The sequence below is a fragment of the Chenopodium album genome, chromosome 26, assembly GCF_948465745.1.
Source record: "Chenopodium album chromosome 26, dcCheAlbu1.1, whole genome shotgun sequence".
Classification (NCBI taxonomy): Eukaryota; Viridiplantae; Streptophyta; class Magnoliopsida; order Caryophyllales; family Amaranthaceae; genus Chenopodium; species Chenopodium album.
In genome coordinates, this window is record NC_137859.1 from 3,547,761 (window position 1) to 3,607,313 (window position 59,553).

Below are 59,553 nucleotides of genomic sequence, written 5' to 3' on the forward strand. Positions count from 1 at the left end.
AAATACTTTTAAATTAGTAGTATATAGATAAATTAATGTAATGTATGGTTGATGATATGCATCAATCAATAAAGGGCAAAAAAGATATTTTATCTAATTATTCATAGGGGTGAAAAAATAAATCGGTTTATTATTGTTAATCCAATATTCCAATGTATTTGGTCATGTTTATTTTTGAGTTTAGATAACACCGTTTAAGCCACAATTAGCATAAAGTAGAATTTTGATCAAAAATCAACTTTTTAATTGACATTCACTTCTTCTTCCTCAAAAAAGATATTAACCCCCCTTCAATAATGGCAGCCAACCGTCACCAACAATTTTTGGAATCCATCAAATATCTTGCTGTTCTTTCTGATTTCCCCCAAATCGATTTCTCAATTAGGGTTCCCTCATTTTCGATCCCCCTCTCTTCTGCTGAATTGCTTCCTCGTTAGCCTTGCAATTTTTGTTTCAATTTTTCTGGGTTTTCGATTTCCCCCAATTGGTAGTTTTTCATCGGGGGCAAAACCCTAATTTTTTTTTTTTTAAATTCTTTTGTTGAATTCGAGTTCGATTTTTTTCGATTGTTTTGATTTTGTCCACGAATTCTAAACCCTAATTTCAGTACAGTTAAATTAATTTTGGTGTTGAATAGAGATGAAGCAATCAAAGAGGAAGAAGAGAAGAGCACAGCCTTCAAAGCAGCAAAGTAGCAGTATTTCTGGAAATACCAAAAAAATGAATGCTGAGATTGAGGAAGAAAAGATCATTGTTAGTTTGATGGAAGCATTTTCATTGACTTCTGTTGAAGAAGCTGAAGCAGCTTATAAAGATGCTAATGGTGATCCAAACAAAGCTGCTGAAATTCTATGTAGTTTATCTGAAAGTTCTGAGGTTTTTCAAGCTAGTTGTTCTAGTTCATCCCTAAGTTTTGGATTGGATTCGAATTCGAATTCGTCAGAGGGTCTTCCAGAACTGAGCAGTTTTTCTGATAGCACTAGGACTAGGAGTTCTAGGGGGAATAGAGGTAATAAGATTGTGGCTACTACAGGAACGGTTTCGGCGGTTCTCGGGAAGGATTATGTTTCCTCGAGCTCGAGAAAGGATCTTGTTAAGGAAAAAGGATTGGGTGGTGCCAAGGATAATATGGAGGAGGCAGAGCGATTTCTCTGCTCTATGCTCGGAGACGATTGTGAACTTAACATGGGTGTTGTTAGAGATGTGCTATGTGAGTCTCCTGTACTTTGTTGTGCTAATTTATTTGCTGATTGCTGATATTGTTTGCTTAGCTGTTAAAACTTGTTTTTCTGAATTGTTGGTCTGATTGTTCTGTGAGGCTCCTGTACTTTTTATGCTTAATCTATGCTATTTGCTGATATTATTTGCTGAATGTATTGGTTTGATTGTAAGTAAAATTACTGTTAGATTATGAATTTGAAAGGTGGACATTGGCTCTTATAAGCGAAATTTTCATCATGAGCTACTGACTTACAGACCATGATCATCTAAGTAGGGATTGAGGGAGTTTTAGATGATTGTATTTTGCAGCCTCTCCCCTTGCCTGGGATGCTGTTTTACATACATGTGTATTCCTGTCACGAACTAATAGTTGAACTTGTTGGGCATCTATAAATAACGAAGAAAATCAGTATTTACATGTGATATGAACAAGGCCACAAGGAGCAGATTTAAGAGGGTTTTCTTTGCCAAATGTTCGTCAGGGCATCCCCATGGTTGATGGTTTACAACAATTGTGGGGATCACTCATCAATATTAACATCATATGTTTTGTTCATCGTGTCTCACTCTTTTACCTTTCCTAAAGCTGGAATTTGAAGGGACATAATATCCACTTTTGCTGCTGGTTTTTTTTCCTTGTCTGTGTAGCTCATTAAGGCTCTCAAAATAAGAGTCTTTTTGGATCACGTTTTTTTGTTATGTATTGTTTATTTTGATTCTTTGGGAAAGGATGTGAGATAACTAATGGTTGGGCACGGGGTCAAGAATCAAGATTGGTGGAACCTGGTTAGAGGTTTTTTTTTTTATTTTTTTTATTATTTATATATATTTTGTATTAATGCCTGCCGAAAATATGAAAGGTAGCCTCCATCATCTTAAAACTTGCCTTGATGACTATCTATTCTATTCCCTTTTGTTTTCACTTTATTCTCTTTTCATCATTTGTTGTGAATATGGGGCATGGCATTTGAGATGTCAAGCTTGATTGCTTATCCTCATGCCTTCTGCTTTTGGAAATCTTAAATAAATATCCTTGTGGATAGTGGCCACCTTATACTGAAAGTGTTGTGTATTTTGTTATTGCAGGTAATTGTGGGTTTGATATTGAGAAGGTATCCTTAGCATTATATTCTAAAAAACTTTCCATTGTCTTTGGCTTTTTTTTTTTTTTTCCAGCTGTTATATAATTGCATTTGTTTGTATGCTGAGTGCCTTAGAATTTTTTTTGTTTTTTTTGTTGGTTCAATCAATTAGAAAATCTGGTAAAAATCATGAATATTTTTTTTTTCTTCACTATTTGTTGATTAAACTTGAAGTTTAACCACTGTCATCAATCTGGCATATTTGATGACTCCATTTGAAATCATGTTTTACATGTTGACCTACTCAAATCTCACTGTGTCCTGGGGTTTGTCCAGCACACTCCTTGCATTGCAGTAACAATATTTTTAGTATTGACTGAATTCCTGGTCTCTGTATGAGTTCCAATGCTTGTTTGAAGTCTGAGACTGTGAAACAGCTGGTCCACTTCTGCTGAATTGTCCACTGTAGAGTTTCCGTTGTTGCGATCAGTTCAGGTTTAAGTGGTTCATTTGAAAATGTAGCATCAACATTGTTTTTAGGACAGGGTTTGGTGGGGAGTAAATTACCAATCATAGAAGGGATGCTTTTGGAAAAAACAATTTTGATGCTCTGTATATTTAGGTTTTGCTCATATTCAATTAGATTATCTAATTTACTGGAGAAATGTACGCATATTTGCTGTTGTTTAACACCCCCCCCCCCCCAACCCTTTACTAATAAGGATGGAAAATAAGTTGGTATACATTTTTCATTTATGTAAATCTTGTTTGGAGAACTATAGTTCTGAAATAAAAAAAACTCAGCATATAGTTTTCTTTAGTTAAAGAGAAGGAAATGGATTGCATCAGGTTTGTTGTTAATCTTTTTCGTTCATAGTAGCAAAACTGCAAAATACATGTATACCAACGCACATCAATTAATTGACCTAGTTTGCATATCTATTTTGTACCTTTCTGATGTAATATTAATATACTTTTGACCTGTGATGAAATAGCATCATACAGAGTAGATAGAATTATGTGAACATGAATAAATTCTAAGTCCATTTTAACTGTTATCAAAATTTTGATGGCAACTGAGATTTGATTCCCTGTTTATGTGTTTTTCTCCTAGTTCAACCAATTATTTAAACTGAAATTTGTTTCTTTACAGAGAGGGGGAGTATTATTTTAGCTTTTTAACATGTTGGTTTGTGGCTTGCTCAATAAAGTTTTGAATCTTTTGCAGGCACTGGAGGTGTTGCTTGATCTATCTGCACCTTATTGTGAAACATCTGGCAGTGATAAATATTCTAGCTCTAGTTCAAGCAGTACTGAATATTCAAGAAATTTAGATTGTATTGATGGTGTGAGTGATTTTACCTGATATCTTCATTTTTGGTCAAAGCATCATGCCTGCTTGTCTAATTATTTTTTTTTTCCCCCTCATTTGTACTAAATGATTATTGGGTACTGAAGCATCTCTTCATTCAAACTGAAACTGTGATATTAGTCTATTTACTTGCATGTGGGACCTTTCTACAAAGAACCGTGTGCTGCCTCTTTTCTTGTTTAAACGATTTTATTTTCTGCCTTTGGGAAACAACATCCTGCAAATGTTGAGTGGTAAAGATAAATTTTGTATTGACCTTTGCAGAGCCCAATTAAGGTTTTAGGTATTCCATGATTCCATGTACAAGGTGGTCTTATTTTTTTCCTTTTTGTCAAAATTTACAAGAACTGCTCATTATATTATCTGCTTGAGCAGGATCTGTGGAGTTCTAGACATAAATGCAGCTTTGCCTCCTTTTACTTGTCATAAACTAATAGAGACAGCATCATTGAAAATTTGAAATGCCTCAATTAGTTCCCTTTTTTTTTGGTGGACTGCTGACGAATAATTAAAGCTGGAATGGTGAATCGTTATTTTTACTTTTCCAAGTACTTTCCTACCTGTATCTTGACATGAGCCAGTCTGGTTTATTGTTCAATTAATATCCTATAGAGTATAGACCTATACATGTTGCCTTGTTTGTGAATTCTTTGCTTGTAATTTTTTATGTTTGCAAACTCTATATTTGTGATTAGCTATCAGACCTATTCCTCTTCCTTTAACTCAGTTACTGCACTCTGATAAATACTAATATATTTTGTTTGCTCGTCTGAAATAGTTTTGGCAACTGACTGATAGGGGATCTGATTCGAACTCTTATTCCTCTGAAGGTGACTTCCAGGATAATCTACGGCTCCTTGATTTTAATGGCAGGTATATGTTTCGCTCCTTGTTGATTACCACCTAACAGGACACCAAATAATTATGGGGTAGTGACTCCTTTGTGATATATTGGCTCTGTTAGATGGCAGGGCTGGCGGTCCCTTTTTTCCTTATCTATGTAAATGTTCAGTATGACAAAGTTGTATATAAGTTTGTGATTTGATATAAATGGTGTCTTGTTTGAATTTATGTACTTTTCATCATTCTATATTTCTATTAATCCTATATATGCTGGTTTATTCTTTTCTATTGTCTTTGTGTCTGAAACAAAACTATGCTTTATTTGCAAGGTTATCTGACTAAAATGATCTTTTATGACCTCAGGAGTTATGCAGAAGCTCTTGCCTGTTCTGATAATTCAAGTAATCCAGCTGCAGCAAGTTTAAGATCTGATGGACCTGAGCTACCACGACAAGTTTTAGAATCATTATTTCATATCCCTAAGAATTCGGAGCAAGATCCATCTACCATGAACTGGAGGAATGTTGCCAAAAAAATGGAGTCTTTTGCACAGAAGCGAGTTCAACTTGGTCCTTCTAGCTTTATTGCGCGAGAATTGAACACCCAAGGTATATAAATTGCTACCTATCTGGCATTTCGTTTTATGAAGACTGGAATACTTAGCAGTTATACCCTTTTTTTTTTTTTTTTTTTTTTTGGGGGGGGGGGGGGGGGGGGTGGGGGGGGGGGGGTGGGAATGGGGAATGGGGAATGGGAGGTGAGGACGTGGTGGACTGGTGGTAATGGACCTAATGGTCTAATCTTCTCATTACTGATTTTGCTTTTTATTTTTTAATTGTTTATGCTCTTGGGGGCTATGTCTTCATCTGTCCCTCAGCCTCACATGAGTGAGTATGTTCATTCTATGTATTGTTTAAGCAAAGGCTCTTTTGGTATTTCTTCACAGTTTGTTTCTTCGTGATTCTGGAATCAGTCCCAAACTTCATTAGATAGGTAGACATTTTGATGTAAATGGAGCTCGACCTACATATGTTTGTCAACCAATCTTCAGGTGTATGACTTCGTAATACTTGGTGACACCCTTATAGTTTATAGTATGATTGTTATTTTGTAACTATAATTCTCTCTTAATGTTCTTCCATATAAGCCTTGGTTTGTGTATACTTGTGAACAGCATTGTATTCTTAAAACAGGGATTTGATTCAATGAAATGGATATCATTGTAGTTTGTGTCCTTTGTATTAGCCTCTGTATATATGTTTTCCATGATAGATCAATCCAACTGAAAGTTTTTGAATTTTTTACCCCATTTATGACATTTCCAGTTTTTTTTTTTAATAGTGTATACATCCTTTACATTTTCCTTTGGTTGGTGTATGTTGCATGAACATTGAGTCAACATTATCACATTCATTAGTTTGCCTTTTCTAGAATTGCTGAAGTTTGATGTGTGCTGCTTGATTTGTTTACAGTATATTGTCTATTCTTTTACCTTAATGTTTTGATCATTGCTTTGAATTTTGTATTTACTGATTTTACTTCGGGTTGTGTCTAAACTTATCTGCTCAGCAAAAGGAGCTGAATATCTGGTGTTTAGGGAAACAGCACGACAGGAATGGGATAAAATGAAAACCTGTTACCAAAAGGTTTTTCTCTTTATGAACTATTTCTCTCGGTTAATCTGTTATTGTATTCATTGGGAGGGATAAAATGATGTGTATATTAATTTTTTTGCTGACCATGTATTACAATGTTAACAGGTAGGATTTGATAGCTGTTTGAAACTATTGATAAAGCACTTGAAAATCAATTTTTTTTAAATTTTTTTTTTTTTATTACAAGTAAAGACAAATCTTTGCTTAACCTTATAGGACCAACCAAAGTAAATATCCATGCATTTTTCTATATGCTTGACTTAAAAAAAAAAAAAAAAAAAAGAAAAAAAAATCAATTATCTTTTTTTTTGGCAAATACTTTATAAAATTTCTTCTTCTTAAGACAATATAATGATGATTACTGGCTTTTGTGGGCAAATAAAAGTCATAGGATGATCAGTGGTGACCCAACTACAATAGTTGGGTAGCCATTATAAATCTCAAAAAAAAGGATGATCAGTGGTGGGTCAAGCTATGTCATTCCTTAATCATAGTAATTTTAGGTGGTTGAAAAATTCTCAAAAATTCTTTGCATATAGAATACAACAATAGCTGTGGCAGTTTTTCTGTAATTGTGTTATAGTTGTTGACAAATTTGCCTTTAAATTTTTAGAACCCTCTTTTAAAGAAGTATATATTATTAGATCCACCTTGTGTTGTGGTGTTTTTACCGAAGAACTTACTAAGGAGGCATTATATGCAGGCTGCTGCTGCATATTCCAATGGTGAAAAGAACTATGCTTCTTACATGTCAGAGCAGGTGTCTTCTTACCCCTTAACTCTCTCAGCTCTCCCACCCCTCTCTATTTCTCTTCATTTTTTTTTATGATACAAGTAAATGATAATTTTGCGGTGGCTACAAATCATTCCAAATGTAAGCTTTAGATTGTGTCATTCTGCGTTTAGAGACCCCTTTAGTGTGGGTGCATCCTATTCTAATTATGTTTCATTAAGAATTGTTTCTTTTTTTCTTTGCAATCCCTATTACAGTTTAAGCTAGTAATAATGGTCTTGAATATCAAACTTCTGTACTTTATACCTTTGTATAGGAGTGGAGCTTCTTATGTCTAAGCTAATAAATTTTCGTTTTATATGTATCTTTATTTCCTTGGATCTTGACACTACATTATGTTTTGGTTAGGGTAAATTGTGCAGTAAAATGGCTCGAGAAGCAGATGAAAAAGCAAGCATGCAAATTTTTAAGGCCAGGTTGCTTCATCAATGGCCATTCAATATAAGAGTTATGCTATATTTTGTTTGCTTCTTTCCACATCTTGAGGCAACCTTATTTTTGCAGGAATAAGGGAATAGAAAATGTTTTGACAATTGATTTGCATGGGCAACATGTTAAGCCAGCTATGAGGCTTGTAAAGCTTCATCTTCTATTTGGAACATACATATCTTGTGAGCTTTTTTTTTTTTTTTTTTTTTTTTTTTTTTTTTTTTTTATATATAAATTTATTTAATTTTTTTTTTTTTTTTTCACATTTACTTTTAATTTGGGGTTACTACATTTGCCTTAATAGTTATCTTATTTTTGTCTATACAATTTCTTCTTTAGCTGTGCAATATATCCGGATAATTACAGGATGTGGGTCAAGTGGTCTTGGAAAGTCAATCCTGAAACAATCGGTATGTACTCACAGCTTCTTAGATATTGTTTCTAAATTCAAACCATGCATCGGCTCCTTGTAAACATATTGTTTTCTCTCCGTCCACATGCCATACATAATGAAGGTTTTATGTCTTTAGGGGCAGATGTTAGAAAGAAAGGTAAGGGATTGGAAGATATAGTGCTCTATTTTCCTCGGGAATAAATAAAAAAGATATAATGCTCTATTAGTGACTAGAAATGGGAAGTTCTTTTCCATTACATTCTTCAGCCTTTCTGTTCTAGAGCTTTTTTTTATTTAGAGTGAAGGGCTTTAGATAGTGTGTGTTGTTGCTAATTCGTTGTTTATATGGCCCGAGCTAAATGTTGCTGACCACTTGTAGAAAAATTGATGAGCTTTCTATTGATTTTGCTATAGTTGTATCCATTGAGTAGATGTTTTGAAGTTACGGAATTAGCTACTAAGTTTAGGTATTGACTTGCTGCTTGTAGAATGAGGGACGACAATCTAGTGGCCTTTTGGTACCAGAGCTGATCCATATGAAACTATTTATACCCCCTTCCCAGACATCCATCATTTGCTGTTCGTTCTCTTAAATTTGAAGGATCAAGCTATAGTATCTGACATGTGCTCTTGCCTGAATTTTGGGCTAGTGAAATTTCATGTATGGAAGTATATAGAGCCCATGTAAGATGTTTATTTTTCTCTTACATTAGCAATGTGAACTTTTCTAGGTGTTGAATTTTTGAAGTAAAACTACATTTTTCTTTCCGCATTCCTCTTTGCAACCCTTCAATTGGAAATTGATATGAATGCAGGTGGTTAACCTTCTCAAGAACGAAGGAATTGAGTGGAAGGAAGAGAACCATGGTACAGTGCTTATTAGACTTGATGGACCCAGAGAGTTCAGTTTTTTGGATTCTGGAAGTGACAGTGAGTCTGATTAGATTACTAGAGCAGCTTTGTATAAATTAACTGTAGCTTGTTGCTAGAATCTATAGAGGATGAACTCACCTGGCAAATGCTAGACGTGAGATAGAATATGTATTTATCATATGGGATGGCAGGAAATTAGAGGAATATCATGCAACACTTCAGACATTCAACGGATTTATTTCCAGCTATCCAGCTTTTGTAATTCTTGTACAAATTTATTTGGTTAATGATACTACATTCTGAATCTGTACTGTCAATCATCTTCTATACTTTGTTATGTGGTGTATATTACTTGTGCCTGGCTGCCTGGCGGTGCAGTTCTCCTGCCTATCATAAACCTGAACATATGTGCACCTAGGCAGAGTTGCGTGCACTGTTGTGAGCATTTTATGCTGCCATCAGAGTGTGAGACATGCTGATACTGCTGGTGGTGTATACAACAGTATGTAGACGAACTTCTGTGATTATTTAGTACTGTACACGACTCTAACCAAAGGAAAACATTTAGCATAAACATTAATCCCCTCTATTAATTTTCAAAGGAAGGAAAACATTCCCTTCATGTGTCACTTCTTCCGTTCCTTTTTGTTTTTTTATATTTGAAGTATTTTATCGAGAGTAAATTGGTAAAACGTAAGAGACAGTACGATAGTAGTATGAAATATTAAGCCATTTTATTTTGTCAAAGTCAAGGCAGCACAGTTTTGTTCATCCCAGGTTAGATGAAGATACGACTACGTAATCCGTACGTATTTTCTTTCAATAATACCAGCAAAAGCTCGAAAACTCCACGAAAAGACAATCCAAAAATTTATTAAATAAAACCCAGCCAATTTGAAAATGACAAATATGATTTGTGTAAAAAAATATCAAGGTTCATTGTCCATTTTCGCGAAGTTTATCGAGAAAATTTCTACAGTCTAACATTTTCTGCAAAACTTTTTAGTCAGAGGAGAGAGAAAATTCCATGCTTCAAATTTCGATCATGGAAACCTTAAAGATGAAAGAAAATCATCCTCTTGATTTGAGGTCCGACGGACATGATATTCGCCGGAAAATTGAATTTTCCGGCGAAGGAGGCGGTGATGACTTTGATATCGAGCTAAGGAAGATGCTGAACAGTGGAGTAGAGCGAGTTCAATTGGTGTTGGATCAAAATAGGGCGTTGATTCAGCAAGTGAATCAAAATCAACAGTCGAAGAATCCAGCTAATTTGGTGAAAAATGTTGATTTGATTTGTGAAATCAATGGAAATATTTCTAAAGTTCTGTCAATTTACTCTGATATTTCTGTTGAATTCACTAAGTTGGTTCAACAGCACAAATTCGTATTGAAGAATCGCGGTTATGGCGGGAAAGAGATGGTGGATGCTTCTACAGAGAGTGATGAATAATAAAGTGCTTGAATTTTTGTACTAATTAAGTTGTTTTGGTAGCTTAGTTAGAAGTCTGTTGATGATATATATTACGAGTAGCTAGTTTTATTTTGTGGTGATCAAAGAGTGAGTGATATATTGAGTGCTGAAAACAGAGCAAATTAGTTTGATATGTACTATTGTACTTGTATATGAAGTATACTTAAAGGATAGAGTACATTAATTTACTTTTTATTATCTGAAGTAAACCATTATATGTTGTCTTTGTTGCTGAATTTCAGCTGCAAGAATTTTTGTTACTTCCTGAAGTCGAAAATATAGAAACCAAGGTTGAATGGAAAAGTAGTCTGATTGATTAATCGATGTGATCGTAGGGTGTTTCATGCTTCAATCTCTCATTATACTTTCAAAACTTCTTTAATTGGATTACATTATGCCAAAGAAGCAAGATCTAAGTGCTGGAATTTTTGTACTAGTTAATTTGTTTTGGTAGTTTAGTTAGAAGTCTGTTGGTAATGGTGATATATATTAGCAAGTTTTATTTTGTGGTGATCAGAGTGATATATTCAGTTGAAAACAGAGCAAGTATGTTTGAGATGTACTATTGTAATTGGATGCATAATCTCGTTTAATCTCGCAAAATTAATTTCAGTTTGAGAAGTACTTGGATAGTTGGATGCATAATCTCGCCGGGTGAAAAAAAGATATAGGTATGGAAAATATGAAGGCTATAATATACGAAATCGGATCAGTTTAGGAGGTGTCGAGACCCGGTGTCGAAATTTCACGTAACATTACGGGATGCATCCTCGGGTCAAATAATACTGTTTCGACCAATATATGGCCATTATCCGGCTACATACAGGCCAAGTAAAAGTTTATAGCCAAAACAAGAGGCGTGTCCGAAAACGAGTAAATTGACCGTTTTAAGGCATATTGGATGGTTCCACCCACCCAATTGGACTTCCGAGGGGTATTATGGACCATGGTAAACATCTCGACAATTTTATTTCCGGGCGAAAAAGGGTCAAAAAATTCCAAAATTGAAGGCTATAATATATGGTTTTTGAGGATTTTTTATGTTACGGGGCCCGGTGGCGAAAATTCTTGAGACCCTAGGGGATACATCTTAGGGTCATATAATGACGTTTGAAACCATGTATGACCATTATATATTGTCAAAAATGTTCGTGGTAGGCTTTAGTTCACGAAATCGGTGCAAGTTTCGAACGGATAAATTGACCAATTTAAGGCATATTGGATGGTTCCACCCACACAATTAGACTCCCGAGGGGTATAAGGGACCATGGTAAACATCTCGGCAATCTTTATTTCTGGACGAAAAAAGGTCAAAAAATTCCAAAATTGAAGGCTATCCACGGTTTTTGAAATTTTTTTGATGTTATGGGGCGCGATGGCGAAAATTCTTGACACCCTGGGGGATACATCTTAAGGTCATATAATGATGTTTGGAATCAGATTTGATCATTATATGTTGTCAAAAATGTTCGTCGTAGGATTTAGTTCACGAAATCGGTGCAACTTTCGAACGGGGAAATTGACCGTTTTAAGGCATATTGGATGGTTCTACCCACCCAATTGGACTCCCGGGGGGTATAAGGGACCATGTTAAGCATCTCGACAATTTTTATTTCCGGAAGAAAAAAGGTCAAAAAATTCTAAAATTGAAGGCTATAATCGACGGTTTTTGAGGAATTTTTGATGTTACGGGGCCCGGTGGCGAAAAGTCTTGAGACCCTAGGTGATACATCTTCGGGTCATATAATGACGTTTGGAACCATATATAACCATTATATTTTGTCAAAAATGTTCGTGGTAGCCTTTAGTTCACGAAATTGGTGCAAGTTTCGAACGGGTAAATTGTCCGTTTTAAGGCATATTGGATGGTTCCACCCACCCAATTGGTCTCCCGGGGGGTATTAGGGACCATGGTAAACATCTCGGCAATTTTTTTTTTTCTGGGCGAAAAAAGGTCAAAAAATTCCAAAATTGAAGGCTATAATCCACGGTTTTTGAAAAATTTTAGATGTTATGGGCCCGGTGGCGAAAATTCTTCAGACCCTATGGGATACAACTTAGGGTCATATACTGACGTTTGAAATCATATGTGATCATTATATATTGTCAAAAATGTTCGTGGTAGGCTTTAGTTCACGAAATCGGTGCAAATTTCGAACGGGGAAATTGACCGTTTTAAGAATTACGTTCCACCCATCCAATTGGACTCCTGGGGGGTATCAGGGAACATGGTAAACATCTCGGCAATTTTTATATCCGGGGGAAAAAATGGTCAAAAAATTCCAAAATTGAAGTATATAATCTACGATTTTTGAGGAATTTTTGATGTTACGGGCCTTGGTAGCAAAAAGTCTTGAGACCCTAGGGGATATATCTAAGGGTCATATAATGACGTTTGGAACCATATATGACCATTAAATGTTGTCAAAAATGTTCGTGGTAGACTTTAGTTCATAAATTAGGTGCAACTTTAGAACGGGTAAATTGACCGTTTTAAGGCATATTGGATGGTTCCACCCACCCAATTGGACTCCCGAGGGGGGTATTAGGGACCATGGTTAACATCTTGACAATTTTTATTTCTGAACGAAAAAAGGTCAAAAAATTCCAAAATTGGAGGCTATAATCTACGGTTTTTGAGGAATTTTTGATGATGCGGGGCCCGGTGGTGAAAAGTATTGAGACCCTATATAGGGGATACATCTTAGGGTCATATAATGACGTTTCGAACCATATATGACCGTTATATGTTGTCAAAAATGTTCGTGGTTGGCTTTAGTTCACGAAATTGGTGAAAGTTTCGAACGGGTAAATTGACTGTTTTAAGGCATATTGGATGGTTACTCCCACCCAATTGGACTCCCGGGGGGTATTAGGGACCATGGTAAACATCTTGGCAATTTTTAAAATAGGCAAAAAAAGGTCAAAAAATTCCTAAATTGAAGGCTATAATCAAAGGTTTTTGTAAAATTTTTGATGTTATTGGCCCGTGGCGAAAATTCTTGTGACTCTAGGGGATACATCTTAGGGTCATATAATGACGTTTGGAACCATATATGACCATTATATGTTGTTAAAAATGTTCGTGGTAGCCTTTAGTTCACGAAATTAGTGCAAGTTTCGAACGGGTAAATTGTCCGTTTTAAGGCATATTGGATGGTTCCACCCACCCAATTGGACTCCAGTGGGGTATTAGGGACCATGGCAAACATCTCGGCAACTTTTATATCACGGCAAAAAAAGGTCAAAAAATTCCAAAATTGAAGGCTATAATCTACGATTTTTGATGTTACGGGGTCCGGTGAAGAAAAGTCTTGAGACCCTAGGTGATACATCTTAGGGTCATATAATGACGTTTGGAACCATATATGACCATTATATGTTGTTAAAAATGTTCGTGGTAGCCTTTAGTTCACGAAATTAGTGCAAGTTTCGAACGGGTAAATTGTCCGTTTTAAGGCATATTGGATGGTTCCACCCACCCAATTGGACTCCCGGGGGGTATTAGGGACCATGGTAAACATCTCGGCAATTTTTTTTTCTGGGTGAAAAAAGGTCAAAAAATTCAAAAATTAAAGGCTATAATCCACGGTTTTTGAAAATTTTTTGATGTTATGGGCCCAGTGGCGAAAATCCTCCAGACCCTATGGGATACAACTTAGGGTCATATAATGACGTTTGATATCATATATGATCGTTATAAGTTGTAAAAAATGTTCGTGGTAGGCTTTAGTTCACGAAATCGGTGCAAATTTCGAACGGGGAAATTGACCGTTTTAAGGTTTATTGGATGGTTCTACCCATCCAATTGGACTCCTGGGGGGTATTAGGGACCATGGTAAACATCTCGGCAATTTTTATATCTGGAGAAAAAAGGTCAAACAATTCCTAAATTGAAGGATATAATCTTTGATTTTTGAGGAATTTTTATGTTACGGGCCTTGGTAGCGAAAAGTCTTGAGACCCTAGGGGATACATCTTAGGGTCATATAATGACGTTTGGAATCATATATGATCATTATATGTTGTCAAAAATGTTCGTGGTAGGCTTTAGTTCACGAAATCGGTGCAAGTTTCGAACGGGTAAATTGACCGTTTTAAGGCATATTGGATGGTTCCACCCACCTAATTGGACTCCCGGGGGGTATTAGGACCATGGTAAACATGTGGGCAATTTTTAGTTCCGGGCAAAAAAAGGTCAAAAAATTCCAAAATTGAAGGCTATAATCTATGGTTTTTGAGGAATTTTTGATGTTACGGGACCCGGTGGGGAAAAGTCTTGAGACCCTAGGGGATACATTTTAGAGTCATATAATGTTCTTTGGAACCATATATGACCATTATATGTTGTCAAAAATGTTCGTGGTAGGCTTTAGTTCACGAAATCGGTGCAAGTTTTGAACGGGGAAATTGACCGTTTTAAGGCATATTGGATGGTTCCACCCACTCAATTGGATTCCCGGGGGTACTAGGGACCATGGTAAACATATCGGTAATTTTTTTTTCCAGGCGAAAAAAGGTCAAAAAATTCCAAAATTGATGGCTATAATCCATGGTTTTTGAGGAATTTTTGATGTTATGGGGCCCGGTGGCGAAAATTCTTGAGACCCTAGGGGATACATCTTAGGGTCATATAATGACGTTTGAAATCATATATGATCATTATATGCTGTCAAAAATGTTCGTGGTAGGCTTTAGTTCATGAAATCAGTGAAAGTTTTGAACGGGTAAATTGTTCGTTTTAAGGCATATTGGATGATCCCACCCACCCAATTGGACTCCCGGGGGGTATTAGGGACCATGGTTAACATCTCGGCAATATATAAATTCCAGATTTCACAAATCGGAGCAATTTAGGAGGTTTATACGCTTCACAAGTCTATCCTAAAAAGCAAAATCTAAGTTTGAGTATAGAGCAGAGTAGCAAAATATAAATAAAACAGAGAACAGAGAGCCAAAATTTAACTCATCAGCGAAAAAGCTCGTTACAGCTTGTTGTATGATCTAAGGTTTATATGGAGATGATAAAAGGTAACTCTTAGACCATGAAAGTGTTCAACATCTAAGATAGAAACTGAAGTGAAAAATCAGCACATTCCACAAGTGTAAAGTGTTGGCCTATGTTTTTCCTAATTCATCTCTGATTAAGGATGGGATTTGGAAATTATAAAGAGATTACAGAGGAATTTCTCCACTATCTGCGATAACCACCTTGCTTTTAGGAGTACCATCCTGCCTTCCCTCAGCTTCCATCTTGTAAACGACATCCATTCCAGAAAGCACCTTGCCAAATACGACATGTCTGCCATCCAACCTGCAATTTATTAAAAAAAAAAAAAAAATTAGTTCCCAGACAACAGACATGGCAAATTTACTACATTTATGGACATGTTTGCTACTCCTGTTTTAATAAAGAAAGGTTAGAGCTTCATTAGCTATATGCAAAATGATCAAAGCTGTACACCTCAACAAAAGAACAGATGTTTCATTAGCTTAAGCTTCATATCCCAGCAAGAACAAGGATATAAGTTCCATTAGCTCTTGCGCTGTACACCTTTGGATAAAATAAAGGTGACTCAATACAGCAATGGAAACCAAAAATTTGAAATCAAATTCCAAATTCTGTTGTAGTCCTGTAATCTCAAATTCTCAAGTACCTTGAGTAAATAATTTATAACCAATCTTATTCACAAAAAATCCTGTACACCCCCAAATAAGGACAAAGGCAGCATAGTAATGCAAGTTTTACTCACCAGCTGGTTGTTACGGTTGTGATGAAAAACTGGGAACCGTTGGTGTTTTTACCAGCATTTGCCATAGATAGAAGTCCTGTAAATACATCAAGGATAGTAACTAGTTCATAAATTTTGAACAGAAGATACACATGGGAGAGATCAAAATGCAAAAAAGTTCTTAAAAGGACTCAAATTTGAAATATCAAAATAAGATTTTCAATAATTAACATTTAACACCAATATACCTGGTCCAGTATGCTTTAGCTTAAAATTTTCATCAGCAAACTTCTCTCCGTATATTGACTCACCACCTCTTCCATCTCCGAGAGTGAAATCACCTCCCTGGATCATGAAACTTGGAATAATCCTGTGGAATGTACTTCCTTTGTAGTGCAGGGGTTTTCCAGATTTCCCAATACCTTTCTCTCCTGATAAAGTAAACAGAACCATTATCAAAATAGGCACATCATGAACAATGCAGAATTACTCCTTGAGCTATAATCGATCTACATTTCATTACAGCAACCAAATAGCATTTACTAGCAATTCACATTAGTAATTTAGTACACCGCCAAGATAGTTCCACTTACATAACCTAATATTTAGTCATATACTTGCAAAGATTCTCCCTTTATTCCCTTCAATTCTAAATTTATCATCCTTTGACATTAAAGCTCAATAATCTATCACGACACAGCTATAAGTGACACTTACAAAAAGCACATCGGATAATAAATAAATGATTGAAGGTTACTAACTTACCAGTGCACAATGCTCTGAAGTTTTCTACACAAAACAAAAAGCAATACAATTATTAGTGACACATTGAGATCATGAACCAAACAATTAACCGAATCCGGCTAAAAGGTTCAAAAATTTACCAGCTGTTTTGGGAACTGTCTTGCCAAAGAGACCCATAACAATTCGACCTGAAAACAAATTTTGAGTAACATTAACACAAATGCTTACTTAAGAAATTCAGATTTTTAAATGAAAAGAATAACTGCAAAAGGCAATTTTTATTTTTTTTTCCAATTACTCATCAACAAAATGTTGGAAAATCAACAATGAATTCCAAATTAAATCTCATGATCAGAATTCAGATAAGTAATCCACTGAAATTTACATTGCAATACTAACTACATCTATAGTATAATAATAAATTAATCATTTTCTAGGGAAAAAAGATCAAACTTTTTTTTTTTAAAAAAAAACAGTATTAAGCAAATCAATAGCATTATATTAATGAGATGAGAAATTACCAGCTGGTTTTCCATCAATTTCAACATCAAAGAACACTTTGTGGGTCACTTCCTTCAGATCTTCCGATGATTTCTTCTTAGCCTGAATCAATTTCCCCAAAAATTACAAACATTGTATTACCAAACAAATTAACCTAAATTATTCTTAGATTAAATCAAGATGATCCAGAAATTCATATGCTTTAACCCTAAAAATCGAATTCAATCGATCAAAGGAAAAAAAAACTGCAAGAAATACTCAAAAATACATTAAAAAAAAAAGATGTAAGATTGTACCTGAATTTGAGTTAGGGTTCCGAAAATAACAAAACTCCATAGCAGAGCAATGGTGATCGAATTAATTCTCGCCATCTTTCTTTCTCTCGCTTTCCTGTGTGATGAACTGACTGTAATTTTCTTTTATTTGTGATTTATTTAAAGAAGAAACAAAAATGACAAGATCAGCCAATGAAAAAATGACACGTACGTGTGCTATTTAGGTGTTTGGACCAATTCTATTGGTTGGTAAATTTGACCCGGTCCACCTACTTTAACCCGACCCGAAAGTATTTGTTTTAAATGGAGAAATTATTTTCCCCCTTCGAAAATAAAATCAGCAAAAAAATTCCTCTGTTCTTTGCTCATTGACTGGTGATCTGTGGCACCCAACTTCAATCTTTTTGCTGTTCTTAATTCTGTAATTTGAGTGACATTTTTCTGGGTAGATTGAGTGTGATTATTTGCAGAAGAACGATAAAAAGATAAGTTTTAATGGGATTTTGAGAATGCAGATAAGGTGTTTGATGATTTGCTTATGAGAGAAATGAGACTTTTTTAGTTGAAGTTTTAAGATGAAAATTTCAATACCAAAATTACGCTGTTTCTCATCATCATCATTACCATGGATTTCTCCTCTTCACTATCCTAAAACAAACCCAGTAAAGTCAGACCCTCCACCCCCACCCGAGCAAGAGTCTTACAAGAAATCGCGGTATATCTCTCATGAACGGGCAATAGACTTGATCAAACGTGAGAATGATCCTCAGCATGCTTTGGAGATATTCAACAAGGTTTCAGAGCAAAGAGGGTTTAATCATAACAATGCTACTTATGCTACTATCCTTAATAAGCTCGCAAAGGCGAGGAAATTTAATGGCATTGATGCTCTTCTTCAACAAATGATGTATGAACCGGGGTGCAGGTTTCATGAGGGTATTTTTACTAATCTTATGAAGCATTACTCCAAATGTGGTATGCATGAGAAAGTGGTTGAGATGTTTGACTTGATTCGGCCTTATGTTAGGGATCGGCCTTCACCTAATGCTGTGAGCACTTGTCTTAATCTCCTTGTGGAGTCGAACCAGATGGATTTGGCACGAAAGTTTTTGTTGAATGCCAAGAAAAATCATAGAATGAAGCCAAATACTTGTATTTATAACATCTTGGTCAAGTATCATTGCAGGCATGGGAACCTTGAGTCGGCCATTGAGGTTGTGAAGGAGATGAAGAAAGAAAAAGCGTCTTATCCCAATGTGATCACATATACAACACTGATGGATGGTCTATGTCGGAGTGGAAAACTTAAGGAAGCATTTGATCAATTTGAAGAGATGATCTCCAAGGATCAGATTGTCCCTGATGCCTTGACATACAACATCCTGATTAATGGTTTCTGCCGAGGTGGTAAGGTTGATCAAGCGAAGAAGGTAATAGAGTTCATGAGGAATAATGGATGCGCCCCAAATGTGTTTAATTACACTGCTCTTATGAACGGATTATGCAAGGAAGGAAGAATACAAGAAGCCATGGAAATGTTTGAGGAGATGAAGGCCTTAGGTATAAAGCTTGATACGATTGGCTATACTACTTTGATTAACTTCTTCGGCAGGGAAGGGAGACTAGAGGAAACGTTGCTGTTGCTCAAGGAAATGAGAGAAGTGGGCTGCAAACCTGATGCTATAACTTACAAAATTGTCATTGAAGCTCTAAGTAGGCAACAGAGGTTCAAGGAAGCGCTTCAGATGCTTGAAATGCTACCTTATGAAGGCGTCTTCTTAGACAAAGCTAGTTACAGAATCACATTGAATGTTCTGTGCAGTGTTGGTGAATTAGAAAAGGCTGCCTGGCTATTGAGTTTGATGCTTGGCAGGGGTTTCGTGCCTCATTATGCAACTTCAAATGAATTATTGGTTCGTATGTGTGAGGCTGGAAGGGCAGATGACGCTGTTACAGCATTGTCGGAGCTGTTAGAGGCCGGTTTTAGACCAGAGCCAAACTCATGGTTGCTTATGTTGGAGAAAGTTTGTCGGGAGAGAAAGCTCTTGCCTACATTTATACTGCTTGATCAACTTGTTGAAGAAGTGAATAACTGAGATGGCAACATAATAACATAAACATGGTGCGACCCTCACTGTAATTTGGATCTAATCCAATATTTTAGCCTATGTCTTTTTACATGATCTAATATTCTTAAGATATTGACTGATCAGCTGTTTTAAGTACCATCTCATGTAGCTTTAACTCAGTTTTGGCAGAAAATTGCCTTATCTTGTCCTTGTACAATCGAAAATTTTGTATTCTGCTTGATTCTTGTGCTTTGGTCCTGTACTTATGTACTCTTGTACGCGAAACTTGTGATGCAGATGATGCTGCGCTGCATTCTTCTTCTACTCTAATGAGTGTAATGACCTTCTTGGATAAAGTTTACAAGGCCTACGACTCCTGTGATTAGGTAATTCGATTCTTTTCTAATGCAATCTTGATTAATCATTATTATGAAAACCGTTGTGCATCCTGAGATTAGGCCATCCTAAGGCTTGTCTAATATGGCTAACTGCTTGTTTAGAAACTATAATAGATTACATTGGATTTAATTCATTCAATCTTCCTCGCTCAATCAAAACCATAGTCAGTTTTAGCCTACAGCCTGCCAAGATATTCCTTGTACTCCGTACGCTAAACTCTAATTTCCTGTCATCTCCGTGCATCTATCTATAGATTTCAACAATGTTATTCTGCTCGTTGATATAGGATATCAATATGTATTTGCTCGTTATTCTGCAACTTACTTGTCTCTAACACACGCGCGCGCACACTAACACGTTAACACTACACTTAGTACTACTATACTCCATTACTCGGTATATCTTAATACAAGTATGTTATCTTCTGAACCATTTTTAAACTTATCTAATCAACTTCTCCCTTTCATATTAACCACTTTTATTTGTTTGTTACTAAAATGTAATGGTGTTCCGAGAAGCACAACAAAAATTGCACCTTTGAGGATCAAGTTATAACAAGTATATAACACTTGAAATATTATTTTAGAAAGGGAAAATCACACAAATTTATACAAGAAAGCTAACACACACAGAAGGGGAAAAAATCAAGATAACAAATGGCTTGAAAGAGTACATTGTATAGTACAATTACAAAAACCAAGTACACTGGTAGTAGTAGTTGTTTCTTAATACATATTTTTAAGCAACTAGAACATAAAGAGCATATATAATTCCCGGTATGTAGCCCAATATTGTCAATAACAAACATATCCAGAATTCAACCTGCAAATGACAAACATAGAATTATAATCAGATCTATAATTGTGATAAAATGTTATACATTCAATTACAGATTTTGGTACTTATCTTTATCATCTTACAACTTAAGTTTAATTCTCCCTTGTTAAGGCATTATTTGAATCATTAATATCTCTAATCATCGTCAATTATTATTATATAAGTATTATAAATGGCTTCAGTGCATGATTTGAAGCATTAATTAACAAAATAATTGTTAAATCAAGGCATAATTAACAAGATCCCACATATTTGCTTCGTACGAGTAGTATTTATTTTATTAATACGGAGTACAACTTATAAAAAAAGAAGTGTAATAGTCAAAGTGTTGCGAGTAAAAAAAAAAAAACCGAAGGAGGTGAGTAAAAGAGAGACTAACCGCGATGCCATAACGGAGAAAGACACCAAGTGGAGGCAGCAGAATTGCAAGAATGACTTCCACGAACGTCTCTGATCCCATCTTTTTCTTATCACTTCACTTGTATTCTTCAATTGTCTTTCTGTTTTTGTTGTGCTCTCTTCCACCTACAATTCCCACTACTAGTACAACAAAATATTCAACCGTAAAACGTGTCGTTTGGAGGGTTTACAAAACGCCGCGTTGAAGAATTAATTCACATGCATGACACACGTGTCGTTGTTAGAGTCATTGTATATCACCGTCTTATCCTTCATGTAGTTCTTCCGTTGGTTCTAAAAGAATCTGAGTTTTTGGATCGATCTCAGAATGTTTGTAAACTATCTGAAGCAAAAGGATAGGATAGGTAACATGTACTGCTAGTAATTAATTTGTTCTCCTGAAACAAATTTAAAGGTATATATATAAATAACACTAATCTGGAGTTTTTGCATATAAAAGATCAAATTGATGGTTTAAAAGTGTAGTGGAAGATTATAACAACTCAAATAACCTCTCGAGGCGTCGTGGGGAACATGAGATCCACTCCGACCTCTTTCCTTCAAGGATTCGAATAAGTAAAAAATAGTACAAATGGGCCAATTTCGGAGATTTCAAAACCCAGTGTCCAAAAGTTTCAAGATTATAAGGGATGCCCTTCGAGGTCATTCAATGTTGTTTAATACCATATAATTTACTAGTGGATCATATAAAAGCCCGTGGTGACCTAAAGTTTTAAGGGAGTAAGGGAGGTGTGTACGTAAGTAGCTAAATTGACGGTTTAAAGACAAAATGAAGGGTTCCATTCACCCATATTGCCTCCAGAGTAGTTGTGTGGTCCATATAAAACATCTGACTTCTTTCCTTCTCCGATTCAAAAAAAATAAAAAATTATCCAAAATTAAAGGCTATAATCTACGTTTTTCGACCAATTTTGGAGGTTTTGAGACTTGGTGTCAAAAAATCTTGGGTTTATAAAGGATGTGTCCCGGAGTGATACGATGTTGTTTAGAACCATATATGACCACCAATCGTTCATATAAAAGCCAATGGTGGCCTGAGTTAATTAAGGGAGGCGTGTATGTAAATGGCTAAATTGATGGTTTAAAGGCAAAGTAACTGATTACAAGCACTCAAATAGCCTCTCAAGGTGATGTGGTATTCATGAGAAGAACCCGACTAATTTTCATTTTGGGTCAAGAAAGTCCAAAATTGAAGGCTATAATACACAAAATCAGACTAATTTCAGAAGTTTTGTAACCAAGTATCGAAAAATCACTAGATTGCAGGAGATGCATCTCGGGGCCATATGATATGGTTTGGAACCATATATGACCCAATAGTTGGTTATATAAAGTCACGTAGTGGTGGCTTTGAGTTAATGATGGACCATAAGTTGTAAATGGGTAATTGACCGTTTAAAGGAAAAGTGGTAGTGCTAATTAATCACCTAAATGGAATAGTCGAAAATTGTCTAAAATTAAATGCTATAATCCACGCTTACAGGAAAATATTTCCAAAACTGAAGTGAAGATGTGGGTTGTCTCCTGAGGTCATATAAGTTGGTTTGGATTCATAATCAGCCTACTAATAGGTTTATAAAGTCCTGAGAATGAGTTTGGTTTATCAATGTGGCTATTTCAAAGTTATGTTGCATTAGTACTAAAGAATTGTAAGAGATGATTATTCATATAACCAACTTGGCATCCCAGGTCTTATTAATGTCTATGCAGTCCTCTATCTGTATTGTTGTTGATTATTTGAATTCCATATGTATGTTTGTAAATTGTAAGTGTAGTTGTATGACTGTTTGAATCATCAAATGGACAAATGGAGTATATTTTATTTAAACCACCAAGATCGAGTGCTTTAAATGTAGGAACGGTTTGTTATATAGAGTAAATATTACTCTCTTCATGCCTTGGAAATTAATTGACATGTCACACAACAATGGTATAAAGTATAAAGAGGACGATTTTGTATGTGGTTGAATGAATTATTCATTGTTGTTGAATGAATTATTCATTGTTTTCTAATCCAAATATATTTGACATAAGAAGTAAAAAGAAGAAATTTTGCATGTTACTATGAATTACATAAAAGTGATGTGACTTGTAAAATTTTCAACTAACAGTCACCAACTACTATTCTTAGGAATAAGAAGGGTAAGTACCATATGAAGACTGACAATCTTCTCTACTTTGTACCTTCACCTTAGTAAATGAACCCTATGAATCCAGAACAATTATCTGAATTTTTCATAAAATGGAAGAACAAGAGCATATTATAACATATTCAACATTATCACCAATTAATCATGATAATGCTCCTTCTTCTTCTGCATCCCCTGCTTTACAGCTAGAAGAATCAGAGCAAACAGAGGTGCACAATGAGCAAGATCAGCAGCAGCAGCCTCTTGATAGGCCGCGACTTTGGCATTGGCAGCCAAGTCTTGTTTTCCAGTGGTTCCACATTACTTTCATCAGTTGGGGTTCAGATGATGCTAGAAATGATGCTTGGTCTTGTTTGATTGTGCTACTCACTTTCTGGTTCCTTGGTTAGTCACTTTATTACTGGCACTTAATTTCCTTTTTTTTTCCTTCTTATTTGTGGTTTGTTCTAACAATTGAAAGCTAATAGTTTTCACTTGGGGTTTGCTTAAATCTTTGGAATTTCCAACCAGCAGCATCTATGATTCTGATTCTTGGATTCTATGGATCATTCAACTTACAACTGGGGCCAAACTGCTCATTCTTGATCAAATCCAACCCATTCTTTGTGCATTCCATTAAGGTTATTTTCTTTTATATAGATTCTATAGTTTGTGTTTATTCTTCATATTTTATTTTATCTTTCCCTGTTTCTCAAAGACTTTTCATTATGCCTTAATCATGGGTGTCGATTCCTTGATACTTTGACATGGATATGGACACATGACACTTCATTTTGTACCAAAAAATGTGAAGTTGAATTTTTATAACGACACTGAAACTTGAAAGCGTACAGACTCTTGTCTGATGACCTAAGAATTGGATTTTGAGTACCATAGGTAGTATAGTAACAATTTTATTAGTGATTTTGTCTAATATGTAGGCACAGCAAATAGATGATCAAACGGCTGGGCCAATGCTTTACGGCTTCCATGAGTCTCCTTCACTTGATGTTGAAACCGTTTGGTCACAAGACCACACTGTATCTATAGAGCCTGCTTTTCACAAGGTTGGTTCTTCACACGATCACAAGTTTTTTTCCCTTAAGTCTATCACTAGCTTTAAGACATTGTAATGCACTTCATGCAGGAGTGGGCTTATTACCTGAATGCTGGATCTAGAGTTGATGTATCCTATGATGTCAAAGTCCCTGGCTCTGCCTCCTTGTTTTTTGTAGTTGCTCGAGGTACAGGATAGTTTATATACTAGATGTATCCTATGAACTGGAGATACTAAGAGCACATTACAAGAGTTTGAAGGGTCTTAACTCTTAAAAGAGGTTTCGAGTAGTAACAACACCCAGTTAACTTGGTTTAATTCTTTTTAACCTGCAGGTAGAGGAAGTCTACTAGAGTGGATAAGTTCTCCTTCCTATCCTAATACAACCATGTCTTGGCACATAATCTATGGTGTGATAAAAATTATTGAATAAAATTAACATAATTACTTTCCCGTCTTAGATATATAGGTTTTATGTGCGTAATTAATATATCTTGTGCAGGAAGTGGTAATATCTTGCTAGACATCAAAGAGTCTGATACCTACTTTGTAGCAATTGGTAACTTGAACCTGGAGACAGCAGAGGTAGTGATCATGCTTATTATCAAAAGATTATTATCTCACCCCTTTTTTAGCTACTTGGCTTGTTATCTGATTATAATTGACTCTGACGTCTGACTAGTTTCATTTTAACAGGTTTACCTGAACTTTACCATAATGTCTCTTCTGTACAATACTACCGATGCCCATTTCAAGTGCTTGTTAAGAGATCGCGCTTGCACCTTCAAGCTTATCCTTCTGAAGCCTAATGCAGCTGTCCTAACATCTCCAGGTCCAGGACAGGTAATATTTATCGATTTGCCCAAGTTCGAGTCCCCCTTAAATCAATAATCACTTCAGCCATCCTCAAATTTTAAATTCTTCACATACACAACTAGATTTAGCATCCATTTAATGCATTGGTGAGTAGGTGTACAGGTCCTTTTCACTGTGCAACTAAACTACTTAAGTGTACCCCTCTTTTTAAAGACGGATGTTACTGCTATCATTTTGCTCCTAAATTAATACACAAGTGCTTGAAAAAACTATTGTTACTCATCTTTCCTAATTGCTTCCAGGTTAAGACTGATAATGATTGGTATGTCCAAGTTTCTTTTGGACCACAATGGGTCACATATTGTGGTGGATCATGTAAGATTTCGGCATCTCAATACCCTTTTAAGGAATACACCGCAGTACAATTGATTATAGTTGTGCATGCTATTGTATAAGTTTATCTACATATGGATGATGGATCATTAATAATGGAATGCAGGTATAATTGCAGCACTCATTTTAGTATTATTCAGATACCTTTACCATTTTCAATCTAACACCGAAGATGAAGCTGGAAACCAAGTGAGCGAAAGTGTAGCTGACAGAAGACAGCCATTGCTTTCCCATAAGAACAATGATCACTCAAATTGGGGCTCATCTTATGACTCAATCCCCAGCGATGAGGATCAGGGTCTTGAAGAGAAGATGATTTCAGAGGACTCCCTTGAAGGGGAAGTCTCAATAGGAAGAGAAGTTCATCATAGCCATTATACTCGTCGTTCATGTGCTATATGCTTTGATGCTCCCAGGGACTGTTTCTTCCTGCCTTGTGGACATTGTGCTGCTTGTTTCAGCTGTGGATCAAGGCAAGTTTTTGTTATCATCTTATGCTTTATAATCCAAGGCCTCTTGCTCTTCAATTTATAATATAACGATTACAGAACATGCAAAATATTCTAGCAAGTAAAATCAGATTTAATCAGTAACCAATACACTAATAGAATACTTTAGTTTTAATCAGTAAAAACAGGCAAACAGAGCTAACAAGACCGGCCTAAGATCACTCTATTTTTTTTTTTTTTTGGTCATGGATTCTTACTTAGATTGTTGTTTATTAACCTATGGAATCGGCTTTGCAGGATAGCTGAAGAGGCAGGTACATGCCCCATATGCCGTAGGAAGCTGAAGAAAGTGAGGAAAATATTTTCAGTTTGAGAACAGTTTAGATATAATTGGTGTGAACAAATTATGTTTATCAGCCTCTATTGAAGATAATCAATGTAATAGAATTAAACTCTTTGGCTTGTATTTGGATGTTCATGTAACAGGGGAATGTTAGAAGGTAGTAGGCATTTCATGGTGCCTGACCTAAAGTTTTGTTACACAGGCAACCCATGCTTTGATAACATACATAAGCGTCTAGTGACTTTAGGGTTGCGAACAAACTACGAGGACATTTTTACTATATATTGTCTCTTTAAAAATTAGTAAGTCGAAGTTCACATTTTTCAGCAATGATATCTAACTAAAAACTCAAAATAAAGACGAGATTTCTTAAATAACTGTGTGGAGTAAACAATTCAGTTCTCTTATCCCATGTACTTGTATTTTCATAATGGTGGCAAGGGTACAATAGAAAATCAAGAACAAGTGGTGAACAATGTTCATATTATCCAAAAGTGTAGTAATATTCCAATTTTCAGTAATCTAGGATCACTAATTCACTACTATTGAATAACAATAATGTTTGGCACCACGCCAATATGTCCTTAAGAATCACGGATCATGATATGGAATAACATGACTTTATAGTGAAATATTACCCATCTTTCAAGCAGTCTACAGTTTAAACTCAATTTGCCATGATTTGCAATTTGCATAGTACACTAGTTTGTGATTATTGGAGGAATTAGCCGTGGAAACTAGGACCATGATTAGTTGGTTGTTTAATTATTGTTTTAATTAATTTCTCGTCAATATCCTTTATTAACAAGTACTAACTTGATTGCGTGATTGAATTTTCTAAACTGGAATTAAATTGGAGGACAAGTTCTTAATTCAACCACTCAAGGGACAAAAGATGACTCCAAACTCATGACTCTAATTTTCTTACAATGGCAAACAAAATTAACATAATCTCCAAGATATCTCAATAGGTAATATGTTTCCCTATTCAAGATTAACTATGAATTTCCTACATAAATTGATAGGTTTTAGTTGTAAGGCAAAAAAATATATTAATTTCAAAAATGCTAAATATGATAGCTCTACCAAAACAAAATAAAAAAAATGACATCGTCATTGCATTTAGGCCGAAAAAAAAAATGACATCATAGACAGAAATTTTTTTATTAAGAAAGCGACACATGAGCAATGATGCCGTCGGCCTCTTCTACATTAGTAATAGTTAATAGATTTGGTATTGATAATTTTCCAATTTAATGATCATTAGTCCAAATTAATCCAAACCCAACCCAACCTAGCCACCTTAGCTCACTCAACCCGGACCCACTCGAAGTGATCACCAGTTGTTGGCGGGAACCCAACACCTTGACACGTGGGACCAACGAACAATAACTACCTACCAAATCTAACCAATAAGGCAAAAGTAGTAGGACCCAAACACAAAAACAGCCAAAAAGTTAAGAGCTTAATCATAGTACAAGAACCAGTGGTTTATTGTAATTGGCCAAAGATCCAATTTTTCGAAAGAGAGAGAAAGTCAATTGAATAGGAGAAATTAACGAGAGATATGATGATTTTTAGCGGCAACAATATCAATAGAAATGGTTTCTTCTGTTACCACTTTCTTAGCTCACCCTTTTCATTATTCTTGTTCGTTTCTTTAGTTTGGATTTCCTTAGTTTTTTGCAACAAATTTGAGATTAATTGTAATGGCAATGGGGTTGCGTTCGAAGCTTAATCATGGCAATTCTTCGCTCCCTCGTTCTCCTCCTTATCTCTTTTCCTCTGTTTGTCTCTTGGCTTTTCTCTCTCTTGCCGCTCTTCTTGTTCTCAAGGTCTTTGTTTTTTCCCATTTCTTTGTTTTTTTCATTCAGGCATTTTGTCGAACACTTGGTGATCGTTTGATTGTTTCAAGGTTGGGGTTCATGATTTAATGTTTTAATCAGATGGGGTTTTGTTTTATGAGATTATTACAATGTTGGTTTCTGATTTTGGGTGATTAGCAACAATGAATTGAGATCTGATGATAATTATGATAATTTAAAGCCTTTTTGCTTGGATTGTTTTAACGTAGATTTCTGGGTTTTTTGTTCTGTAAAAAAAGATGATATTTTGTCTTCATCTTATTTATATTGATTGTGCATATTTCTAGAATGTGATGTGGATGAATCTCTAAAATATTGAATTGTTTTCTTTCTTTTTATGGAAAAAAGTGTAGTTCTGAACTAAGTATAGTAATATTAGTATTATATATGTTGGGGTTGTTGAGCCATGTGCAACCAGACTTTCGGATTTGTTTCTTGTGTACTGATTTCATGAGGTCTGCTTCCTGTATCAGATTGTTATATGGAAAATGTTGCCATATTATCGTTTATCGAAACAGAATTTGTATGAATGATCCATGTGATTGGCAACTTTGATTGTTGAGCTTAAGCCATGACTGTCCTAGGACGTTAAGATTGTTGAACTATAATCATTTTGCATTGTTAATTTGTCTAATGAGAAGAAGTGTTTTGTTCGATAGGTTGATGATGTTGCATATCAGACGAAGACAGTTGCAGGACACAACTTAAAGCCCACACCATGGCATTTGTTTGAGCCAAAAGTCTTTGATGAAGGAACGAGCTATTCTCGGGCTACTAAAATTGTACAATGCCAATATTTCCAGTGTCGTTCTAATGCCATCCCCAATTACCCACAACTTGACCCGTCTAAACTTGCATCATGTCCTGCATTCTTCAGATATATACACAGAGACTTAGAGCCATGGTCCAAAAGCAGAATAAGTTTACAGCGTGTGATGGAAGCAAAGGAGTATGCAGCTTTTCGAGTTGTAATTGTTGGGGGTCGATTATTTGTGGACTTCTATTATGCTTGTGTACAAAGTCGTATGATGTTTACTGTATGGGGGTTGTTACAGCTTCTTAAAAGATATCCTGGCCTGGTCCCTGATATTGATTTGATGTTTGACTGTATGGACAAGCCTGCAATCAATAGAACAGAACATCGTTCAAGGCCGTTGCCACTTTTCCGGTACTGCACTACTAATGAACATTTCGACATCCCATTTCCTGATTGGTCTTTCTGGGGTTGGTAAGTATCTTTTAACACTCTTGTTTACTGGTAAATCCTAAATGTTATTGGCAACATAGGAGATAGGACTATTTTATCAGTTCAATCAATTCTTCAATGACTTCAGTTGCTGCCATTAGTTTGATGTAGTGGTGTTGAAGATATTTGTAACACAAAATTGGCTTTGTATATCGGTCAACCTGCCTGGAACATGTTGTTTCATTATTGGAGGATGTCTATTTTGAAGTCTAATCCTTAGTTACATGCCACCACTATGGAAAACACTCAGTTCCTCTTCTTTCCTGAAGATGCCTGAATGTATGGTTTTACCTACTGTCTGTTATTACCAGCCTTCTCTAAGAAAAGTTGGTTAAATTTTTGTAAGGCCTCGAGAGGACACTTGTTGAATGTTGATGAAGATGCAAACGGATGTTTTGATTTGAAAGTGCTTGGTAAATGGGGGTGGAGGAAGATAAGGGGAATATCAATCCTTGTGAAAGCTATTTGGCTGGATTCTAACCCCCAACTCCACAAGCAAAATATGAAATAGAAACTCAGTGCGAGTTCCATGAGCTTATGTAATGATACATTATCTTTTGGTTGGTCATTTCAATAAAGTAGTTGCTTGCAAATTGCAAACATGACAGTAGAGTTTTAGTAAACATGCTTGACCTAAACGACCTTTGATACACTTGCTGACCTCTGTGGAACTCTTGTTTATTTAATTGATAGCATATCTGAGTATCTTGCTTGTATGATAGTAGGATTTATTTCAACCATCTCTTTTCGTGGAATATATAGACTCTACTATCTTCCTGCATGTATCAAACTAACTTTTGTAACTGGATATTGTCTCAGGCCCGAGGTGAACTTAGGACCATGGGATGCGGAGTTTAGAGATATAAAAAGAGGTTCTCGTTCTAGAAGCTGGCCAAAGAAATGGCCTTACGCCTACTGGAAAGGGAACCCAGATGTTGGCTCCCCAATCCGTTCAGCCTTATTGGAGTGTAATGATACTAAACAATGGAGGACACAGATACTTCGTCAGGTGAGAAGCCTACATAGTACATATGCTCTTACCTCCCTATCCACAATAATAATATCTATGTTAGGGCATTAGTTTTAGTGATCTTTCAAAAGCTAGGTTTAATTTATCTTGTTAGTCCTTGTTGTAATATACAGGATTGGGGAGAAGAAGCAAGAGCTGGGTACAAGAAGTCGAAACTATCTAGTCAGTGTGATCATAGGCAAGCCACTCTCTTTAAATTTCATCTTCAAAATCATTCCATACAGATAGAAAATGCTGATTTATTTGTGCCGGCTGCCAGTATATAATTTTAATGTAGTGTCAAGACTTTACTGGCACTAAGGAAAGGAGTTTGTCTTAACAGGTCTCAATTCCTTAAAATTATGACCCAAGCAGCTTGTAATACCATGATTGTAGGATGCTTGGATGCACCTCTATCTGTTCTCTCTTTACTGTTGACAAAAATTAAGTGAACACTTTGCTGTTAGAATTTTCTGGACTTCAAACGGCTTTTTAAACACATTGCTCCTATTTACTTGTAGGATGCTTAGATGCACCTTTATCTAATTTCCCTTTGAGATAATCACTTTTTATGTTTGCAATTTCGCATACATCACTCTAGTGACTCTACATAAATAAGTTTTAGGAAAGATAAGTTTAGATAAGGGACATCTAGCTTGTACTGGGCACATAAGCTCAAATTAGGGGCAATATGTTCATGTAACTAGATAAAGGCTACCTAAGTTCAATTCTTTAAATGAAGGGTTATTAGGTGAATAGAACAAAACCGATCATGATCTGTTTCTTGTTAGTGTTAGAGGTATGGCACATCAGTAAAATTCTAGCTTAACACATGTTACATGTTTCAGGTATAAAATTTATGCTGAAGGGTATGCCTGGTCTGTAAGTCTCAAATACATACTATCATGTGGCTCCCTTACACTGTTAATAGCTCCTCAGTATGAAGATTTCTTTACCCGTGGCCTTGTGCCAAAGAAAAACTACTGGCCTGTACCCCGTACTGATCTATGCCCAAACATAAAGCAGGCTGTCGACTGGGGTAATTCACACCCTGCTGAGGTAGCTTGACCTTTCCCCTCTTATTTTGTCTTCTTGTTTGGCAAAATCAATCTGCTGCCAGACATGGCAATAATTAGTAATGTCAGAAGTTTTGCTGAAAACAGGCCGCGGCTATGGGGAAAGCTGGCCAAGATTACATGGATTCCTTAAACATGGACCGAGTATACGATTACATGTTTCATCTCCTTATGGAGTATTCCAAGTTACAAGACTTCAAGCCAATTCCACCTTCATCTGCTCAGGAAGTCTGCATCGAATCTTTGCTTTGCTTTGCTGAGCCAAAGCAGAAGCAGTTCCTAGAGCAGTCAGCTACGTCTCTTTCATCTATGCCCCCATGTGTCCTCCCTAATGCTGATGGCAGGATACTAAAGAGGGGGAAAATGCTGAAGGAGAGAATAATGAAAACGTGATAGAGCTACATCGTTCAGTCACCTTCTAAGTTACAAGGTATCTATTATTAATGGGGTATCAATTATGATATCATGATATGATATGCAGGATATAATTTACTGGAATCTTATCAAAGGAATCCAGTTGATGCCCCCTTTAACAGTGCAAATAGAAAGGCTACACAGTACACAACACAAAATTGATGTGTTTGTTTCTCATCCTCTTCATTCTCTTTGATGATGGATGTTTATGGTATACAAGTATATAATTCTTTGTTAGTGGTTTGGAAAGCAATGATAAAAACACCCTAAGGATTTTGACTTTTTAGTCCAATCCTGAGGCTTTTATTTTATTTATTTATTTGGGTAGATGTTACTCATTTTAGGGTATTACTTGTAGTCTATTTCTTACAATAATAAGAGGTTAGTTTATAACTATAAAAGAAAACACACAAGATTGGACTGTTTAACGTCGATCTCAGGGATCAACTAGGAGTTTCTCTGGTTATGGAAGCTGCTCATAGAAGAGGCAGTTTGGTCAGTTGATTTGTACTAGAAATGCCAGTAATACATACACTTATACTTGATAGTTGCAGTGCATATTTCCAGTTTCCTTTATTGGTACTGTACAATTTAAGCGCTTTAATAATTTTCTTTTTCTATTTTGAATTCAGTCATTAAATATGTGCAGCTTTCAGGCAAATTTATTGATCTCCTTGTACATTATCATGATATTATCTTTATCTATCAACTCAATGCTCATCTTGAATGTGGTTAGCTCAAGTGAGCAAGGACCAATTTTTTTTTTTTTTTTTGCTGTTCTTCCAACCAAAGATGGCTTAGATAAAAAAGCAGAACTAGGTTATCTTCCCAAAATATCTGGTTTACTAGCTACAATTTGCAAATTTGATGTGATAATTATAAAAATCAAAAATACATTTGCCATCATCAACCAATGATCATATGGTTCCAAACAACATTATAGGACCCCAATATGCGCACTCTATGAATCTGTAAGTTTTTAATACCGAGTCTCAAAATCTCCAAAATTGTTTTGATTTCGTATAGTATAGCCTTTTATTTTGGACAATTTCAACTTTTTCAAATGTACAATGAAAAGTGGTTGGAGTGATTCCCATGAACCCACAAGTCCATGGGAGACCATTAGGGTAGCTTAAACTATGGCAATTTATCCATTTATGTATGCCTTCAATCATAAAATCAAGATTACCACGAGCCTTTATGCGAATAACTAATCTCCGTTTTTATTTATTTTCCCTTAATTTAATAGATTTGGTTCGCACTATGTGCAACATGCTTTGTGTCTAACTAAGGCCCAGCCAATGGCCATAGCTAAGCCCATTCACTAACCATGCCATTTAATGCCGAACTTATTCATACAAAAGCCCAAGCATGGCAGGCCACACCGCCACATGCCACAATACCATACTTTTTGTGGTAGGTGGTCCAACACAATCTAATGTCATCTTTAATTATAAACTGAAAAATTTATAGTCTAAAAATCGTTGCATTCGTAAATTTTTATATGTTTTATAGTGGTTACTAGGCAGCCAAGTAGCGCCTTTGCTCTTTAAAAAAGAAAAACAACTTGGTAGAGCATAGTGACAAACATGGCTAAATATCAACTTTTGTTTATGTGGTGTTGATAAAGATTATATGAGTACCTTTTAAAAGAGGGAGACGAGTCAAAATATGATTCTCATATCCATATTTTCTGTCAAATTTGGCATCTTCCACTTCTCAGTTAAGTAATTTAGTGGCCTGCATTATTAATTAGTGGAAATTTAATAAAGGTAGATTTTGTGACACACTTTAATTTGTTTGTGGAGGCTGGAGGAGATGGCAAATTAGCGGCTTTCCAGTTTCCACTCCACTTTTTATATATTTTGCATATACTAAAGTAAAGTATCCATCATTATAATAAAGAAAACTGGAGAATTTAGTCCACAAGCGTATCTACAATGATTAAAAATGACTACTTTGCCTAGGATTTTTGAGGAAAGCAGTGACGTATAGTCGCTCAGGGCTAAGATATTTGCTACTCTTCCCGGGTGCTCCCGGACCACTAGAGCATGCCCTCATCCCGGCATGGCGGCATGTAATGTAATAACTACGTTGGCAAAATCGAGTAGAGGCAGTCATGGCAATATGGCATGGCGCCTCTATTATAATGTAGAGTCTGTTCTGATTAATTGAGCTGAACTGAACTAAACTAAAGTGAATATTTTATGAGAGGAATGAAATTAAAAACTGAACTGAAAATAATCTGGAGAAAATAGGCCCGTAGTAGTTCAAATATCTTATAACATGACATCTTTGTAAAAATTTTGAATGCATCATTGGTACTCCATAATATAATGGTAACATGGAGTATAATTCTGTAAGAACGATAGCTATGATGGCTTAAAATAAAGCATTAAATTGTGGAGTACTTTTTACATATAAATAGAGTAAATAAATTAACATAATGTGAACCCATCCTCAATTTTCTCTCTTTTTTTCCTTTGCACGTATGTTAAATTGTCAAGTACTCCTAGTAAATTAGACCTATTCTCTACCTCTATTTCCCCTTTTTCCTCACCTGCGTGGTCATGGTTTTATTGTTTTACCCATTTGCATTTAATTCCTCCTTAGGAGACATAGGCTAGCCATGGGTCTAAGGGCAAAACCACAAGATTAGAAATTTGGAAATAGTATGCAGTGACAAACCGAGTAATTGTACATGTGAAAGTGAAAAATGAAGCAATATTTGTTGATAAAGGAAAATAACAATAACCAAATAAGGCTCATTTAAGTAGGTTTATATAATACATTTTTTTTTTTTTTTTTTTGTAATAAAAGAGGATTAAATAATAGGGTTCTGCTATATGTAGTCTTTAGGGTTATAAATAAGTATTTAATATCTTTTATAATTTAGTATTAATTAGAAATACATGACAAAATCATGCGTAGATCAGTGTAATTAATGTAATACTTTCAATTGTTTTTTTTTTCTTTTCATTTTTAGCTTCTTATATGCAGCCCTTAAAGTTATGTATAATATATTTCTAAATAATATGTGAAAGTATAAACTCATGAACTTAACTTATGTTAATCATTTTCTCCTTCACGAAATTATTTAAACTTATGCAATTTAATAACAGTACGTATTACTTTTGAGTTGTTCATGTTTAACCTTTTTATTTATAATAAACCGAACCCATCTAAAATTGTTTCTCCGAAACAAAACCTATCATTCTCAAACTTAAATTACATGAATTTTAGTATGATCATGATCCATCGTCACATCAACCATCAAACATAATACGAGTAGAAGAAAATCATAAACTTAAAAATCCATGATATATTTAATGATCAATTTTCCAATTTTGCCTTTTTCCATCAAAAAAATTATCTTTTTTCTTGTGAAAATTTTAAAATATTTATAGGTTTATCATTTTCCTATTCTCTTTTTTTTTTTAAAAAAAAAAAAAAATTAATAATAATAATAATAATAATAATAATAATAAAAAAAAATATAAAAAAAAAAAAACTCACACCACGGGAAGAAGTCGACAAAGATAGCCACCCTCTCTCCTTTTATCAAATAAAAATACAAATACAAATACAAAAATACCCTGTTTTGGTTCTCAGAAAATCTCCCCTCCCCAAAAATCCCATCCATAAATTCCCCTTCTTCCTTCTCCACTCTCTCTCTCTCTCCTCCATCTTCATCTTCATCTTCTTCATCTTTTCATCTTCTTCAAGCTTTCTCTCACAAAAATGTCAGGAAGCGGCGTTGTCACCGTGTACGGAAACGGCGCAATCACCGAAACCTCCTCCAACAAAAAATCCCCCTTCTCCGTCAAAGTCGGCCTCGCCCAAATGCTCCGCGGCGGCGTCATCATGGACGTTGTCAACGCCGAACAAGCCCGCATCGCCGAAGAAGCCGGCGCCTGCGCCGTCATGGCCCTCGAACGCGTCCCCGCCGACATCCGCGCTCAAGGCGGCGTCGCCCGCATGTCCGACCCCCAACTCATCAAGGACATCAAACGTGCCGTCACCATCCCCGTCATGGCCAAGGCCCGAATCGGCCACTTCGTCGAAGCCCAGATTCTCGAATCTATTGGCGTCGATTATGTCGATGAATCCGAGGTTCTAACCCTAGCTGATGATGAGAATCACATCAACAAGCATAATTTCCAGATCCCTTTTGTTTGTGGTTGCCGGAATTTGGGTGAAGCTCTTCGCCGGATTCGAGAAGGTGCGGCGATGATTCGGACCAAGGGTGAGGCCGGCACTGGGAATATCATTGAAGCAGTGAGACATGTTAGGTCTGTAATGGGTGATATTCGTGTCCTGCGAAACATGGATGACGACGAGGTTTTCACTTTTGCTAAGAAGATTTGTGCACCGTATGATCTAGTGATGCAGACGAAGCAGCTTGGGAGGCTTCCGGTTGTGCATTTTGCTGCGGGTGGTGTTGCGACACCGGCCGATGCGGCTTTGATGATGCAGCTTGGGTGTGATGGTGTGTTTGTCGGGTCTGGAGTCTTTAAGAGTGGTGACCCCGCGAGGCGGGCGAGGGCGATTGTGCAGGCTGTTACGCATTACAGTGACCCGGAGATGTTGGCTGAGATCAGTTGTGGGTTGGGTGAAGCAATGGTTGGGATTAATTTGAATGATGAGAAAGTTGAGAGGTATGCTGCTCGTTCTGAGTGATGAATCAATCAATGAATGTTACAATTATAAAGAAACAATAATTTAAAAGCAGAGTTTATGTTTTGTTTTGTTTTGTTTTCTTTTTTTATTAAGGTTTTAGTGATTAGTTTTATGTTGTTTTTGGATTTGGAATTCATATAGTAGTTTAAAATTGAAAAAGGAATGATTAAAACCATATGATGTTATTCACCATTTTCTAATGAAATGAATTGGTTTTTTGTTTTTCCTGATTCAATTCTTTATTTTATATCTTTTACTGCTTAATTATATTATATTATTAACCATGGAACTGTTGAAAAGTTTGTTAATTTCTGATGTTTTTGTTGATATATTCTGCTCGAATGTCCTGTGATGTTTTGGGATGGTTTCAGTTGTTCATTGTTTAATAATTAGAAAATAGAAATTAAGTTTGGATTAAGAGTAGTGTTTAAATTTATAGAACAAATTGATTACTGTTATGTGGTTACAAGCATGTTGTCCTTTGACTAAATCTATCTGAAGAATTAGTTTATTAAGTGATGAATATTGAATAGGTTAGATGTTGTTATTTCAATAAATTGGTTAAACATCTGTATGTGGTGATTAGTGCTTTGCTTTGCCATCCACAATTTTGGATATATATTTTGCACAATTTAGGAGATTCATATCTTCTTTATTTGTGATGGGTCGTTGTTCGCTTTGTCTTTTCATCCATGTTGTTTACATGAATGCTTCTAAAGTGAAGATGACTGGTCTATATGGTTTGTTTTCTGCCCTTCAGTCATTAAAATTTTTCATCTTCCAAAGAAGCTTCACCCCCTCCACCCCACCTCCAAACCGAGGTCATTTATGGTCTAGTCTGTAATCCTTCCTGGTATATCGGGTGTTTTGCTGTTGTCCGGTGCTATATAGTCGTTTCAGCAAAGCACCCAATTCAGATTAAAAGCTCTGATGCATCTCATTTGCCAACCTTTAAAATTTGCTCCTCTAGAGTTTATCATCAAGATATCAAGTAGCTCTCAGGTCTTGACTAGATGACTACTGTATTGGCTCTTCGGTCACTTCTTTCTTTGATGCTTAGTTGCTTACTGATAGTTGCAGTAGGGATATCACGTTCTGCTGGTTATGCACCCTTTTAAGTGAATCGATTGCAAAGTTTTACTGGTACTATTTTTTTCTGGTTCAAATTACGTTATCAACGTTGATCACCTCTTATATGCATTAATGGCTTCTGCTTCTTATCCTTCCACCTATAATAGCCCCTGTTATAATCCCCTTCAGATGCTTCAGTCTTCACATATAAGTCATGTGATATCCAAGAGTTCACGGTTTTAGTCTTGTTAGTAGGGGTGCACTTTTGCAAGTTGGCTCAGACAATAATAATACAGATTACAGAGTATAATAACAAAGTCATGGAGCAAATAGAATTGGTATATACTGTAATGGGCTTAAGGCTGAAATTGGACTAAAGCATGAGAATTGGGCCTTTTTTCGAATAGTTTGTAATGCAAACTGGACCTTTTTATCCATGGACTAGCTCATGTGAACAACTATTCTTCTATATTAAAATAATAAAATGTCAGCTTTATAAATCCTTGATTGTGCCTTGACTTGTATTTTTATGTGTGATTAGTTAAGAAGTTTGTTACTCCTACTAAATTATTAGATATTCATATTTCACACCAATTAAAAGAAAAAATAAATAAATACAAATAAAAAATCATAATGATGTACTGCTTCTCTGAGATTCTTAACCTTCTTTTATAATTTTAAGGTCATTTTAAATAAGTTAATGCAGAAGCAGTACAGATCAATGAGGTCAGAATTAATATTGTCAATTGGTGGATTAGGTGAACCTTGTTTAATTTATGTGAATATGTGATATATGATTATATTAATAATATGATAACGTCCCCTAATTGTTGGGATTTTTCTGTTTAAATTTAACCCATTTTATTAGGCTATCACACGATTTTTGAGATCTTACTTTGACTCTTAAAAGTGAAACTTCTACACAGCAATTAAACCTTCAAAGCAGTTATGATTCTTATAAACTGTAAATATGCTGTACTCGTAATATACACACACAAGTCATACTCAAAGAGAGACAATTATTTTGAAAAATGACTTTCTCCCGTGATGAACATTTGAATAGCAAGCTGACCAAGTGACCATACAACTCATGTTCCCATTGACAGATGAGGATTAGGTAGTACTCCATATGAAAATATGATATATGCGAGTAGTACTTTAACTATGTTATTATGATATACGGAGTAATTTTGTACTCCTAATTTTTAAAATTAATCTTTACATCAACAAAAGGTTAAACAAAACATTATTTTAACTTTGTTATTATCTTATAAAATCTTTGTTGAGAGAGTGAGAGATAGTTCAAGTGGTTAGAGCTTTTCTCCCAAAACTTTGTTAATGAATTCATGAATTAAAAAAAAAAAAAAAAGCTTTAGAAAACAAGAAACACTATACCTATAATAAGCGTAATAACTTTTACTTAATATTTCATAATCTACATGTTCAACTCTCCTATTGACTAAAATAAGCACATGTACTCTTACTGTTTCAAATTAATTATTACACTTTATTTAATTTATGCTCATATATATTTAAAATAATGGATACACTTCCATAATACATGTATCAATGACCATAATTTTGTTTTGTTAATAATCAATGACCGTCATTTACCATCATGGTACCTTCGTCATGTTTCACAAATTCACACGATTAAGAAATAAAAGTTCCGCGCATATGTTTTTCCAAGCAACATCTACAGATCTACCTTCCATTGACTATTGTAAGCACATATATAAACACCCTCTTTCTCCTCCCTTTTATCTCACATTTCATTCAAATCTACACTAAAGAAACCTATACTTTTAATGGGGAGCTATAGAGTGTGCTTATGCTTCACTAGGCGGTTCGGGTTAATAGACCTCGAACCGCCTTCTGAAGTACGAGACCTTTTTAAGAAGTATACAAGTGGTGGAGCTTACATGGCGCCGGACCAACTCCGGCGCTTCCTAGTGGAGGTGCAAGGGGGTCATGAGACTACGATCGCCGATGCCGAGAAAATAGTGGAGGAAGTATTGAATCAACGCCATCACATTGCTAAGTTTACTAGGAAGTCTCTTACATTTGATGATTTCTTCGACTATCTCTTTTCTGTTGACCACAATCCTCCTTTCAAGTCTCAGGTAAGATTAAGATTAAGATTAGTTGTACTCTTTTTGTTTTTATTCACTTGTATTTATTTAAGTTTTTGGAATAGCAAGTTGATTGTGAGAATTACTTCATTAAAGTACTAATCCTTTTTGTTTTTATTCTTTGTAGTACAGTTGTCTTTACTAATTTAATCACTAATTAAAGAAATTATGTTGTGCAACTTTGTTGCAAATGTATGTGTTACATCTGTTTAAAATTGTTGGTCTTATGTACTATTTCATTACAATTCGTTAGCGCCATTAAAATAGATATAAATGCTTCATATAATTCAATTAGAAAATAATTAAGTATTAAGGGGGTAATTAAAGAATGAGAGTGGGTCTTCTTTGTGTAAAATGATGTCTTTTCTACCTTTTGTCGTGCAATATACTCGTAGTAATGATAATGGACTTAAATAATCAATTTGGGCTTTTATCTTTTGACCTTGGTAGTATTGAGAAATTTGGCACATTTTAAAAATGGGCCAATATCCATATGTCATGGATAGATAAAAATGGTTGGTATAAACAAAATAAAAAACAAACATGAATTTGACGTAGGATTGGATAAATTGTTCTACAACAATTTGATATGAGGTGGATGTCAACTAGATTTGTCGGTTAAAGTATTTGGGTTGGTACCCAAAATTTATGTCGGAATTTCAATACGAAAAGTTTGGTACTCCATGTTTTGCCAATGTACTGTCATTATGCCTAGTGTATACTCTGTAGTCAAATACTTGTATTTAATTTCTAACAATGTAATTTACTTATTTACACTAATACTAGTTGGGGTTATTTATGTAGATTCATCAAGATATGACTGCCCCATTGTCACACTACTTCATATACACTGGTCATAATTCATATCTCACTGGGAATCAATTAACCAGTGATTGTAGTGATAAACTCATTATAAAAGCATTAAGGCAAGGTGTTCGAGTTATTGAGCTTGATTTGTGGTCTAATTCGAACAAAGATGGCATCAATGTTCTTCATGGCAGGTTCTATTCTTATCTCATTCTTTTATCCCTGAATATATAATGTACGCGTGTAAAACTTGTTACCTTAACCCACATATCGGGTGATAAATTAGAAATAAAGAACTAGGATTAGCACGACTATTTGTAAAGGGTCGTTTAGTAAAATCACATCATGGATCTAACATTTCGCTTTTTGTATGTTGGAATCATAGAACCCTTACAACTCCAGTGGACCTCTTAACATGTCTCAAAGCAATTAAAGATCATGCATTTGAATCATCAGATTATCCTGTTATTATAACACTTGAAGATCACTTGAAACCAAGACTTCAAGCTAAAGCTGCTCAGGTACCACTCTTAAGGTTGACTTATACTTCGTATTACTGTCTAATATTGTGCTACTAAGTTTGTTTATTACCCACTTTTGTTCATTAGATGATCACACAAACATTTGGAGAATTATTGTACTACCCTCCCTCGGTTTACCCTGAAGAATTTCCTTCCCCTGAAGATTTGAAGCATAAGATACTTATTTCGACGAAACCACCAAAAGAGTGTCGTCAGGCTGAAACTGATATGGTTAATGTCAGTAGTAATTCTTCAGAGAGGGATCTTGAACATCCATCACAGCGTAAGGTGCTCTATTAGCTCTGATTTTCGAATACAGATTATTGTTTAGTTGTTTACGATTGTTGCATTTGATTCATCTTTTATACATTAGACTAATTCTTTGTTATGTGAATATAATAATGCATCTTGTAGATTATTGATATGTCTGAGAGTGAGCATGATGAAATAAATGGAAATGGTTACATTAGCCAAGATAAATCACAACGTTTTGAACCAACCGCGTATAAGTCTGTGATTGCTATTCCTCAGAGAAAGTGTAAGTTGGAAGAAGCAATTAAGAATGATCTTGGTAAAGCTGTACGAATTAGTTTGAGTGAACAAAAACTCGAGACAGCTGTTGTTTCACAAGGACAGGATCTTGTAAGGTAAAAAGACATATGCCTAGCTATTTAATTAGTTCAATTCACAAGTATATCTGATGATTTATACTAATAATTGTTGTTGATTGAAATTAATTCTTATTGATTGGAACTCACTTTAATAAGTTGAACAAAAGGCCTTATAATAATATCTTTAATAATATTCATCCTTTTCCAGGTTTACGCAAAAAAATATCCTAAGGATTTACCCAAAGGGCACTCGCTTTAACTCTTCAAACTATGATCCCTTTGTTGGTTGGATGCATGGAGCTCAAATGGTTGCGTTTAACATGCAGGTGATTTTTTACCTTCTTTTTTTCTAATTAAGTAGCACAATACTTCATACTAGACTCGATTAGCATTAATCAGTCTTGATAACTAGTAAGCCTTCATTCTAAATGTTAGTTATGTTGTTAATGCAGGGGTATGGAAAAATGCTCTGGCAAATGCACGGGATGTTTAGAGGCAATGGAGGATGTGGCTATGTCAAAAAACCCGATTTCTTGGTTGATGGTAATCAAGTGTTTGATCCTAAAGTAAAACTACCCTTGAAGACAAAGTTAAAGGTTAACTTCTTATAAACTCTGAAGTCATGATAAGCTCCTTCATTTAAGAGTTTTCATTCATTCTTTGATCAAAAATCGACCTAAACCATAAACTCGGGTAATGAAAACAGGTGAAAATTTACATGGGAGATGGTTGGAGAATGGACTTCAAGAAAACTCATTTTGACAAGTATTCCCCACCAGATTTCTATACCAAAGTAAGTTAATTAGATCAATTAGTTACTAGTAATTCACTACTAATCTCATGTTGTAACGAGTTTTCATAAATTTAGTACCGGTTGCAATATAATTGGTTGCGTCATATAAGATATAAAATTTATGGCAGGTTGGTATAGCAGGAGTTCCAGCAGATGAAACAATGCAGATGACGGCGATTAAGGATGATCAATGGATCCCCATTTGGAATGAAGAGTTCACATTTCCACTAACAGTCCCTGAATTAGCATTGTTAAGAGTTGAAGTTCATGAGCATGATAATGACAAGAAAGATGATTTTGGTGGACAAACTTGTTTACCTGTTTCTGAATTAAGATCTGGAATCCATGCAATTCCATTGTATAGTCGTAAGGGAGAAAAATTCAATTCGGTCAAACTTCTAATGAGATTTCAATTTGTATGATAATTTATTTTTTTTAGACTTAGATATAAACGATTTATATATACGATTGTTCAAAAAAAAAAAAAACGATTTATATATATGTTGTGCACTTTTGTTGTGTATAGTTTGTAGATCATCTCAGGAAAGCACTCTTCTTATACTAGTATACTAGATGAAGCCCGTGCGATGCACAGTTTGTTTGATTTATTTTTACTTTTTTTTTTATTTTTTGTATTTATGAGCTAAAATTTGTTATATATTTAGATAAAATTCCTAATATTAAAAGATAATATTTAATATTTAATTAATATAAACTAAAAAATCTCATTCGCCAATTTTGCTTACGTGGCATTTGAATTATTTAATTCTAAAAAAAAATTAATAATCTCTTATTTAATTGGCTACAATTAAAATTTATAATTCTACATGGCGCGCTAAAAAAATTAGATCCTACGTGGCTCTCTAAAAACTCGGGAAAGTAAATATTTTTTTTCATTTAAGATTTTTTTATATGATGATCATTGGTTAGATATTTGGATAATATTCCTAATATCATAAGATAATTTTTTTTATTTTATTTTTAACACCAAAATTATCTTTCGTAGGTTTATTTATTTTAAGTGGCGCTTGAATTTAAAATCTCAAACCTTATTCTTTAATTTTACTTAGGTGACAATTTAATTTTTTAATAAAAATTAAATGGCAAATCATTTTATTTATTGGCTAAAATAAGTCCTTTGCAAATGCGTTTTTTTATATATTCGTTCTGTTTCAAAATGTTAGTCTCATCTAGAATCTTTTAACTATTAAAAAATAAAGGGGAATCTTCTAAATTTTTCTATATATATATGAAAAACATAGTGATATGAGATTTAGTTTTATTCGTTTCGATCAGTACATTATTGATAAGTGTTTTATTTGTCCACTTATCATGGTATTTTTAGCACAATTTTGTTGTCATTTTCCCCTCTTTATCCCCCTTTCCGACTCCTTTTTGTGTATGATTACAACTTTTGGCTTCCCCGTTCTTTTTTATGTGTGTGTTCGTGTTTGTAGATGCAAGGAGAAATTGGTCACATAGCATGAACATGAAGAACTATATTGGAAGCAAAGCACAAGAGGAGAGGGCGTGCAGCCTGTTAGGAGCGGGCGCTCCTGCCTGAACTGCCACATTCTGCCTCCCCTGCACTTTTAGGAGCGGGCGTGCACCTATATAGGAGCGGGCGCTCCTCCCTGTTTTCCTACAAACTGCCTCAAATTGCTGCAGGAGGAGAGGGCGCGCAAGATCCAGGAGAGGGCGCTCCAGCCTGAGGAGCGGGCGCTCCTCTATGTAGGAGCGGGCGCTCCTACATGCAGACCCGACTTTTTGGGCGGATTTTACAATGTTATTTCGGGGTGTATAAATACGACCCTTGGCTTCAGTTTTCTGCATCTTCTTCCTTGGAGAAGATCACCTTCTTCCCTTTAGTCTTCTTAGGCCCTTAACTCTCTAAACTCTTATTAATTAGCTTAGTTTCTCTCAAACTCTATCATTGAAGTAGATTAATTGAAGTTTGTATTCTTCCTTTCAACATTTTCTCAACCTTGAAGCTTCATTAGTAATCTCTTTCCTCTATCCCTTACTCTTTAATTTCAGTTTTTATTTACTTTGAATTGTTAATTTCTCTCTTAATCTTGGTTAATTGTTGTTGCATGTTCAATCTACTTTGTTCTTACTACTCTCTTCAATTTGTTAGATTAATTTTGAACTTAGATATTGTTGTTAGAATGTTCTTCACCATGTTTAGTGACTAGTTTCTTAACTAGGGGTTGGGTGAAGACCCAACCAAGCCATGGGTTAATTGATGTTTGTGTTTGCATGTTCATTTTGGGTTGATGATTGATTGTTAAAGAATTGGTTAATTGCATGTGTAATTGGATGGCCACTTATTGCTCATGTATTCACTTCTATGCTTGCATTGAAAGATGAGGTCTAGTTGTGAGCCATTTCTTGTATGATTATGCTAAATTCCTCTTGATTACGGTACCTCGTTTGGATGATGTAATAGTCTTAGTTGCGGTAATTAGGAGAGAAATCCCAATTATTTGTGCCTTAGTACTAAGCTATCTCGAACCGATCGAAAGACAAACCCGAGTTAGTAGTCTACTTCCCATCGTTAAAACTTGGTTGGCCTATCTTGTTAGTCGAGTTTAGTTTAGGAATGCTTAGTGTTGTAGTTTCGAGAGAAGTGACCCTTTTCTTGTATGATTAGACCGAATTTCTATCTTGATTACGGTACCTCGTTTGGATGATGTAGTAGTCTTAGTTGCGGTAATTAGGTGAGAAATCCCAATTATTTGTGCCTTAGTACTATCTCGAACCGATCGAAAGACAAACCCGAGTTAGTAGTCTACTTCCTATTGTTAAGACTTGGTTGGCCTATCTTGCTAGTTGAGTTTGGTTTAAGAATGCTTAGTGTGGTGACTTCAAAAGAAGACAATGTTGAGTGCCCTCTCTATCATCCAATTTGTGTACATGCTTGCCTATTGTTTTGATCCATTGGTTTGGTTGGTGTCTATTCCCATTTCCCCCCTAGTGTTTGTCTCCATATAGTAGTTATTTAATCAAACCTCCAATTTATGACCGAACTAGATTGCAACCGTTTCATACTCTCGGTGTACTCATACCCATTCCCTGTGGATACGATCCTCTACTTGCCCTAGACTTGTCTTAGGTTAGTTTAGGTAGAAATAGTGTTTGGCTTGAGGGTGATTGTCCAACGACCGATTATCCCTCTACCAATTATTAATATCTAATTTTTATAATATTTGCTGGGGAGAGATTAAAGATTTTTACGATCAAAGATTTACATTTGTAAAAAAGATAATTATTAGTTTTATAAATAATTTAAATTTTAATTGTCCACTATTCATTCTTTTTACCTAGGTGGCAAAATTCTTGAATTTTATTCATCACTATTTCTTAGGTGGCAAGTGAATTTTTTAATTCTAAAATAAATTATTTTTCTAATTTTTCATTGGTCAAAATAATATCTTTTCTTATGTGGCGCACCGAATGCTCTCCAAAAATGCCTACTTTATTTATATATACTAGATGAAGCCCGTGCGATGCACGATTTGTTTGATTTTTTTTTTTTTATTTATGAGCTAAAATTTATTATATATGATAAAATTCCTAATATTAAAAGATATAAGCCCGGTTTTTAAAAATTTCATTTTTGTATATTTTTTTTTTTTGTAATTTCTTAATTTTTTTGTTTTTTTTTTCTATTCTATTATTTTAACATTAATTTAAGATAAAATATTTTGTTAAGTTTTAAATTATTCTTATTCAAATTTTACGTATATAGAACTTGAATTTATAAATTGAAATAAATATTATCTCATTCATCGGATAGTTAGATAAAATCTTAAATCAAAATATATTTTTTGATTTCTAATTATTTGTTAAAATAATATAAATTCTAATGTAAAAGATAAAATAGATAATTTTTGTTTTTTTTCCATTATTTAAATCTTAAATTACTATTTTTTGTTTTCCATTCTCAAATTTCATTTGTTAATTTTTTCTTAAATGGAGACTGAAAATTTAAATTCTAAATTAATATATAAATCTAATTTTTCATTGGTCAAAATATTACTTTTGCTTATGTGGCGTGCGATGCACGAATTTTTATATACATTTTGTATATAAATATTTTTTTGGTGATATCTTAATTGTTTTCTTGCATTATAAGTTTTAAAATTTTTGTATGAAAATATCATATCACCAGATATTTACATAAAACCATTACCATCAAATGATAATTTATATTTTTTAAATATCAAAATATAATTTTTAGTTTTTTAAATAATATAAATCCTAATATCTAAAGATAATTTTTAGTTTTGTTACAAATATAAATGATAAAATTTAGTGTTCTTAAATAATTAAAATCCTAATAAATTACTATTTGTCATTTTTACCTACGTGGCAAAAATTTTAAATTTTATTCGTCACTTTTGTTTAGGTGGCGAGTGATTTTTTTAATTCTAAATTAAAATAGAAATCAAATTTTTAATTGGTCGAAAATATACCTTTTCTTATGTGGCACTCCCAATGCTCTCCAAAAATGCCTACTTTATTTATATATATTAGATTAGATTGTTATACGAAGTATGATTTTGGAATAGCAAGTTGTGAGAATTACTTCATTAAAGTACTAATTAATCCTTTTGTTTATTAAATTATTCTTTGTAGTACAATTGTCTTTACTGATTTAATCACTAACTAAAGAACTAATGTAGTGCAAATTTATTGCAAATGTATGTATTACATCTATTTAAGACTAGTAGTCTCATGTATAGATTTGAATGCTTCATGTAATTCAATTAGAAGATCATTAAGTATTTAAGAGGTAATTAGTATGAGAGTGAATCTTGTTTGTGTATAACTGTTGTCTTTTATACCTTTTGTTGTACATAGTACTGATAATGCACTACAAAAAAAAAAATAGAGTACCGATAATGGACTTGAATAATCTATTTAGGCTTTTATCCTTTGTCCTGGTTAGTATTGGATGATTTGGCCGCCGATATTGCAAATGGGCCAATATCCATATCCAAACAAATGTCATGAGCTCATGATACAATTAGTCTTGTGCACCTTAGATAGGTGCAAGCGTGCAACAACGTAAAAAAAATCAACACTACGCTCTACAAAATGAACATTTTGTTAAAAATATATGAACATTTAGTAAAAAAAAATATGAACATTAAAAAAAATGAACATTTAATAATAAAAAATAAACACGTACAAAAAAATGAAAATTTAATACTTATAATGCATATGTTTCATAATCATATTATTTTTTATTTCTTCAAATTGTTATGTTCATAATTAAATGCATTATATACATAATAATATTTTATATGTTCATATATAATTTCAAATATTCATAATGTAAATATGTAGTATTGTTCATTAAATATATTAATTAAATCTGTTTATGCATTTGTTGTCTTAAATGTTTATGTTAATATTTTTTTATGTATATGTTCACCTTTTAAATGCTTATATTGATCACTTTAAGAAAACCAATGCTTACGTTCATATTTTGAAATGTTATGTTCACTTTTTGAAATGCATAAGTTCACATTTTTTTATCCCTATATTCACTTTCTGAAAAGCTAAAGTTCACATTTAAGAGAACCTATGCATATGTTCATATTTTGCATTATTATGTTCATTGATAAAAAAGAAAATGCAAAAAGTCAGATAAAATTCAATTCATTAGAATTAAGAAAATCATATACAACCTTCGTCAACATTTAGTTATTGCAACTTTGGAATATTTTATGTCTCTCAAATAATACCCCAAAGTTGCAACTAAATGTTAACAGAGGTAGTATAACCTAATCAATCGAAATTAATCACAAAGTCACCACAAAAGAAATTGAAAATCACACATTTGTATGCCTATGTTCACTTTCGGAAAGCTAATGTTCATATTCTTTATGCATATGTTCACTTTCTGAAAAGCTAATGTTCATATTGTGCTGTTGTTACACCTATTTCTAGGTGCATAAGTGTGCACCTAAGAATATGCCGGTTCCTTGCATCTTGGATTTTGTTTCTTACTTGGCCTTTTAAATGAATTGGCCCAGATTTCTTCTTCTTGATATCCAAGTATTGGCTCGCCAAACTATATTTATCTCAATCACCCTTATGCTCTAAATATACGATCATAAAATGCGATTCGTCTCTAACATCTTCGTAGTGGCTTGATAAATTCGGGAATTATCATAATTGTGCAAATTGCTACTATCAACCTTACAAAAACACTAGATAACGTATTTTAGTAATAAAAATAGCTCCGTAAAGCTCAAGTGAGCATAAATATAAACATGGGATATGGAATAAAAATATATAAAATAGACTCATCAATAACGTACTCCTCCTTGTAGAAAGTGTTTGATTGAGATTGCTGCATTCTATGATCAATTTAGTTACTTACACAATTTGGAATCCAAGCATCATTTCAGTTTAAATCGCATGAGGTTTGGTGTTTCATATATAATTAAGTCAATAGTTACATATGTTTGATTCTTCAGAGTTCAGACTGTTATTGTTTAAAACATGGAAAATTTAGAGTTTATTTTGAATTTAGAGTATTTAGAATTGGAAATTATTACCACAAAAAGGTTCTTCAATTAGGGTATAATTCTTCTTTATAGTTAGGATTTACATACTAGGGGTTTAGGATAGATTAATGCAACATGAAAAACCTTACTTATATGGATTTGATTACATTTTGCACTAGCTAGTCTCGAGTGACACAAACTTATTCAAGCCAAGCAAACGCAACTTAAGAAAAGGTGATTTAGAAAAAAGGACTAATTTGGATAAGGAGCTATAGGCAGAGTACAACTATTAACTCTTCCCCCTAACTTCTGCATGTTAATTAAAACCATTTAGTTTTTGCCTCAAGTAAGAGACGTATTTAACAATGTAGATATCAAATTTGCACCAAAAAAACAATGTAGATATCAAATTCATATTAATAAAATAATTTGTAGTTTTGGACATGATATATATAATTGGATTAGAAAGAAATCAGACTTCCGTCGATTTAACATTCAAGTATCAAATATTCTAAAAGTAAAGGCAGGATTAACTTGAGATACATTTGTAAAATGAGGAGCTAGCCTATGTTCGTGAATTCATCAATAAGATGTTTCCCTTGTTAGTGGTCTCCAACATCTGGAAGTAAGATTGCAATACTAAGACTGACATCATAGCACAAAACCTCACAGAGATCGTATATAAACTTCCTCGATCTTAATCAGAATCATTCTAGCACAAGACGTACATACATGAATCCTATCATTTTATCAAGCGAACTATTGCTAAAGAGACCAGGTTGTATCAAATCATAGAATCATTATATGAAATGTTTCAAGTTTTGAAACTTTGTAGAATGTACCTCTGATTAGTAAGTACATAAATCATCAACATAGATATCATGAAGCTAATTAAGTGCAAATTACAACCATGAAGCTAATTAAGTGCAAATTACAACCATAAAGCTAATTAGGTCGAAATTACAATTAAGAACCAAATGTGCAAAGTAAAACCAGGCCATCACCTCTAAATTAATCAACTACTTCATAATAGTGTAAATTCTAACTTCCATTTAACAATTTCAAGATGAGAACAACTATATAATCCAACAAGTCTGCTTCTAGCACAAGTCAACAATGATGCTTCTCAATAGATGAATTATCCCCTAACGTTCAACACTCCAGCCTTCCTTAAATCATCTCATTCAATGGCTCTTTTCACCTTCAAACAAACTGCATAAAAATAAATGATAAAATTCGATTAATAACGGCTCAAAAACATACTATTATAATTTAATTTATAAGCAATTTAATTGAATATATAATACCTTTAATCTTCACTCGGCTTGGCTAGTAATAACCCATATGCATTTGAACAATCTTTAAATTCCACTATTCCTCGTTTCTCCAAAGCTTCCATAAGCTCATCATCTTTTTTAAGCACGGTTTTGATAATTGTATCCCTTGAATCAGAATTATCGATAATTGCATGACTTATCTTTTCCCAATTTCTCATTATCATCCTTACAGTATCATCTAACGCAATAGTTGAATTTTCATGCACATCAGATATTACAACACCAAATTCCTCTTGTAGCATTTCCATACGACTGCTTTCAGAAGTGAGAACGATCATTATTTGGGCCGTCTTCTTTCGATCATCAATCGAGTATGGTTTCGGGTTGCAAAACAAACGAAAAAGCAAAGTCGAATTGATGAAAACCCACTGATGCATGAGTATTAGTTTTCATCCCAATATAAGACTCTGTAAAACCCAAAGCAAGAGTCTTTGGAAGTAATTGTCCATTAACTTCATATTAGACTCAATAAGCATTAATCAGTCTTGAAAACCCACTACTTAATTATACGGCTATTTCACCAAATGCCACTGACAAATTTAAAAATTCATCAAATGCCATCGCACTTTTCAGAATTCACCAAATGCCACTCAGGTTTTTAAAAATTCACCGAGTGTCATTAATGACCAACGGCCGTTAACTCCGTTAGTCAATAGGGGTTAATCATGACACATGTCATGATATAATTGGTCCATTTATCTTAATATCATAAAAAAAACTGAAAATATAAAAAAAAAAAAACAAAACAGAAAATTAAAAAAAAAAAAACCCAAAAATTATTTCAAAAACCCCGACCAGCCAAAACCCCCATCAGCCACAACCACCCTCCCCGCTGCCGTTCCCGCCGTCCCAGCTACCGGATTCTGTTGTCCCACAGCACCAACGCCGCCCAAGAAGCTCTCCCGCAGCGCCGACCACCTAGAAGCTCCCTCGCAGCGCCGACGCCGTTCCTCCCCCTCCCCCTCCCACGAAACTCCCTCCCCACCAGCACGAAACTCCCTCCCCACCGCCACAAAACCCAGTCCTCAACCCTCAAAATCCTTTCTCTGTCCCAATCCCAGCCCCCTTCCCTTCCCCAATCCCTTTTCCGGCTACCTCCCCTTCCCCACGCTCCGATTTCGACCCTTATCCCCTTCTAACTTGGCGATTCTGGCCCTCCTCCTCTTCACAACCTTGATTTCGTTAATGGTTGTGGTGGGTAAAAGGGTAGGGGAGGGTTGGAAAGCAGCTCCGAGTTGGAGAACGGCGTGGCAAATCTGGCTGCTCTGGGCCTCGTCTGGCTGGTGGTAGGGGTGGCGAGGTGGTTGAGGTCGCGGTGGGGCTAGGGTCTGGGGTTAATTTTAGGTTTTGTAGGGTCGGGGAAGTTTGTGTGGGTGGTTTTTGGGGTCGACGGTGGGTCAGGTGGGGCGCAAAAGGGTCGGCCGGTCGATTTTCGGTGGTTAAGGTGGTGGCCGGCCGTTTTCCGGCGATATAAGGGGAGGGGCTAGGGTTTGGCGGTGGTAGGGGTGGCTGGGAAAATTTTGGGTTTTTTTTTTTTTTAATTTTCTGTTTTTTTATAATTATTTTCTAATTATTTTCAGCTTTTTTTTAAAAATTTTATTAATAAAGATAAATGGACCAATAATATCATGACATGTGTCATGATTAACCCCTAATGACTAACGGAGTTAACGGTCGTTGGTCATTAATGGCACTCGGTGAATTTTTAAAAAACTGAGTGGCATTTGGTGAATTCTGAAAAGTGCGATGGCATTTGATGAATTTTTAAATTTGTCAGTGGCATTTGGTGAAATAGCCGTTAATTATATTGCATTAAATAAAGTAACGTAATTTGTTAAATTATCGAAAGTTTTATGTAATTTGTTAATTTATTAATTATGATATAATTTGTTATATATATATATAATTATATACTCTGTATAAATTATTGATTTTTGTATTAATATAGAACTCATGCATCATGCTGAATTGTGTGAGAGGAGTAAACAAATGACAACTATCATGCGATATTATAAAATCCTAATTTAAGTGCAAAAATAGAAAATAAAAGTCTAAGTACAAAAGTCGTTATACATGGCAAAATAAGGCTTGACATAAATCTTCTGTTCTTCCTTATTCATATAATATATTGGTAATATAATAACGACCAAAGTGATGTTCTTATAATTTTGGGTCGTTGACCAAATAAAAAAATATAAAAAATAATGAGAGTTCTTTGACAAAAAAAAATTCAATTAAACTAACAAGTTTTAAATTACAATGCACTTACTTGGTTGAGCTATTCTTTCGTTTGATGTTTCATTTCTTGATGGAAAGCTTAAACACAAAATTTTAGTAAGTATTTTTATTTCCTTGAGTTAAGCAAGAAAAGTATATAAGAGAGGGTAGAGAAACCAAAGAGAGCAAAAGAAGAAACTGAGGAGTAGAAAATAACAGTAATAATAATAATAAAGAAGGGAGTAAGAATAGAGGGTGGAAGTAATAAATGATGAACTGAAAAGATTATTGTAATTATTTTATTTATTATTAAAACTTGTAAGATTTAAAAATACAAAATATTAATTATGTCTTATGACTTTATGAGTGACTAGAGAAAACTCATTAAATCACATTTATCATTTTCAAGTTGTTTAGTAGTGTCAAAAGGAGTTTCCATATTTTAGTTGTTTGGTAGTGTTTACTTTGAATACTTCTTTTGTTTTTTAAGTTGACACGTTTATAATATTTAGTAATTACAAATTATTATTTTACATTGTTTACTCATAAATGGTGCAATTAAAAAGAATTAGAAGTATTAATTTTAACCTATATACTCTATGATAAGTTTTTTTTATCTTAGAATGCGTAACAAGCATTTTAGCAAAAGCATGAACTTTAATCTATGAAAAAAATGAATATTGAACAAATAGGCGAAATACTTTAACTTTATAGACTAATTAATCAATGTTTAAAATAAAGTTAACATGTATTGAAATATGTTGCTGGATTAATTATAAATTTATAATGTAGCTAGATTAATTATAAATTATAATTTAACAAATAGGCAGCACCCCCACGCTCCGACACCGCCTCCACTACCCCCAGCCCCCTCTCCCTCCGTTTCCCCTCCCCTTGAACCCCTCCCCATCCCTCGAAAACCCCCCCCCTTCGCGGCCGGCGTCCAACCCCCTCCCCGGCGTCAACGAACATTTTCCACCCCACCCCCCACCATCCCCACCCCCTTTCCCCCCCTAAACCACCACCCTAAAAATCGAAAAACCCCCAAATCGAAACCCTAATTTTTGATTTGGGGTTTTTTCGATTAAAGGGTTTTATCGGTTTTTTGGGTGGTGGTTTAGGGGGGAAAGGGGGTGGGGATGGCGGGGGGTGGGGCGGAAAATGTTCGCCGGCGCCGGGGAGGGGGTTTGGACGCTGGCCGCGAAGGAGGGGGGTTTTTCGAGGGATGGGGAGGGGTTTAAGGGGAGGGGAAACGGAGGGAGAGGGGGCTGGGGGTAGGGGAGGGGGTGTCGAGGGTGGGGGGGCTGCCCTCGCCGGCGACCAGCGCTGGTTCCGGCTGGGAGGTGGCGGTCGCCGCCGGCACCGTCTGGCAGGGGCTGGTGGTCGTGGGGCGGGGTGGGTCTTGGGGGTGGTGGGTTTTTTTTTTTAAATTTTTTTTTTGTTTTTTTAATTATATTTTAAAAGTTTTTTTTAAATAATTAATTTATTTATATTACAACGACCAATTAGAGGCTGCCACGTGGCATATTAGTCATTAATGACTAACGGTGTTAACCGCCGTTAGTCATTAAGGGCATTTGGTGAAATTTTTTTAAACTTAAGTGTATTTGGTGAATTTGAAAGTTTTGATGGGTACGCATTTGGTGAATAAAAAAATTTACTCAGGGGCATTTCATGAAATTTCCGTAATCAGAATCTTATTCATTTTCAACATATGTAGCATTTGGCAAAGCAACTACAAAAACTTCTTCCATTAAAGGAAATGTGGGATTCTTAATGTTTTCCTACTAGGATGCTTAGATGTATTACGGTATTGTGTTATGAAATCATGATGTTAGCAGCAAATGATTCATCATCAACGGGTAAAGTATCACCGATAGCCGTTATAGCTTGTCTCAACTTTACACAACCAAAAATATTATTATGAAAAAAGTTAATATTCAATCAAAATAAGTTATTTTGTAATATGTTGATACTATTAGCTACTTCGTATAAATTACAATAATTTCAATTTTGTTGTGAAATAAATTAAGAGGATATGAGAGAAATTGGGAGAGAATAGATTAGTCAAATATTCCATTGAGTAGGGGATATTTATATACATATATAATAGCTAGGGTTTTCTTAGAAAACACTAAACCCTAAACCTAGAATATTTCAGAGTATACAAGAATATAATGGGCATACACAAATATTTCATAACACTCCCCCTTGGATGTTCATTATCGGAGACTGTGCCTCATTAAAACCTTACTACGAAAAATCATGTGGGATAAAAACATAGTGAATGAAAACAATCGTACATACATCATTCTTCGTATTACGCTTGCAATGCTGCCTCATTAAAAACCAACTAGGAAAATCCAATGTGGGACAAAACCATGTTCAAGGAAAAAAGAGTGCAGGGCGTAATTTCTCCCCCTGATGAATACATAACTTGAAATCTTCTAGGGCCGCAACATTGAATCCAATATGCATATGGTTGGATATCTTCTCATATGTAGTAAATTTAAATCGTTGATCTTCGACCCTCCTAAACTGAAATTACATCTTCAAGTATTCACGTGAACATGTGAAGTGTCGTCTTCATTTCACCATACATATGTTTACCTCTAATATCAATATTTAAAATCTCTGTTTAATAGTTGACTTAAAAGTTAAACTTATGCGGTTATGACTTCTTTTGGAGGTCGTGAATAATAGAAATCGATGATCATTATTTGATCAAACATTCATTAATAATAATTGTATGACAAAACTTGATATTATTAATATTGTTCTTCGGTCTTATATGAATTATACTCCGTAATATAACATATGTAATTATATACGATAATCATGGTTCTTCTCGACCATAAGAAAACATTCCCACGCATAAGTATTCCATTGATATTCTTCAGACGTTTCATAATTGAAACAATAATTCTCTTGCAAATACAAATAGTAAATCTCACTAACTTTCATATGCTCAAACTTCAGGTTGAGATGTCAATGATGTATTGATGTAGTTTTTGGAAAAATACCTGTTGATTCCATGAATGATAATAGACAAATCAAGAACTTCCCTGGTACAAATTTGATCGTCATACTCGAATCAAAAACCTGTTCTCCTTCGAATGTGTCGTGGTTTGGTACTTCCTTAGAAGCGAAATAGGTTTGTCTTTATGTGTTTAGGGTTCATTAATACTGTATTATTAATTTTTGAAAGAAGAAGACAATACTCGTATTTATATCAATCAATCAATCAAAGCCTTAATCCCAAAAGTGTGGTCGGCTAACATGAACCAAATTTGATTATTCCGTGTAGTCATCAATATAAATCTTTCTCTTCCATCCCTTACGATCCAAGACATCATCCTCATGTAAATCCATGCACTTCATAAATACTCGTATTTATATGTATCCCAAAAATAGGAGACAAATAAACAAACCCACTCAAGCAAATTAGGTGGGCCCGGTCGGGCAACGACCCACCTGGTCGGCCGCGAGTATTCCTTGGAACGTTTAATCCCCCACGAGTGTGGATTGCCAGGCCTTGCAATTATCCAATTGCATTACCATTTCCAACATTAGTCACATAGACTTTTCAAGAGTTTGACAATAATTGCAATATTAAAGATATAAACTTTGTAAGGGTGGATATTTAAATACGTTGTATATAAGTTTTTCAGGAACTCTTCTTACTTGATTCATAACATAAGCCCATTGGAATATAAATATCTCTTTCTAATTTTCCATCAAAGTTGTAAATATGTCTTACTATACTTTGAATGAACATTCACATGTTAATTAAAACAAATTAGTTTTTGCCTCAATTAAGTAGGAGACGTTAACAATGTAAGATCATTGATTGTTATGCACAATAAGTTAAATTAGTAGTACATTAGAAAGAAAGAGATTATATTAATTAGTTGAACTGCATAATTTTTATTTTTATTTTTTAACTGCATAATGATGAGAAACAACCTACTACATCTAAAGTCAAAATCTAATGAAGATGTTTAGATGCTAATTACATCCATACTATATATTAAAAGGCGTTTATAAAATTGTGTATGTGCCACGTGTACCCCTTCTTACACCCATATTACACCATGTCATCATTTAACAACCTCTACCACCATGCCACATCATCATTTAATTATCCAAATTATGTTAAAAATGCATGTAAAGAGATTTGAACCTTAACTTCATTGAATGAAAACCGCATGCAATACCAACTTAGCTAGAATTAAATTATAATTAATGTATCCACATTTATGCATAAATACATATAGTATAAGTATTATAACGTAGAATAAAAACAAAAAATAATCCAAAATGAGTTATTGTTGTTATTGTTTTTTCTAATTTATCACGCACGTTAAAAAAAAATTATTGTCTTTTAAAGCATCAATATAAAAACGAAATTATTCAAAGTACCACCCGGGGCAAAGCCCGGGCCACACACTAGTTTGAATAATTAATTAGGAGGTTAATTACTTGAGCATGTCCAACATTAGATAAATAATGATTGGCTGGTGGTCGGGCATAATTGTTAATTAGTGGATGAAATGACAAGTCCACCTTTGGGTCATTACTCATTACTTTTGGGATATATTCATAACCAATTAAATGAATTATCATCATTATTATTAGCACTAGATTACAACAATCACATGATGCATAAGAATAGTGACTAAATAATTAAAAAAAATAGCTCTGAACTGAGCTGAACTGAACTGAACTGACCTAACCTGAACTAAACTGAACTAAATTGAGCTGAAATGAATATTTTATGAGAGAGGGAAATTAGAAGCTGAACTGAACTGAACTGAAATTAAGTAAATATGAACAGACCCTAAATAATTTTAAAAAATAAAAAGTTCTTATTTGAAGTAAAATAAATATATACGTCGTATTAATTGGGCTAAGATGGTAAATAAGTTTCAATTGGTTTGTGACCTTTTATATGAAGGTAAGAAGGTTATATAGCTACGTTCATGTTGCACTTTTACTCAATTTTAAGAAATTAACTAGTGTGTACCCCGAGCCCGGATTGCTAGTTTGTTTACTCCTTTAATTTAATATGTGTCACTTTTTTTTTCATCATATGTATTATATATTCTAATCCATTGAAAAATAAAAGAATTATATTACCTCTAATTAATTTACTTAATAAATGAAAGGAATTTATAAAATTATGTGAAATTAGAAACATTAATATAAGTTGGTTTAGATGGTACATGTATCACTTGTACCTATCAAAAATTAGGGGTTCGAATCTTATACAAAGCATATTTACGCTTTTTAATATATAGCATAGAAGTATAGATAGTGAGTTTTGTGACTTAAATCACACTGAAAACTACTCTTTGAAACCAAATAAGATACTGGCCTGGTAATTAACAAATTACACCCTCCTTCCACTAAGTTAGATTGCCGCAATATATAATCATCTCATTAATTTTTGTCTCGTTATTTTTTTAAAGGAAAGAACTATATACGTAGTATAAAAACTTAGAAAAAGATTAAGAACTCCGTAGTACATATACTTATAAGATGAATGAGATCTTGTGACTTGTAACAAAATCGTCCTAAATTTTGCCAACTTTTACACGTTATTTTAAATGCTTGGAGCTTAAACGCTTTATTGTTGACTCCATTAGTATTCGAAAATACTAAACTTAATCTTAAAGCTATAAATGGCCACAAAGTCCAAGAACACTCCATAATAAGTCGTATAATTTTGGTTTAAAATACAAAAAAATAAAAAAAAAAACAATACAAAACAAAATGTGCCCTATCATAATTGGCTGTATACCTTTAAAAATGTGAAATTGTGAGGAAATTAGATTAATTAAAGATCGAACCTTGCGCAAATTTGGCTTGACAACCAAACCGTTGAAATTTGTCTGATTTTTAACCACTCTTATTCGGACAAGTGGACACTGAATTTGTAGAAAAAAGAGTTTACAGTGAATCACGCTAACACCACAAATCCACAACGCTTATCATATGGTGTACTGTTTTCTGTATTATTACTCTCTGCATTATGCCGGCACTTAATGTAGAAAAGTAGATTTTTTATATTAAAATTAAAAAATTATTTACAAAATTATTTAATGTTGGTCATGTTAGAATTTAAATGAAGAAACAATCTTATTCTTTTAGAGCTTTGCGATGTTGGTAATTTAGCCAATATATAAAGTGTATAAGTAAAGACTTCAGTATACTTATAAGATTATTACCTTATCTTAAGGTCGTAAATCCTAAATGTTTTGTCTTTTTTCTTCTTTTGAGGAATGAATCCTAGAGGTTAGGAGCATGTGATTTGAATCTCATCAAACGAAAGTACTTAAAAGTAGGAATCCTCTAACTTGAGTTACTTCTTTTCCTACAATAACTTTCAATTAAATGTCCGACCAACAAATTTTGAACTAAAAACACCGACTATAAGGATTTTAATAAGAATGTGATTTGATACATGGTACCCCCTAGATTAAGTAGGGAAGCAATGCCACGTAATCACAGGGGCTTTGGAAAAAAAGAAAAAAAAAAATTGCTTACATCCTACATTCTATTTATATGGACTATAATTTTACTTTTTTAGCTAGAGTTAGGGTCTGTTCTCTTACGTTGAAATTCAGTTCAGTTCAACTGAGTTCAATTCAGTTCAGCTCAATTCAGTTCAGTTCAGTTCAGCTCCTAATTTCCTTCTCTTATAAAATATTCATTTCAGTTCAGTTCAATTCAGCTGAGTTCAATCAATGAGAACAGACCCTTACAAAGTTACAAGAGCCAAATAGATGAACAGTATATTGTTTACAATACAATGAATATTTTCCACGCTTAACATTCAATCTCCTCAACAACCAAAATAAAAGTCTCAATCTTAGCAAAATTATTGCTTTGAGTTAAAGATAACATGTATTTTGTATTTTTGTGGCTCTAACACTAATGTCAGTCAA

General features: G+C 34.5%; 7 protein-coding genes, 1 long non-coding RNA gene and 1 pseudogene across 8 annotated transcripts; 7 read left to right on the forward strand and 2 right to left on the reverse strand.

Moving 5' to 3' along the window:
* The first annotated feature begins 249 nt into the window (after positions 1 to 249).
* Positions 250 to 8,979, forward strand: LOC145617330 (SMR domain-containing protein At5g58720-like). Its single transcript, XM_081672019.1, has 11 exons — positions 250 to 1,210; positions 2,308 to 2,333; positions 3,532 to 3,651; positions 4,454 to 4,548; positions 4,882 to 5,126; positions 6,088 to 6,164; positions 6,877 to 6,933; positions 7,315 to 7,382; positions 7,471 to 7,577; positions 7,735 to 7,805; positions 8,605 to 8,979. Exons 1-11 carry the CDS (start codon positions 640 to 642, stop codon positions 8,731 to 8,733), a joined length of 1,566 nt encoding a protein of 521 aa, XP_081528145.1. The 5' UTR covers positions 250 to 639; the 3' UTR covers positions 8,734 to 8,979.
* Positions 8,980 to 9,707: 728 nt separating this feature from the next.
* On the forward strand, positions 9,708 to 10,115 carry LOC145616178 (protein ELF4-LIKE 1 pseudogene; annotated as a pseudogene).
* Positions 10,116 to 15,071: 4,956 nt separating this feature from the next.
* On the reverse strand, positions 15,072 to 17,526 carry LOC145616368 (peptidyl-prolyl cis-trans isomerase CYP20-1-like). Its single transcript, XM_081671079.1, has 7 exons — positions 17,410 to 17,526; positions 17,134 to 17,215; positions 16,753 to 16,800; positions 16,634 to 16,657; positions 16,117 to 16,299; positions 15,890 to 15,965; positions 15,072 to 15,450 (listed from the first exon to the last, which is right to left on the reverse strand). The coding sequence occupies exons 1-7, from the start codon at positions 17,482 to 17,484 to the stop codon at positions 15,312 to 15,314; spliced, it is 627 nt and encodes a 208-aa protein (XP_081527205.1). The 5' UTR covers positions 17,485 to 17,526; the 3' UTR covers positions 15,072 to 15,311.
* Positions 17,527 to 17,748: 222 nt separating this feature from the next.
* On the forward strand, positions 17,749 to 19,628 carry LOC145618313 (uncharacterized). The gene has a single exon (XM_081673091.1). The coding sequence runs from the start codon at positions 17,964 to 17,966 to the stop codon at positions 19,482 to 19,484; it is 1,521 nt and encodes a 506-aa protein (XP_081529217.1). The 5' UTR covers positions 17,749 to 17,963; the 3' UTR covers positions 19,485 to 19,628.
* A 764-nt stretch (positions 19,629 to 20,392) lies between these two features.
* Positions 20,393 to 21,495, reverse strand: LOC145618108 (uncharacterized). Its single transcript, XR_014107849.1, has 2 exons — positions 21,073 to 21,495; positions 20,393 to 20,678 (listed from the first exon to the last, which is right to left on the reverse strand). It is a non-coding gene; the product is annotated as an uncharacterized LOC145618108 (long non-coding RNA).
* A 1,810-nt stretch (positions 21,496 to 23,305) lies between these two features.
* On the forward strand, positions 23,306 to 26,498 carry LOC145618433 (E3 ubiquitin-protein ligase APD2-like). The gene is made up of 10 exons (XM_081673202.1): positions 23,306 to 23,647; positions 23,777 to 23,883; positions 24,184 to 24,309; positions 24,390 to 24,486; positions 24,635 to 24,709; positions 24,802 to 24,884; positions 24,996 to 25,142; positions 25,418 to 25,490; positions 25,615 to 25,981; positions 26,255 to 26,498. The coding sequence occupies exons 1-10, from the start codon at positions 23,356 to 23,358 to the stop codon at positions 26,328 to 26,330; spliced, it is 1,443 nt and encodes a 480-aa protein (XP_081529328.1). The 5' UTR covers positions 23,306 to 23,355; the 3' UTR covers positions 26,331 to 26,498.
* Positions 26,499 to 27,827: 1,329 nt separating this feature from the next.
* LOC145617936 (uncharacterized) lies at positions 27,828 to 32,492 on the forward strand. The gene is made up of 6 exons (XM_081672708.1): positions 27,828 to 28,135; positions 28,825 to 29,393; positions 30,231 to 30,420; positions 30,555 to 30,619; positions 31,269 to 31,479; positions 31,584 to 32,492. Exons 1-6 carry the CDS (start codon positions 28,010 to 28,012, stop codon positions 31,887 to 31,889), a joined length of 1,467 nt encoding a protein of 488 aa, XP_081528834.1. The 5' UTR covers positions 27,828 to 28,009; the 3' UTR covers positions 31,890 to 32,492.
* Positions 32,493 to 35,511: 3,019 nt separating this feature from the next.
* LOC145617276 (putative pyridoxal 5'-phosphate synthase subunit PDX1) lies at positions 35,512 to 36,820 on the forward strand. Its single transcript, XM_081671973.1, has one exon. The coding sequence runs from the start codon at positions 35,652 to 35,654 to the stop codon at positions 36,588 to 36,590; it is 939 nt and encodes a 312-aa protein (XP_081528099.1). The 5' UTR covers positions 35,512 to 35,651; the 3' UTR covers positions 36,591 to 36,820.
* A 2,649-nt stretch (positions 36,821 to 39,469) lies between these two features.
* On the forward strand, positions 39,470 to 42,994 carry LOC145618526 (phosphoinositide phospholipase C 4-like). The gene is made up of 9 exons (XM_081673296.1): positions 39,470 to 39,784; positions 40,598 to 40,794; positions 40,986 to 41,121; positions 41,209 to 41,409; positions 41,536 to 41,768; positions 41,941 to 42,058; positions 42,185 to 42,328; positions 42,439 to 42,525; positions 42,654 to 42,994. The coding sequence occupies exons 1-9, from the start codon at positions 39,470 to 39,472 to the stop codon at positions 42,945 to 42,947; spliced, it is 1,725 nt and encodes a 574-aa protein (XP_081529422.1). The 3' UTR covers positions 42,948 to 42,994.
* The last annotated feature ends 16,559 nt before the right edge of the window (positions 42,995 to 59,553 follow it).

Bases quoted from the DNA above. Each gene is read 5' to 3' on its own strand.
- LOC145616368 (XM_081671079.1), bottom strand. From the start codon at position 17,484: ATGGCGAGAATTAATTCGATCACCATTGCTCTGCTATGGAGTTTTGTT. The intron at 15,966-16,116 runs GTATATTGGTGT...ATGTATTTACAG, and splicing joins GCTAAAGCATACTGGACCAG to GACTTCTATCTATGGCAAAT. The intron at 15,451-15,889 runs GTGAGTAAAACT...AATAAATTGCAG, and splicing joins ACAACCGTAACAACCAGCTG to GTTGGATGGCAGACATGTCG.
- LOC145617936 (XM_081672708.1), top strand. From the start codon at position 28,010: ATGGCAATGGGGTTGCGTTCGAAGCTTAATCATGGCAATTCTTCGCTC. The intron at 29,394-30,230 runs GTAAGTATCTTT...ATATTGTCTCAG, and splicing joins GATTGGTCTTTCTGGGGTTG to GCCCGAGGTGAACTTAGGAC. The intron at 30,421-30,554 runs GTGAGAAGCCTA...TGTAATATACAG, and splicing joins GGACACAGATACTTCGTCAG to GATTGGGGAGAAGAAGCAAG.
- LOC145618526 (XM_081673296.1), top strand. From the start codon at position 39,470: ATGGGGAGCTATAGAGTGTGCTTATGCTTCACTAGGCGGTTCGGGTTA. The intron at 40,795-40,985 runs GTTCTATTCTTA...TTGGAATCATAG, and splicing joins ATCAATGTTCTTCATGGCAG to AACCCTTACAACTCCAGTGG. The intron at 42,526-42,653 runs GTAAGTTAATTA...AATTTATGGCAG, and splicing joins CACCAGATTTCTATACCAAA to GTTGGTATAGCAGGAGTTCC.
- LOC145617330 (XM_081672019.1), top strand. From the start codon at position 640: ATGAAGCAATCAAAGAGGAAGAAGAGAAGAGCACAGCCTTCAAAGCAG. The intron at 6,934-7,314 runs GTGTCTTCTTAC...TGTTTTGGTTAG, and splicing joins CTTCTTACATGTCAGAGCAG to GGTAAATTGTGCAGTAAAAT. The intron at 7,383-7,470 runs GTTGCTTCATCA...TTATTTTTGCAG, and splicing joins ATGCAAATTTTTAAGGCCAG to GAATAAGGGAATAGAAAATG.
- LOC145618433 (XM_081673202.1), top strand. From the start codon at position 23,356: ATGGAAGAACAAGAGCATATTATAACATATTCAACATTATCACCAATT. The intron at 24,710-24,801 runs GTGTGATAAAAA...TATCTTGTGCAG, and splicing joins GTCTTGGCACATAATCTATG to GAAGTGGTAATATCTTGCTA. The intron at 25,491-25,614 runs GTAAGATTTCGG...AATGGAATGCAG, and splicing joins CACATATTGTGGTGGATCAT to GTATAATTGCAGCACTCATT.
- LOC145617276 (XM_081671973.1), top strand. From the start codon at position 35,652: ATGTCAGGAAGCGGCGTTGTCACCGTGTACGGAAACGGCGCAATCACC.
- LOC145618313 (XM_081673091.1), top strand. From the start codon at position 17,964: ATGAAAATTTCAATACCAAAATTACGCTGTTTCTCATCATCATCATTA.